This window comes from Centropristis striata, chromosome 7 (genome assembly GCF_030273125.1).
Source record: "Centropristis striata isolate RG_2023a ecotype Rhode Island chromosome 7, C.striata_1.0, whole genome shotgun sequence".
Taxonomy (NCBI): Eukaryota; Metazoa; Chordata; class Actinopteri; order Perciformes; family Serranidae; genus Centropristis; species Centropristis striata.
The window spans coordinates 37,789,058-37,861,146 of NC_081523.1; the positions used below are offsets into that span (position 1 = coordinate 37,789,058).

At 37.4% G+C, this 72,089-nt stretch overlaps 2 protein-coding genes across 2 annotated transcripts; both read right to left on the reverse strand.

Annotated features, from left to right (window-relative positions):
- Positions 1-2,542: 2,542 nt before the first annotated feature.
- Positions 2,543-58,144, reverse strand: mamdc2a (MAM domain containing 2a). Its single transcript, XM_059337562.1, has 14 exons — positions 57,933-58,144; positions 57,631-57,756; positions 42,325-42,575; positions 38,263-38,347; positions 37,997-38,137; positions 31,329-31,585; positions 23,940-24,033; positions 21,246-21,392; positions 18,420-18,685; positions 17,111-17,207; positions 10,121-10,267; positions 8,872-9,131; positions 7,658-7,742; positions 2,543-7,513 (listed from the first exon to the last, which is right to left on the reverse strand). The coding sequence occupies exons 1-14, from the start codon at positions 57,958-57,960 to the stop codon at positions 7,452-7,454; spliced, it is 2,046 nt and encodes a 681-aa protein (XP_059193545.1). The 5' UTR covers positions 57,961-58,144; the 3' UTR covers positions 2,543-7,451.
- Positions 58,145-63,478: 5,334 nt separating this feature from the next.
- On the reverse strand, positions 63,479-64,391 carry LOC131975074 (keratin, type II cytoskeletal 2 epidermal-like). Its single transcript, XM_059337610.1, has 4 exons — positions 64,327-64,391; positions 64,193-64,251; positions 63,620-64,112; positions 63,479-63,539 (listed from the first exon to the last, which is right to left on the reverse strand). Exons 1-3 carry the CDS (start codon positions 64,353-64,355, stop codon positions 63,631-63,633), a joined length of 570 nt encoding a protein of 189 aa, XP_059193593.1. The 5' UTR covers positions 64,356-64,391; the 3' UTR covers positions 63,479-63,539; positions 63,620-63,630.
- Between the last annotated feature and the right edge of the window lie 7,698 nt (positions 64,392-72,089).

Here is a 72,089-nt window from a genome sequence, read left to right on the forward strand (position 1 = left end):
TAGCTACCAACCAGTGGGTGAATCTGCCAATTCATGTTGAACAGCACTGTTCTAATTTTCATTTTTTACATAACTTGTTGCTTTTGGGGGGTATTTTTTTACTTTCACATTTTTTCCACTATATTTTTTTATACATGGGACTGTTGGAACCTCTCTCTCAGGTTTTTTCACATCACCTTACCACATTACTAGACCACTAGTACTTTCTATTTGTGCCGATATGTGATAAACATGCACATTTAGGAATATGTGACATGTTCCCACAAAACTAAATTGGGAAATTGTCTTAAAACTTTAATTTACAAATAAATGAATCTAATGGTTCAGTACGAGACAGTGAGTCAGCATGCAGATGTATGAGGGTCCATAATTCTTTCTTCCCTCTCACATACACAGAGAATACTAAACACCTAATCCAAAGAACACTGAATTTACTGCCATTTAGTTAAAACAATATTAAAAAGTAAAATACTTACTTTGAAAACACAAAGCAAAATATATTTATCAAGAAAATAGAACAAAAGGGCTAAGATTCATTGCTACATCTCCATTATTCTAAATAGGTGTTTAAGTACCTCACATTTCATTTTTTTTTAAATGAAGAATGTAGGCTTATGTATTAAAAAAATAAAGTAACAATCTCAGATGTATACTCGGGCCAAAAAAGTTAAAATCTCTACCTTAATAATGTGTAACTACTTGGCTAAGCTAACTACTTAGCCTAGAAGTTAGCTAAGTATTTAGCTTAGCAAGCTACTTAGCCAAGAAGTTAGCTAAGTATTTAGCTTAGCAAGCTTTTTAGCCAAGAAGTTAGCTAAGTATTTAGCTTAGCAAGCTACTTAGCCAAGAAGTTAGCTAAGTATTTAGCTTAGCAAGCTACTTAGCCAAGAAGTTGGGTCATTTTTCACCCATGTTGTGCATTAGAAGAGTAGTGACACAAAAAGGGATTTTATTAAAAATAATAATAAAAGAAAACATAAAATTAGGATGTATGATGATCAGAAACAAACTAATTGAGGAAAACCTGGAATAGCCTACTGAATGATGAAAATAATTTATTGCAAAGATATAGAACATTAAAAACTCATACATAATGGGTCACTTTAGACCCATGTTGTGCATCAAAGGTTTAATAAACTAAACTGTTTTATTTGTAATTTTGTAATCTGACAATTTGTTTAAAAAAAATTCTGTCTGATCACTCATCAACTCTGTTCCCCTTTATTTAGTGTGTTACAGTCTCGTCTGTTCACTTTAGGTTAAGTTGACCTCTTTCTGGGCCCACAACTTTGTTGCTGATGTTTCACTTTTGGTTAAATTAGACTGTGTTTGTTGGTGACTCGTTATATTTAGTCTTTGGTGACTCCTCATGTCTGCCAGCTTGGTCCCTCACAGTGATGATGCTGTGTGAATAATGTATACATTATGCTTACATGGCAGATCAATGTTAGTTAACATTCAGGATTATTTGTTTATATCCATCCATTCTCGTCCGCTTAACCGGGGCCGGGTCGCGGGGGCAGCAGGATAAGCAGGGCATTCTAGGTGCCCCTCTCCCCAGCCACAACGTCCAGCTCCTCCTGGGGGACCCCGAGGCGTTCCCAGGCCAGGAGAGAGATATAATCCCTCCACCGTGTTCTGGGTCTTCCCTGGGGCCTCCTACCAGTTGGACCTGGAACTCCTCTAACGGGAGGCGCCCGGGAGGATCCTTAGCAGATGCCCAAACCACCTCAACTGGCTCCTTTTTGACGTAGCGGCTAAACTCCGAGCTCCCTCCAGATGTCTGAGCTCCTCACCCTATCTACAATCTACAATCTACAATGTCATTTAGCAGACGCTTTTATCCAAAGCGACGTACATTTGAGAGATAATACAACACAAGCAAGGATGAAGTCAAAAAACAACACAAGAATAAGCAACAATAAGTTGCATATATTACATTGAGTCCTGTTAGGACATAAGTGCTTTTAGGACGTAAGTGCTTTTGGGACGCAAGTGCAGGTTTTTTTTTGTTTGTTTTTTGTGTGTGCTGTGTTTTGATTATGTGTGTAGGTGATCAGTAAAGAGCTGGGTCTTCAGCCTCTTTTTGAAAATTGAGAGGGATTCAGCAGATCGTATGGAGTTTGGAAGGTTGTTCCACCACCAGGGCTCTACAGAGGAGAAGAATCTGGTTTCACTGCTAAAAAGGTGTGTCTAAAAACAAGACAAAAACAGTAAATCTCTCTGAGCTGAGCCCAGCCACCCTACGGAGGAAACTCATTTCGGCCGCTTGCATCCGCCATCTTGTTCTTTCGGTCACTACCCAAAGCTCATGACCATTATAGGTGAGGGTTGGAACATAGATGGACCAGTAAATCGAGAGCTTTGCCTTCAGGCTCAGCTCCTTCTTCACTACAACGGTCCGGTACAACGCCTGCATCACTGCTGACGCCGTACCAAACCGCTTGTCCATCTCACACTCCATATTTGTTTATATTTCTCCCTTGAATGGTGATTTCCATAGTTAAATATGAGTCACAAACATAATATACAGTATATGACGCACGTTTTCCCACAACTTTATTGAATATCAAACAGTATAGAATTGTTGCAGTAGCCTGTTTGTGTGTATATCCTTAAGACAACCAACAGACCTGATAGAAAAGACACAAGACTGATCACTGATAACAGAAAAAAAACAGCTTCAAAACATGATCTTGTCTGATCATCATGTATTAAATGAAAAATGATGTTTAAATGATAGTAACATGGATTTCATCCAAATATAGTTTGGGAAGAAATGCATAAACACTAATAGTCACCAGTTAGACAGAGTTCAGTGTTAATACATTGAATATTCCACAAAAAAAAAGGGGACATTTTAAGTCGTCTAAAACTTAGACAAAGAATCCAGAATTTGCAAATACTTTTTGACATACAGGGGAAGTGATAACTGTACAATCACAATGTATTTTGTGTTCAGATATTTCAAACTTTAGTTTTGGTGAACATACACTCTGAAAACTGAAACTCTTGGACGTTGTGGGGTTGGCTGAATGGCGGCACTAGATGAATGGTGTTTACCAAAAGCTCATGCATGCATGAGATAAACAGTCTTGTGTTCACTGTCCACATCTCCACAGTTAGTCTGGTAACATGTAGTCTGCAGGGACCGAATGCAACTAATGAGTCTAATGAGCAAGAATGAGACCGTGGGGAAGGTTTCCAGCACCTTAATGAATCCATGCCTTGATGACAGAGAATCTCCCTCCAAAAAGTGACCAATAACTGTTAACTGCTAATAGATTGTGACTGAAGACTGAAGCTGGATTCAAATCCTTTGTCACAGTGAAACTAACATAAAACATTATTGCGTGAAATCTGATGAAAAATTAACCTACACAGCCTTGGTTAAATTCTGAGATGAGATATGTGAGAAACATCAGCACAATTGTATGGTATTAGCAATCAAACTTGACACTTGTCCATAGCCATGCGACTTTGTGCTCCTTACAAAAGACTTCCTGACTCCATGTCCTGGACCTCAAACATTAAACAAACATAACACAATAAACAAATATATACAGAACAAAGCTAATAAACAAACAACAGTGCAATATAGGAAGGGATTATTGCCTATTCCTAATGTTTACCTGGAGGTGTTGTGCACAGCAGTCAAGGCCCGATAGCACTATGCAACATTCTGTTCTTTCATGGTCTCAACGTGAGTTAGGTTGAGCTAGGACCTCCCTTAGCACAATCAACTATTTAAGAATTCCTCAATAGAAATCATGTGTGCTTATATAATGAGGCTGGCAATGTTTGTAACTCAGAGCTCCATTGTTGTTGAAAACACATAATTGAGTGACTCCATCATGACTGTAGTTCATTTTGACTATCCTGCTGCCACGAATACTCACTAGAACACCAAATGAAGATTAATCCAACCGTGAAAATAATCCCCAACAAATTGACCACCTGCTCCTGATTGTGAAGTTGTGTAAGGTGTTTTTCTTTCAAAGATTTACACCTCAGTTGCAGTGGCGGACTCAGGCTATTTGAAGGGCAGGGGCGAAAAAAAAAAGAGGGCACATTCTGCACAACATGGGGCCCCACCAGCACGCAAAAAGCTATAATGCATGATGTATGATGAAACAGTCCTCATCCTTGATTATGATTAGCATTAAGTTAAAGGGGATCCAGATCAAAGTAGTTAATGATATGGTACTGACAATTCAAACCATCGAACTGAACCATCTAGGGGGGTCCCAGGGGCATGCCCCCCGGGAGAAAATTTGTACATTTTTAAGTAAAATGCATCAATCTTGTGCACCTTGAGAGCTAAATGAGAGGAAAAAACTCACATTCGTCATAACGACGCCAAAAGTAAAGCAACGCCTTTCGCATTACCCATTCGCCGGCTACCAAAGAGAGGAACGTCTGCACCTCATTAGCTAACCACGACATGTTTTTTCAGTTTGCCATATTCTTGCTCTTGAGTGCACATCATCATAATTTATTATCTGAAGGGGTACCCTAGAAGGCACTCAATAATTTTTTTCATGTGTAAAGGGCAACCAATAAGGCACTTCCTATCATTTTCACCATCTAGAGCACCCCCCCCTGCACTAACACAATTTGGTCTTACGAAGGGGATTTGTTGACAATAGAAGAATATATATAACATTCAAGTTAAATTCTTTAATACAAATTACACCAAGGAGCAGTTGTCAAACCCATGCTACACAGCACAATCAACTGTTTGTTCACTGTATGCTATTTCCAAGTGTAATTTTGTGCTTAAAGTGCTGGGACCTTTATTTACCTGGACTGTAGAGAGAACCAGCCTATAACAAACATTTGATCTGTTCTTATTACTCTTAATGTTACTGTACATATTTTCTACCTTTCAGTTCAGGGCCCAAGATAGACAGATCAGTTTTAAAGAGCCACTTCACAGATGTTACATGACAAAGTCAATACATGGGTACAACTCTGTGAACAAACAAGTCTAAATACCTTGTGACATCTGTTTCTAATCAAACTGTGTAATAAACCGTCTGGCAGCATCAGGTTATCCCACTGATCAACAGGTGGCAGTAACACCCCAAGAATCAGTCATGGGCCAGCAAAGGTAGTGAAGAAGCAAGTGGTAATACAGGCTTCCAAGGTTAGAAAGAGGAGAGCAAACTGGAGCTGTGATGCTGGAGGGTAACAGCAGATGGTACAAGACAAAGGGACAAAGGGATGGTTTCCTCTCAGATATTCATGGGGTGTGCACAGACTGACAGAACCTTCCAGTGCAGTGCAAATGCAGACCAGATTTTACTGCACGTGTGTTGTACCACAATGATATGATGCCATTTGACCCAATGACATCTCTTTTTCTACCCTCATTTCAAGAATGAGACATCTACCCTACTCATTAACCATTTTTTACATCACCGGTTCCTTTCTTTGCCTCCTTTCCTCACATCTAAGTCCCCCCCCTCCTGGGATACAAGCAGAGGAGGTAAGGAAGAGACGTGACTCCATCCAACCCAACATACTCAAAAACAAGCTCACAGAGATGAGAGTGGATATTTCCTTCATCTCCTGGATCACAGATTACCTGACAGGAAGACCACAGTATGTCGGGTTGGGGAACTGTGTTTCTGGGACATTAATGAGCAGCACAGGGGCTCCACAAGGCACTGTTCTGGCTCCATTCCTGTTCATGCTGTACACAGCGGACTTCAAATACAACTCTGAGTCCTGCCACATCCAGAAGTACTCGGACGACACTGCTATTGTGGCGTGTATCAGGAATGGACAGGAATCTGAATATAGGGATCTGATAAAAGCCTTCAGTGACTGGAGTCACAAGAACTATCTCCTACTGAACACCTCAAAGACTCAGGAAATGATCAGAGATTTCCTCAGGTTCAAGCCCCCCTTCAGCCAGTGAATACCTGTGGGGTGGACATGGAGGTGGTGCCAAGTTCTAAGTATCTAGGTGTATACCTGGATAATAAGTTGGACTGGTCCCTAAACACAGACGCTCTCTACAAAAAGTGGCGGAGCCGCCTCTTTTTCTTCTTGAAGCTCAGATCTCTGGACATCTGTAGTAAGATGCTGCAGATGTTTTATCAGTCTGTGGTGGTAGTGTGTTGTTTTATGCTGCAGTCTGCTGGGGAGGCAGCATCAGACACAGAGATGATCAGACTGGTCTAAAGAGCTGGTTCTGTGGTTGGAGCCAGGTTGGACACACTGGAGGAGGTGGTGGAGAGATGACCTGTCAACATGTTCTAGTCCATCCTGAAATACCCAGATCATCTGCTACACAAAACCTTTATGGACCAAAAAAACAGCAGTGGACGGCTCCTCTCTCTGTTGCAGGACGGAGAGATTCAAAAGATCCTTCTCTCCTACAGCCATCAGGCTGTCTCATTCCAACGGAGACTCTACCAGACTAACTGAATTCCCCCTTGGGATAAATAAAGTAATTTTTATTGATTGATTTGAAAAGACTTCTGCAAAGGATACACCTGTGCATCTCTGCTCATAGCTCCTCCAGCAATCCCTCCTCGCTCCTGTGTCCTCAAGACGCATTTTAGATGGAACTGAGACATTCTTTGAGACAGTGTGCTGAGAATGATTTCTGGGTCACAGGCAGGAAGACAGAAGGAAGATGAGATGTAGCACAAATCAGAGAAATGAGCAGAGCCCCAGGGCCCTCACTAGTAATGCTCCATGCAAACAGAAAGTGTCTCTGGAGTTTGAATGAGGCTGTGTATCTGCTATCTGTCTATCTACTTTGCATGGAATTGCAATACTCCAACACTGGATTACTTTACTTGACTTTAAGTTGCCTGATTTTTGCCCAATGAATGAATGAAAGGAGCAAAGAAAACTTCCTTTCAAGTTTGAGGTTTGTTTTAGAAGTGTATGTGTTGGTTTACCTCTGTAGATCCAGATCACACCTGAACCAAAACATTCTTGATTTCTAAACAAGGAATTGTCCATGTGCATTTGTGAAGAAGTAGATTATATCTGAGCTCTGAATGAAAATGTCAAAGCAGTAATGCTTTGCAACTCAAACAGCATTTCTCATTGACCTATGGAATATTTTGCAAACATTCGTATGACTTCTTGTGCATAGTGTCAACAGGCCTTAACACTGGATTGTTGTTGTGTCTTTGAGTGTTATGAGAATGAGGTGCAACTGTTGTCGGATGTTAATTTATGATATTTTCACAGGGAAAAATCACAACCATTTCCCAGTGTGTGCTCTTATTGCATAATCTTAAACAATGCCCTGGGAAACATTGAATTAAAGTACAAACATAAAAAATGACTAGACTGGGACATGAAGGGCTGCTACATAAGCATTGCTCTACAACTTTGTAAATTGTCTCAGTGGATTATTCGCATTCACACTTCTGAAAGCCACTCAGCCAAACACATTCATACAGAAAGACTTCCCGCCACTCTCAGTTCTCGATCTCATTGAAATACTCTGAGGAGCCTGAGTATGGAGCAGTGTCACCAGGATCTGAACAAGAGGACAAAATAACACAGATATGTCAGTTCTTCTCTTAAAACAGATACGTTTAGATAGTAGATTATATTGCTTAAACACAGTTACATAGATGTTAAGTTGGATATATATATATATATATATATAAATTATACTGACCTTCACACGGTCCCCTTTTAAATTGAATGTCATCAATAGCGATATCACTTCGTAGTGATGGGCCTCGGATGGCTTCAAATATAACCTGCGGGAAACACAAACTATGTGACTATGTGAAATGTAGCCACAGCACAGTGTGTCTGGCAGATTCATTTGGACTTTGGAAGTTTGGAAAGTTTCTATTATTGCAAAAAAACATTATTATTATTATTATTATTATATATTTTGTATTCATTATATAAGCCGTTTTAGGGGGGAAAAGTGACCACCGGGAAAGTCTCGGGCCACACCCTCTCAAAAGTCTGCTCACTCTGTGTGTCTCCACTACAAGTTAGCCCCCAGAGGGATTTAGAGACTCTGGAGGTGACGTATGGTTTTCGCTGTCGCTAACTGTGAACAACGTCAGCAGCTGAAAGCAGCATGGCTAATTATGCACAGAGTCTCTGCTGATCATAAACATAGTGATTGTGAATTAACCAGCATCACTAACTGTGCACAGAGTGTGTGGTGCTTGTTGTAAACAAACAGAGATCGCTAAGTGAACACCTCCTGCAGCAACAGCACATACAAACTGTACTGATACAGAGCTAACTGTAGCTAACTGCGGCTCTTCTTAACAAGCCGGCCTCCGGCTCGTTATCGGCTCGTTAAGAAGAGTAAGAAGGAGTCGCTGGATTTGTCTCCAGTCTCTTTCTTGAAAAATAGTCGCGAAGGGGGTCTGAAAAGTCGCTAAATTTAGCAACAAAGTCGCTAAGTTGGGAACACTGCTTTGCCTTCTTTTACAAATGGCGTGTGCTGTTGTCGTGTAGAGTACTACGTCACATCCTGCTTAGCAATCTATCCAATCAGTAACCAGGCTTATATAGCTTGTTTTTCATGTTTGTACATTTTCTAGGTGTTTTACAATGTTGTGATGCTTTTATTTTGAAAAGGTGCTGTCCAGTGTGAAACGGGTGCTTTTATTTTGAAAGGTAGTTACAGGAAATAACAAGTGGAACGGTTAAATGAAAAACGGACGGTAAATAATAACGAGTGTGTTGTAATTTATATAAAGTTGATATAAAGTATGAAAAAGGCTTCTATAGTGGCGGCTGACAGGACACAAGGTTTGTTAAAGTTAAAAAAAACAAAGAAAAGTCGAGAGTAGTCGTGGTCTGTTTGTTATTTTTAATGTTTTCTACCTATCTTTATGTAATGGACACACGCTGACGTACCTGGTGTCGGACATCACAGTGGTAGTCGACCATTGCTCTCATCCAGCTGATACTCTGCTCCCCACGCCGTCTCCACAGCAACGTGTCCCGCTCTCTGCTGCCGTCGCGCAGAAGCACGCTCAGTATGCCGGAGCCAGATCCATACATGTGGTAGTAGAAGATCAAACACTGAGGGGACGAGGCTCCCCGCAGGTCAGAGGTCAGCAGGCGAGCTTTGTGACCCGGACGCATCAGTGAAGCCTCGATGTACATGAAGTAACCTGGAGGAAACGCATGAATAACACACTGATAAGTAGGGCTGGGCGATATATATCGATATAAAAGATATATTGATATATTTTTAAATGTGATATGGAATTAGACCATATCTCATATGTCGACATAGATCTGTTTTTAGCAAACTGCTGATATTTATAGTGCTGTTGTCAGAAACATAGAACTTTCTCAGTGTTTCTGTTTCCTTTAAAATGCTGGTTTCTCCGAAAAAGAGGTTATAGTAACTATTAGGGCTGGGCGATATATTGATATAAAAAATATATCAATATATTTTTAGATGTGATATGGAATTAGACCATATCACATATATATCGATATCGTTCAAATTAGTTCTTTCTTTATATATAAATGCTGTCCTTACTAGGGTTTGTCATATTTAGTTCTTTTGTAATGTTCGTTATTCTATCTCATATAAATATATTTTTTACAGAAAACTATTGGCCTATTTTATTTCATAGGCTATTTTCATTTAAGATCTTTTTTTTTTTATTTAAGTGTGCACTTAATGGAGCTTTGATTTTTTTTAAAAAAAGGTTCTCCTGTTGTTATACAGTATTTATGTTCACTTAAATAAACCTTTTCAATAAAACTACTTGTGGCACGTCATATCTGACTGTGACTGAACATTTGCTCTCACTTTGTGATAAAAATATCAGGATATATATCGTATATTGATATTCAGCCTAAATATATCGAGACATGACTTTTGGACCATATCGCCCAGCCCTACTTATAAGCAGAGTATGGAACTTTATTTATCTCAGAGGAGACTTGTTGCAGCTGTTAAAATACAATAAACTAAACAGAGTGATATGAATAGATGATTGTCAAAGTGAGAATTCCTGACAATAAAATCTCAAACAGTGAGAGGATCCCTCTAATCCCTCATCACACACACGGGTCCATCCAGCCGCCATGTGGGGTCCTGACCTCTGAATGAATGAATAAAGCACTGAAAGAGGAAATGACTCACCCACCCCAGTAGTGTGGTCTCCTCTGGGTCCTGTATAGGAGGTGGGGGTGTGTCCTCGGACTCGCAGCCAGTCGGCTTTGTCTTCTTTCTTGTCCTGGATGTAGCCACAGACTCCACTTTCAAAGTTACACTGGCCTGGGACGGAGCCTTTGGAGCACACACAGTCACGGCTTCAGGTGAGCAAGGACTCCTGAGACTAGATGGACTACTAAATGGCTCAGTTGCAGTTTTCATGAAAACTCCAGGAGAGGAGAAGTTGAGAGAAACAGCTCAGCCATTCACAGTCAGAGTGTTTCATCTCTCCTAACCGACTTCCTGGGAAAATCTGCAAAGCTTCACCAATTATTTGTGTGTATCTCCATTAAATGCATATGCAATAAGGAAAATGACATCCCTCGCAAACACTTCAGCTTAGTGCACCTTTGATAAACACATTGCATGTTTCTGCAGAACAAGGTTATTATAGTTAATGAAAACTAACAAAGTTACTGAAACTAGAATTGAAAAAACATTTCCGTATATAATATAAAAACGAAAACGAAAGTAAAAAAAAAAAAAGATAACTAATTGAAACTGTATTTTGTGGTTACAAAACTAACTTAAACTAACTAAAATTATAGTGAAAATGTCCTTAGTTTTAATCTTTGTCAACATTTTTCATATGTAAACCTTTTTGGACTTAACAAAAACTTAACAGTCCATTCGAACCAAAAGCTCTTAGTTCAGTTCATTTTCGTCGGTGTGAAAGCATCAATCGCACTCTGGTGTGCACTAAATCAAGCGGACCGAGACCTCCAAAAAGAGGTGGTCTCGTTATAACGAGATGAATGGAGGATATTTTTTATAATGGTGGCAGCAATATGCTTCTGTAGTTAATTGATCAGCTGTGTTGTGTTTTACCGGCGCACAGCTCACAAACACACACGTTTACATGTTTTAACCTATGAAATCATTAATCAAAACACAAAAAATGTTTTCACAAAGCAAAAGAGTGCAAGTAGTCAATATCAGTCATATCATCAACTGGATATTTTGCCAGAAATGGGTAATGTTGATGATATAAAAAGCAAGGACCAGCACAAAAAACAGTGTGCGAACGTGTCGCTCCATTGTGAAAGTCGAAATTGGAGCTTATTTCCACTGGAAGATGACGAAACGTCATTCAGACCAATGTGGTTCGTTTGCATGTGTGAACGCGGACCACACGCAGTCTGTATGCTACAATGGAACAATTTTACTGCCTAAATAATCAAACTAGTGGTGTGAAAGCACCCTAAATTAAAACTAAAACGAATCCAATCCAATCCAATCTACTTTATTTATATAGCACAATTTTAGCAAACACAAGGTTTCCAAAGTGCACAAACAACAAATAGATAACACAATACAAAGAGATGTAGTAAACAATAGAACAGTAAAATGCAATAAGATAAAACAAATGAAAAATGGGATAAAAATAAATAAAATAAAATGTAAAATGTACTGCCCGCACAAAATAAAATATGCATGTATACAAAAATTAATAAATAAATAAATAAAAAATGAAACTATTATAACCTTGCTGCAGAACTCTCACATCCCCGGCCTCCTTCATTGCTCTGCTGACGTCCTCCACTAGATGGCGGTCCTGGTCCCCTGACCCCCTCCCACCTGCCCCCTTGCTCCCATTTCCATTCAGGCCTGCAGCACTTGTACCAGCCTCATTTCTCCAGTTAGTGTTTAAGTTTGTATGTTGAAAAGTTGCTGTTCCTTTCTCTTTAATTTGGGGCCACTACAGGGTGTAGCCTACCACAGGGAGAGTTGGACAGAGCCACGCTGTCTTGGTGCCAGCTGGCTTGACAAAACTTAAATCCCCAGTCTGAGATAACAGGTACCATGGAGGTGATTCATGAAGGTGGTAACCAGGTTTTCTTCCTCAGGCTCTGTGCTCATTCCCTTAAAATGTTTTTATTTTAACCACAGCACAAAATGGACAGATTGCATGCTGTATTACAATAAAAAGCAACACTGTTGATGCAATGTTGGTACAAAATTAATAACTAAATAAAATTAACCCTTTGATGCACAACATATAAACACCTTATAATGCACAACATGGGTTAAAAAGTACCCACTTCCATTTCCCATGTTATTTAATGCTGGCTGCGTGTTTGAATATCTTTTTTTTTTTTTTTTTTATGACAACAGATCATTTTATCCATTTTTCCTTTCATACTTTATGTAGAAAAATAGTTTTTGTATTATTACATCAAGTTTACACACATGGGTCAAAAATGACCTTGTGCATTAGAAGCGTAGTGATACAAAAAGTGATAGACTGAATTAACAATTTGAGTATATGTGTAACTATGTTTGTCTTATTTTGAAGGTTTAACTTTAAAAGAGTTGTTAGAACCAGCAGATTACATTGGAAAATCACATATTTTAACATTTGAGGCTTATTAGAGCCACCAAATAATAATTTCCATTGGAAAAACACCAATTTAACAAAATAGGATAGTTAATATTTGTGTCTTCTTTGTGAGGTTTTATATTGGTGACAACATATAAACACCTTCTAAAGCACAACATGGGTCAAAAATGACCTTGTGCATTAGAAGTGTAGTGATAAAAAAAGGATTTTTATTCAATAAGTAAGAAATGGAAACAAAAAATTAGGATGTATGATGATGGAAAACAAGTTATTTGAGGAAAACCTGCAATACTGAATTATGAAATTAATTTATTACAAATATATAGAATATAAAGACCATGTTGTGCATCAAAGGATTAAGTTAACCTATTCATTTTACCACTCAATGCAGTTGATTTCTAAAATGAAAGCTGCACATTCTCAGCTGGGCAGTATTACGAATGTAATTCTACCATCTCGGTCACACAGAAAACTCTAGACTCAACAAACCTCATTAACCCACTAATCTCACTTTGTGGCCCAGCCCTCTGTACCTGCCTGTAAGCTTTTTAATGTTCACCTTTGTAATTAACTGCTGAGCACTGTTGATTCTGATCCCCAGTACCTTGCACACACCAGCCTGACTTTTGTGGGTTTTTTAAGTTGGTAAGTTAAATACTCATGTATAATGGCTGAATGAGAACATGGTGTCCCCCAAAAACAGAACATTTATTTACAGACTTCCTTTGACGTCTCTCATTGCTTTGCTTAGACTATAGTCACCTAATACACACACTGGATCCTTCAAACATGTGGTGCCTTCTCTAAACACAGTGCCCTCTATACATGAGGCACAGGCCTCCCTGCATCCAACATGGTCTCACAGAAATCCGTGAAATAGCCACGGATTCGCTTAACTCAAAATCCGTGGAATAGCCACGGAATCGCTCAAATTTCCATGAAACTGACACGGATTTTGCTACAATGCAAGTTAATGACAGTCATATCCCGTGGCTATTCCAACATACAAAGTGATTATGTACATTCACTGAGTGAATATTTAGAAAATAAAACATATATTTCTCGCTAGAAATGTGATCAAAATCCATTTTTATGCAGAAACTAAGTCAAAATATAGATTTTTTCACTAAAAATGAGAGAACTGTCCGCCATGTTTTTTGTTCTGACCGCCGGGACCTTGAAAGTCACATGACTTGGAATAAACCAATAGGAACAAATATCCATGGAATAGCCACGGGATATGACTGTCATTAACTTGCATTGTAGCGAAATCCGTGTCAGTTTCACGAAAATTTGAGTGATTCCGTGGCTATTCCACGGATTTTGAGTTAAGCGAATCCGTGGCTATTTCACGGATTTCTGTGAGACCAGGTTCCTGCATCTGTGTCTCAGTACAGTGATACAGTGGAGTCACAAAACTTGTGAAATGTAATCTTCATTCTTTGATCCTTGATACTATCTGGTGAACTAGCTTGCCTCCATCAGTTTTGAGCAGATCAAAGGGTATATAATCAATGGTTGGTATTGCATAATGCACAGTAGTAGTACACTGCAAAAAAGAAAAGTTGGGTGAACTCAAAATTTTAAGGCAACAAACTTCGATAAAATTTTAAGTTGGACAATTAAACTAAATATTTTAAGTTTTGTTTTTGAGTTTGCTCAACTCTGAATTATGATTTTTGTCAACTCAACTGTAAATTGTACTAACTTATCATTTTACATTGTAACAACTTTTAATCGTTACTTCTGCTAACTTCTGCAATGTGCTGAATTGGCACGATTGTAACGGCACTATGAAATGTCAGCTAATGTTGCGACCACAATTTTGAGTTAGCATTGATACGCTAATGGCTACTCTTGTAGCTGTAACAAGCAGCGCCGTTGGATCAGTTAGCCGCTAGCATCAGTTCGCTAATGACCGAATTTCACCGCTTTCCCGCATTTCACAACAAAGAAATAAGAGTTATCAGAACTATTGTCCCTTGTTGTGAACCCCAACTTAAAGATATAAGTAACAACAACTCACCAACTTGTTTTTGAGCAGACAACTGGCTTCCTTTGTTGTGCTAACTTACATTATTGCTCTAAATGTAATTCATTTATATTTCCAAGTTTTACCAACTTAAATCACTGTTTTAGGCCAAAAAACACAAGTTGGCTTTTTTGCAGTGTAGCTAACAGTTGTAGCAAGATGGCGGATCACATTAATAACCTTGTTTTACTAAAAAAACAAGAATTGAGCATCTATTAATGATAAGCTCTGTAGAGACTGGCTACAAGAATATCAGTAGTGCACCAATTTTCTTTGAGCCAGCTGCTCCACATTTGAATGTTCTGAATGTTTCTCTTGCTGACATATTTAAAGACTCATTACAGCATGAGCAGTTTTCATGTGGTGATTTTGCCTTCTTCAAATATCTAGTATTATATCTAATATTTAAAATTTTAAGTCCAATGTCATTTCTTTTTGTGGTTTTATTTTGTTGTTGTCAGTTAATTGTATTTGATAAGTTTTAGTTCTGTTGTACAGCACCTTGTAACTTGTTTTTGAAAGGTGCTACATAAATAAAGTAATTATTATTATTATTATTATTATCTTTGCACCATGTAAAAACACAAAACCCTGCCGATAACAATTTATGGACCTCGAAAGTCATTGAACTTCACTGCAGAGCCCACACATAATGAAGGACAAAGTTGGATCTGTTTTTAGCAAACTGATGATATTTATAGTGCTGTTGTCAGGAACACAGGCCTTTCTCAGCATTTCTGTTTCCTTTAAAATGCTGGTTTCTGCCAAAAAAACATCTTCTGTCAAAAGAGGTTATAGTAACTATACCAGTTGCCGAGAACCTCAGGCAGTATTTGTGGCTTCCCGATAATAAAGGTCCATGAAGCCGACCCACATAGTCACAAAGAGTCATAGAGCTCTTCGGAACAAACAATACTGCCAGTTTTTGTCAATGGACATTCCATAGTTGTTTGCTTATTCTGTGCCTATAAAAAAGGCAAAAAAAATTCCTGAAATAGCCACTCGACGTATTTACATGAAGCAATTATCTCTCTATGCCTGTCACAGTTTAGTGAGGACCCGTTTACATGAGGGCACTTGCAGGTAAAAACGACAAAATATTTTATCAGAAGTGCCTTTCGTTTAGACGGTGACGGCGTTTTGGGGGTTTAATAACGCAAAAATCTGAAACCACCCTCCAGAGTGTAAAACTGTAATCCTCTCCTCCGTAGCGTGTCGTCTACACTGACAAGACGCAAAACTCTGCTCAGATCTGCTCACGTCACATACGTGTTTACGTCACATCCATGCTCCAGTACAGGAGAATAAACAAACATGTGGGATTATTTCCATGTGTCGGACCTTCAAGCTGCTCTGGCAGCTCTAATAAACTTACAGGAGTCTTTCCACCAAATGTACAGGATATGTACAGATAGTATTAGTGAACAGAGAAGGATCTGGAATTACCTCCATCACATTTTGGATGCACCAATTGGTGGGAGGAGCCAGACGGCTTTGGACGAGACCTGGGAGATCTAGTGATGGTGGAGAACTTTGTGGAAGGAGTAGTAATGGCCAAAAAAAAAGACACAAAATGACAAAAAAAGACACAAACTGAGAAAAAAAAAAGACACAAACTGACCAAAAAAGATGCAAAATAACCGAAAAAAGATGCAAAATGGCCAAAAGAAAGACAAAAATTGACCACAAACTGACAAAAAAGACACAAATTGACCACAAAAAGACAAATTGACCACAAAATGACCACAAAATGACCACAAAAAGTCACAAAATGACCCAAAAAGGTGCAAAATGGCCAAAAAAGCCAAAAATTGACGACAAAATGACAAAAAAAAAGAAAGACAAATTGACCAAAAAGACACAAAATGACCAAAACAGACAGGCGGCTTTGGAGGAGACCTGGGAGATCTAGTGATGGTGGAGAACTTTGTGGAAGGAGTAGCTGATGAAAATGTGTGGCGTGAAAACTTCCACATGCCCAAAGATGCTCTTATCTCTTTAAGTGATGCCGCCTGGCTGCATACCCAATCACATTCACACACTTTAGATCACCGTATGCAGCAGATTTCCTCCTTAAAACACTCGTCTAAACGCGGAATAAAAAGTGAAGACGCGATGCCACTTTTGCGTCTTCTGTTCAGACCGTCATCATGTAAACGGAGCCATAGATTATCAGAGGCACCTGTTCACTCAGCTGCCTCTGATAATCTGATAATCACTAATCAAGCCACTATGAAGACTCTTGCCACTTTCTAGCGCTGCATCATGGACTGATTTCCTTTTGCCGACATGGCACTTCAAACTGTTCTGTGTGCACGTCACCTACATTTGCCTGCACCTGCTCAGGTTGACATTATAAGCCATTACCAACTGTTCCTGGTATCCTGCGTGCTGCTATTGGGTCCATACAGACTTACACTGCCACTGATACTCCAGTTGGCCCCAACAAATGGAGGAAAGAATATAGATGAAATAGATTGAATGAGAATTCAAGACTGATGTTGGACATGAACCACAGCTGTCAGGGTGTTAGTGAGTTTCCTACCTGCTGAGATTTGACAGTCCCCGAGACTCACAGTGATGTCATCGATGGCTGCGAGGCCACATTCCCAGAAGTTCTTACATATGCTAACAAACACGACCTGGGAAACAGAAAACAATAATGAATACTGCATTCAGCCATTTATCAATCTATCGTTCTCATCCATCATAACACTTTTCATTTAGGTCAGTGGTTCTCAAATGGGGGTACGTGAGATTTTAAAATACACATTTAAAAAGTAGCATTCATGCAAAAATCCTTAAAAAATAATTATTTCATAAATATTTTAGGAAAATATAAGTATAAGTTCATAAAATGCATTTTATATGCATTATATAAGTGTCTCACTAAAATGTGTCAGTTCAGTGGAACACATACAATATTCAGTGTTGACAGTTTGTAATGTAAAGATGTAAGTTTTCTTTTTGATTCTTAAAAATGTATTTTAAGATGATAAATATTTCTATTTTTTATTTTTAGCAATTTCTGCATTTATTTAAAATTAAGTTAATGATTTATTTTTGAGAACAGATCTCCTCTCAAAAGAGGACACTTTATGTTGGTAATTATTTGCACAAATCTTTATTTCTTAACTAAGTTAATTATTTATTTTTTAAATTTCTAAATAGTTCAAGAGAGACCACTACAAATGAGCAGTGTTTTGCACATTCATTGAGTTTTAAATGGTTCATTTTATAGTTTTAAATGGTTCTATGCTCACTGTTTTTACTACATTAGTTTGAATCACTACATTTTAGTGATGAGAAATATTTGCAATAAATTTAGTCATGGATTATTAACATTTAAAATGTTTTTCAAATGTTTGAATTTTGTATGTGTTTATCAGTTCCAAAGTTTAATAAATCAGACACTGATGGCACAGCGCTCTGTTTTTAAGGCTTTTTTTTTTTTTCAACCAACAATGCTTTGCCCTGGTTAGGGGGTACTTGGCTGAAAAAATATTTCAAAGGGGGTACATCACTGAAAAAAGGTTTTAAAAGTCATCTTAAAACCTATTTTTATTCCTTGGCTTTTAACCACGCATGAGACTCTGCTCTTGTTTTTAGTGTTTTATGGTTTGCTTTTATTTATTGTTTTTTAAATTGTCTTTTAAAAAGCAATGAATCTATTTATTTTAGTGTTTATTTCCTGTTTTATTTATTTTATTGTCTCTTGTTCTGTGTGTTTATGTACAGCACTTTGTTGCGGCTGTTGTTGTTTTAAAGTGCTTTACAAATAAAGTTGAGTTGAGAAAGTTGAGTTGAGAGAACCACTGATTTAGGTGATATATCACATATCTGGTGCTCTCTACCTTGGACAGCATGGGCTTCATGTAGGTGATCTCCACCTGACTCCATACAGCTCTGGACGTGTCAGCGAGGCTCCACACCTTCTCCTGAGCCACATTGTTCTCATCATAAATGTAAAGAACCAGAGCATTGTCCACTTTTCTAAATCCATGAAGCAGGTAGTAGAACCTCAGGCAGTATTTGTGGTTCCCCGGTAATAAGGGTCCATGAAGCCGACCCACGTAGTCAGACCTGGAGGTGAAATGAGGATTCGCCAGCAGGAAGCAGCCTGAAGAAAGATCAGACCAAAACACGGAGCAAATATAACAGGACTGGAACAATTTCCACAAAATTGACATTACAAAACAACTCTATGATGTCACATAAATCAAATCAAATCAACTTTATTTATATAGCCCTTTAACCCTTTGATGCACAACATGGGTCTAAAGTGACCCGGTATGAGTTTTTATGTTCTATATCTTTGCAGTAATTTATTTTCATCATTTAGTATTCCAGGTTTTCCTCAAGGTTTTTGATAATCATACATCCTAATTTTATGTTTTCCTTGATTCATTTTTAAATCCCTTTTGGTGTCACTACTCTTCTAATGCACAACATGGGTCAAAAATGACCCATATCCATTTTTTAGCTAAGTAGCTTGCTAACTAACTACTTAGCTAACTTCTTGGTTAAGTATTTAGCTAAGTAGCTTGCTAAGCTAACTACTTAGCTAACTTCTTGGCTAAGTATTTAGCTAAGTAGCTACTTAGCCAAGAAGTTAGCTATGTAATAATACAGAAACTTTTTTTCTTCATTAAGTATGAGAGGCAAAATGGAAATAATGATCTGTTGTGATCATAAAATATCAAAAGATAGAGCACAGAAACACACAGCAGCATTAAATAACAGGGGAATGAATGAGGGTCATTTTTGACCCATGTTGCGCATTAGAAGGGGTTAAAATATGTTGTGCATCAAAGGGTTAAGACAGCATTAGCTGATACAAAGTGCTGTACATGGCAGGACAGACCAACAATAAAAACAAAGAACAAGCAAAAACAACTAAAACAAAGCAAGTCTCATGCTGGGTAAAACAAAAAACAGTAAATAAAAGTGGGTTTTAAAATGAATCTCAATTTTAAAATGAATCTTAATTTTAAAAAGCCACAAAGAACAAATAAAAACAAAAAATAAAACAGACCAAAAGGCTCATGTTGAGTTAAAAGCCAGTGAATAAAAATGGGTTTAAAGATTCCTTTTAAAGGCAGACAGTGAGGAGGCCTGCCTGATGTGCAAAGGTAAAATACATTTACATTTTGGTATAACCATCCATGAATGATCCCACTGACTGTGGCAGATATTGGAGATAGGGAGAGCTATAAACCATGATCCTAATATTAACCAGTCCAAATGGCTCCAGTTCCATTTTCCAAAATTTCCCAATTCCTCATTTTTTTTATTAGAATGGAACAAATACTTGCACTTCATGAACTGAATAAAATGTCATATAACGAGTACGATTTATTATACTTTGGACTTTTCCTCTGTTTTCCCCCTGAATTGGTAACTGGAACCAAGATTATAATAGTTTGGGATTTTTTCATTAGTTTTATTTTTTTTAGTGATTTTTTTGTTTTCAAATTCAGTTAGTTTTAATTCGTTTTTAGAGTGAGTTTGCTAGTTTTAATTAGTTTTTATTTTTTGGAAAATGCTTAGTTTTTATAAGTTTTAGTGTTAGTTTTAGTTTTTTTATTATGAGGTATTAGTTGGGTGCCAGATTCAAAAAGGTCACAATAAATGTTTCCTTTATTTCCTTTGTCTGATCCATCTCAGCCCCAATAAGTTTATTAAGTCATAAAACCAGATAGATGAAATAGATTTCATATCAACCATAAAGGTTTACCTATGAAAAAAGTTGACAGAGACGAAAACTAAAGACATTTTCACTATAATTTTAGTTAGTTTTGTAACCACAAAATACAATTTGAGTTATTTATATATTTTTTTTAAGACTTATTTTTATTTCAGTTAACCCTCTATGGTACTATTATGATGCCAGTTAGGAAGAGAATGTTTGGAGTGTTTTTTTTTTTGTCTTAAAATAGACTAAATAAACATAATCTGAAGAAATTTTAAATATATTTTTTTCAGGTTTGTTGCCTGTTGCCATGTGTCAATTATGAAACTAAATTGCATGAAACTATCGAAAATGAAGGTTTACTCACCTATTACTAGGAATTTTTTTCCAGATGGAAAAGGGCAACAAAATGATGTTTTCAGTGCTTTTTTGTTGCACAAAAAGGCAAAGCTGTTTCCTTTGGAAAAGTCTGCAAAGAAGGGTTTCAATATGGCCTCCTGGAGGTCATGTGACAAATTAAAGCATTGCTAGTGGTTCCCTATACTCTTCGCTCTTTTTAAAAGTATCGCATCACTGAAAAACATACACTGTAGAAATTTGACAGGCCAAAAATGGATATGTTGCCTGAGGGCAACACCATACTATAGAGGGTTAACGAAAAAAAAAATTTAATTCTAGTTTTCGTTATTTCGTTAGTTTTCGTTAACTATAATAACCTTGCCTGGAACTGATTATGAGCACTGCTCAGGTGATGATGAGAGGTGGGCAACAGTGTGGAGCAGATACGTTGTCATATCCCAACATGGAAAACACAAGAAAAGTTAGAACCCTCTTATTACTACACCTGTATGGAAATACCAGTATGTCCAACATTTGCCATGTCTTCACAATGCAAGCATATATACCATAAAGATGACAAATGGTGCTGAACATCTTGCAGCATCATTTGGGATGCTGTGTCAGCAGTTCTCTAGACTCTGTAACTCACCTGTTCCTGTGGTATGGTCTCCTATCCTGAAGACATTAGGTTTCACTGCAACTCTGCTCCACACCTTACTCTCTGTTTTCTCCTGATAGTACAGACACAGTCCGTTCTCAAAGTCACAGTTGGCTATAGAAGGGTCAAAGGTTGGCTCTGGAACACAAATCATAGCATCTCCAATAAGAAACAGAGCTCAGTGATAAAAAAAAACACAGTTTGCATCATCCAAGTCAAGTCTAAAAGGGTTAGGATGCAGTAGGGCCACTGTGGCTGAGTTGGTAGAGTGGTATCCAACTGATCGGAAGGTCGGAGGTTCGATCCCTGACTAGGGCTGGGTGATATATATCGATATAAAAGATATATCGATATATTTTTAAATGTGATATGGAATTGGACCATATTGCATATATCGATATAGTTCAATTTTGCACTGTGATCCTTGAAAAAAAAAAAGAGGTGCTCCTGTTGTTATACAGTATTCATGTTCACTTAAATAAACTGTTTCAAGGTTCATTACAGGGAAATGTTTACTGGAAGACTATTTGTAGACAGTGAATTAACACATTGAGCATGGATTAATTGTACCTGTCTTGGACTTCTTATGTACTTATTTTCATTTTATTGTTTTATTTATTTATTTTTATTTATGTTTTATTATCATAAGATAGTGTATCTTAATCTTGCCCCTTTTTTTTCTTTTTTTTCCCTTTTCTTAATTGGTTGTTAGTGTGGTCTTGTAAAAAATTGTAAAAACTCAATAAAAGTTGAATCATAAAAAACAAAACTGTTTCAATAAAACTACTTGTGACATGTCATATTTGGCTTTGACTGAACATTTACTCTCACTTTGCCATAAAAATATCAGGATATATATCGTACATATCGATATCCAGCCTAAATATATCAGAATATGACTTTTGGTCCATATCGCCCAGCCCTATCCCTGACCATGGCAGCCTACATGTCGAAGTATCCTTGAGCAAGATACTGAACCCCAAATTTCTCCTGTTGCTGTGTTCATCGGTGTGTGAATGAATTCCCAATGGTGGCAGGTGGCACCAGTGGGCCCTGGTAGCCTCTGCCACCAGCATGAATGTGTGTGTGAACAGGTGAATGAGTGCAGTCTTAAGTGTAAAGCGCTTTGGATAAAATTTAGTTAAAGAAGAATAAAGAAAAACATTTACATTACAAGGAGGAGTCTGCTGGAGAACAGCACTAGTTGAAGAATAATGATGAGAGGAAACAAGCTGCATTACTGTTGGATTTTAAAAATAACTTTATACTTGAATGTTTGGTAATTAATGGCCATTTTCCCCAGTCTAATCAACCACCAGGAGCCATTGGCAGATTGTTATTCATTGAACAGAAAACACTTATTCTCCAAAGACGACTTAGTTCTCATTAGTTTAGTCCTACAGAAATTGGTGCAATTAGCCTCTAGTGGCTTGAGATACAGATTACACTGCAAAAAACAGGAAGCTTACTAAGTATTTTCTTCTTATATCTAGCAATAGTATCTTAATTATCTTGTTTTGAGTATATTTACCTACTAAACATAGCTTCATGTGCTTATTTTGAGAACAAGTGTCTTTTTGTAACTAAAATGAGTGAATAACCTCTTCACAGGGATTTCAGTCTTGATTAAAGACTTGTTTTTAGGATTGACATTGTGAGCTTTTTCATGCTTTTCAATCTATTCAACTGTTTAATATGGTGAGTTTTTACCTAAAGTATTGGCTCCAGTTGAGAGTTTTAGTTGCATGAAGTTTAAATGATATTTCAAAAGCATTTTCTACCACCAGTATCTACCCACAGATACTGAAATGAGGAAAAAACGTGCTAGTTTCAAGTATTGCTTCCTTGTTACTACAGTTGGGCTTTTCAAGCCGCAATTGCTCAAAACAAGTATATTTGGACTTATTTTAGGACATCATGGGTTTTTCCAGCCTGGATATTTTTACTTATTTAAAGAATTCTTACAAAGAACAATGTACACTGTAAAAAATGTCTGTAGATATTACAGTGAAAAACTGCTAAACCATGACAGTAAAAGACCGTAAAATGATAAATGAGTTAATTCAGTTTAAGTAACAATGAAACATTGTAAATGTATATATCAGCCAAAACAGTATTTTTTTTTACAGTTTTTTTAAAAAACATTACTTCACTGTAAAACACACTGGCACTGTGATTGTAGCAAAAATATACTGTAATATGTAATACAAGCCATCATTTTTGCATTTATTTTTTGTAAAAATACTTTTTCTCACTGTTAAATTAACTAAACACCATATCTCTAACAGAAATATACTGTAATATTTAATGATAATATCTTTAATTTATGAAGCATTTATAAAGATTTTCTTGTCAATCATATTGCAAAACAGCGTTTCTTTTGATGGAAAAACTTTTTATTTTTTACGGTAAAATATGCAATAAAATGGCAATCTTTAATGTGAAATCAACAGTGCTGATATCCTTTTACCATAATATTAGAAAAAGTTGCACCGTATTTATTACGGTAAAGTTCTTGCAACCACAGCTGCTGGTTTTTTACCGTAAAAACAACAGTTGTTTTTTTTACAGTGAACTTACTGCACTGGCACATAATGTTACTTATTTCGAGCATGTTTTTGCTTAATTCTAGTTATTTATTTATCTTTTTTTGTCAGTTGGAAATAACTTCTGTACATGTGTCACCTGTGTCAGTGTGGCAGAACTCAGGAGAAAAGGAGATGTCATCTATGGCCACATTTCCACCTCTGGCACTGTTAAAGGCCACCTCAAACACCACCTGGTAACACAGACAGACATTCACAGATGGGTAATGAGTGTGTGATTACACCTTTTAATCAGAAAACATGCTCTGTGGATTGTGAAAGTAAAGTGATGGACGAGACAGCTGTAGAAGCAGACAGTGACATCAGTGTAGGGTAAATTGAGGAACATGGGTAAGTCGTCAGCAGAGTGCTGCTTGATGGAAAAGCTCTGTACGACTCTTGGCTCAGTCCACAGAGGAACTGACCCACTTAGTAATGTTTCGCAAGCTTCTTTCCACAGCGACAGCAGCAAGCTGTGGGAGGCGTCCTGGCTCAGAGTCGAAGGAAAGGAAACCGTGCAGTCAAAGAGAAGAATACACATTTCAAAGTGCAGTGGAAAGCCACAGAGGAGTCAGTGTTTGTCGAGACACACAAGTACCATGTTATTTTTATTTTCATGATATTTGGGAAAATATTGTCTTTCTGCAGCATAACATGAAAAAAGGGAAGTGAAGGAAACCGAGAGGCTCACAGTAATACCAGCCTGTACGGCACAAAAAAGAGATTTTTTTTAATCTCAACGAGACTTTTTACCTGGTTAAATAAAGGATATAAATATATACATCTACACTACTGGTCAAAAGTTTTAGAACACATCAACTTTTCCAGAATTTAATTGAAAATTATGCAGTTTAATGTCTCAGTGTACTCTGAAATGAATGCACATTTGCAACATTTAAAATTCTTTATTGAGCATGATAGTGGTTTGAAAGTAAAAAAAAGATTCAAAATCACATTTTATGTTGGACTAAAGGAGTAAAAAAAGACACAAAATGACCAAAAAAAGACACAAAATGACAAAAAAAGACACAAAATGACCAAAAAAGACACAAAATGACTTACAAAGACATGAAAAGAATTAAAAAATGGACAAAATAGCCCAAGACTCCATAGAGTTAAGTTGTTAACCCATTTCTTGGTCCCTGAAAAAGGCCTACTTGTATAATTCTGAAATGTACATTATTTTTCAGTTTTTGTTAAGTTTACCTTTTTTTATTTACCTCTGGCAGTTCACCACTTACCTTTGGACCCTTTCAAGCTGTTCATTTGACTTGAACTGCTTGAATTTCAATAAAAAACTGGAAAAATTGGGGTGTTCTAAAACTTTTGACCGGTAGTGTACATGTGTCTGAAAAGAACAATGACCTAACACAGACACATCAAAGAGTTCATTACAAGGAAAGTGAGTTAGCAGCAACGACGTCTCACAAGCCTGCTATGCAGAAACACCAGACTGAGAGTAAAAAGTAGCTCATTTACATCTCTTAACCCTCTGAAGTCCAGGATTTTTGGTTCAAATTTATCAACTTCCTCTGCATTCATTTCTGTCTCTGTTTAGCATCTTTCAGTCTGTCCTTACATCACATGCATGGCTCCTTTTTCTCCACACAAACTTGGCTATCAGTCAGATTTTTCATTTTATTTTAATTAACAAAGTATAAAGCTGCCAGGAACCCAAAATACAAACAAAAGACACAGGTGTCTATGGAAAAGTACCATTTTTTTTTTTTTTTTACCATTTATACACACAAAAACAGCAGACAAATAATAAATAATAAAACTGCAAAACTGTCTATTTGCATATAAATTAAAAATAGTAATAGTTTCCATTGTAGAAAGAAAATTCCCATTTTAAAAATGGTCTAGAAACATAAATGGCACTTTCAACTGGCTTTCTCAGCTTGTCTACATATCATAGATAAATAAAGTTATTACTGTAAATAAAATGTGTATTTTCAATAAATAGGTGGACTCCAGAGGGTTAATAAACTGCCAAAAATTGAATGCTCAGCTGAAAGTCAGTGGATGTTAGTTCTGGTGGCCCTGGGGTCAAAACCCTAACCATGAACCATAAAACCCCTGTCTTTGCATACTTCATGTGTATTACCGTACACTGACACGCACATCCATCAACACATATGGTAATGCTTCAATACCACGGGCTGAAAATAAAGCCCTTCTGGCTCTGCATTTACAGCAGCAGACTGAGCAGGAGCAGAGGAAGGAGGAAGGAGAATCATTAATGATTCAGCTGCTGCAGTCAGACTAACTCCTCCACAGTCAGAAGGCCAACAGACGATCAGCATAGCTCAATAAATCATTCCCATTGTTCATTTTGTGATAAAAGCACCAAAATTGGCAGATGTGTTGATAAATACACTACTGATCAAAAGTTTTAGAACACCCCAATTTTTCCAGTTTTTTATTGAAATTCAAGCAGTTCAAGTCAAATGAACAGCTTGAAAGGGTACAAAGGTAAGTGGTGAACTGCCAGAGGTAAATAAAAAAGGGTAAGGTTAACAAAAACTGAAAAATAATGTACATTTCAGAATTATACAAGTAGGCCTTTTTCAGGGAACAAGAAGTGGGTTAACAACTTAACTCTATGGAGTCTTGGGCTATTTTGTCCATTTTTGAATTCTTTTCATGTCTTTGTAAGTCATTTTGTGTCTTTTTTTGTGTCATTTTGTGTCTTTTTTTTGTCATTTTGTGTCTTTTTTTTGTCCTTTAGTCCAACATAAAATGTGATTTTGAATCTTTTTTTTTACTTTCAAAACACTATCATGCTCAATAAAGAATTTTAAATGTTGCAAATGTGCATTCATTTCAGAGTACACTGAGACATTAAACTGCATAATTTTCAATTAAATTCTGGAAAAGTTGGTGTGTTCTAAAACTTTTGACCAGTAGTGTATATTGGGAACAAAACTGGATATTGGGCCATCACAAACTCAGACCCTGGTTGCCGTGACACAAGCAGTTGGTTAAACTCTCCTTTCCCATTGGGCCCACGTGCAATAATGGACATAATCTAGATCCTTTAACCCTGAGAACCAAATAAAATACTGACCAAGTATTTGGGCGGCTCTGGCTGAATGAACTCCCAATGGTGGCGGTGGCTCCAGTGTGCCCTGGTAGTGTAATGATTCTGAGTACTGTCACTTTAAATTACTTTTGTTTCTTTAATTACCACGGTAATATAAGGTCAGAGTTGAGGCTGACTGTACTTTTTCCCGGGCTGGACAGAACTCCTCCGTAACCTTTATGTTGTTTTTCCTTTTTTTCCCTTCAAGTCTGGCATATAAATGGTGTTTGAGCTTCACCTGCATAAAATAAAGGTGCAGTGTGACGGTAAAGACTTGTTTTCTGTTCTTATTACAACTTGAACGACCCGTGGAGACCCCCCGGGTCTCTACAGTAGCCTCTGCCACCAGCATGAATGTGTGTGTGAACAGGTGAATGAGTGCATACTGTAGTGTAAAGCAGCTGTTCTCAACCTAGGGGTCGAGACCCCAATTGGGGTCGGGAGATGATTTCTGGGGGTCGTCAAATTATTTTGGAAGTCAGCTCTGTCTCCACTGTGTTAAAGTGTTCATGTGTTAATGTGTTTTAGTCTTTTTAGTCACTTAATGTCTTTTTTTTGGGTCATTTTGTGGGGTTTTTTTTTGTCAATTTGTGTCTTTTTTGGTAATTTTGTTTACTTTTTTGGTCATTTTGTGTCCTTTTTTTAGTCATTTTGTGTCTTTTTTGGGAATTTTTTTTTTCTTTTTTGGGTCATTTTGTGTCTTTTTTTGGTCATTTTGTGTCTTTTTTTGGTCATTTTGTGTATTTTCTGGTCATTTTGTGTCTTTCTTTGGTCATTTTGTGGTCATGTTGAGTCTTTTTTGGTCATTTTCTTTCCTTTTTTTGGTCATTTTGTTTCTTTTTTGGGTGATCTGAACTGTGCGTGTGAGATTCTGTTCAGTGAGCGGGGGTCGCGGACAACATGCATGTTAAATTGGGGGTCGCGACTCAAAAAGGTTGAGAACTACTGGTGTAAAGCACTTTGGATAAAATGTAGTTAAAGTTAAAGTTTGATTGGTAGAGTGGTGTCCTACTGATCTGATGATTGGTGATCCCGACCATGGCAGCCTACATGTTGAAGTATCCTTGAGCAAGATACTGAACCCCAAATTGCTCCTGATGCTGCGTTCATCAGTATGTGAATGAATTCCCAATGGTGGCAGGTGGGACCGTTTAGGGTAGCCTCTGCCACCAGTATGAATGTGTGTGTGAACGGGTGAATGAGTGCAGTCTGTAGTGTAAAGAGCTTTGAGTGGTCGCAAAGAGACTAGAAAAGCGCTATATAAGTGCATATGCATTTGCATCAGACTGTAACTGGTTACAAAGTAATCTCAAAGACTTTAGGTGTTCACCAGTCCACCTTTAGACAAATTGTCCACAAATAAAGACAATTTAGTGCTGTGGTGACGAAGTGCTTAGAGAAGTGGGCGCCCAGCCAAGTTGACTCCAAAGGCCCAATGCAGAAAGCTCAGTGAGGTAAAAAAACAAAACAAAAAAACTCCAGAGTAACAAGTAAAGACCTGAAGGAGTCATTGGATCTAGTTTACATCTCTGATCATGAGTCTATCACACACACAAGATTGAACAGACATGGTATCCAAAGAGCAACCTGACACTCCATGGCACTTGTTGTTTCATGAAATGTTTCATCAGTCCACAAAACAAAGGCTGAATTGTTCATAAAGAAACTGCAGAACTATGTATAGCAGGGATGGGCAACCTAAATGCTGGAGGGGGCCACAATTTTTCATGGACACTACCACAGGGCCACATATAGGACCGTGCACAAACTGCAATTTTAATGTTTACAGTGCAGTAACTTAACATATTTCATGCTCAAATGCATGTATAACAGTATAAATAGGAATACAAAAGGTTTGAAGAAAATAAAAGATTTTTTTCAGTGCAAGAACAGCAGACCAACATTAATTGCAAGAAATAATTTTGTGCATTTTTACACTGCACTTTTAAGATTTCATGCTCATGTATGTAGTTGTACTGAGGGCCACTTCAAGAGAATGCGTATGCGGCCCCCGGGCCTCCAGTTGCCCATCCCTGATGTATGGTGTAAAAAGGAGTCTACCTCACACACACAAGATTGAACAGGTGTAGGGTCGTTGGCAGGACACCAAGGAGGAAGTCGCTGATATCCAAAGAAATATCACTGCACACCTGAAGAGCAACCTGACACGCCATGACACTTCTGAGGAATAACAGTTTCATTGCCAAAGTAATTGTACACTTGATTTTTTTTTTAAAAAGCACCTCAACTTGAAAAAATGCTGCTTGTTTGTTTCCAGTTTGTTAAAACCCTCACTGCTTTCCATCCAATCGGCATATGAAGCTGATCTGCTCACTATCAAGTTCAAGTTACTTTATTTGGACCCAGAGGTAGATTTTGTTTGCAGCATAGAGTCCTCATACACACACACATACACACACACACACACACACACACACACAAAAGAGGAACATATCACACATCATTCAACTTAAGACAGTGGGAGTTAAGAAATGGCAAATTCAATAAAAATTAAATTAAATTAAAAGTTCATACAGGTCCAGACTATACTTTGATATTGATGTGAACTAAAATAGCAAAAAAAGAAGACAGAAAAATGAAAACAAAATAAAACAGCGAAATAAAATAAAAACTTGTTTAGGTTGTAAAAACGTAGATAAAGGTTAAAATGCATATATAGAAATAGTAAATACATACATAAAAACAACAATAAATAAACACCTGTGCAAAGCATAGCTATGACTTGTTCCTCAGTGTAATGGCTGCAGGGACAAAACTGTTTTTGTGTCTTTTTGTTCTACATCTAGGTAATTGTATTGATTGTAAAGCTCCGCCCAGAGGGGAGGAGCTGAAACTCTGCTGTGTGCAATGGATGGGACCTGTCGTTTAAAATTGAACCAGTAATGCGCTGTAATTGTTTTGTGTACAAGGTCTCCACGTTGAGCTGTGGCTCACCAATCAGTCTGCCAGACCACTTTACTATTTGGTTGAGTGAGTTTTTATCTTTCAATGAGAGTTTCCCAAACCAGGCTACTAGTGCAAATGATAAAACTGATTCAATAAAAGCGTGGTAAAAGAGGGTCTTGATGGATTTGTCAGTGTGGAATCGACTCAGTTTCCTCAAACTGAACAGGCGCTGATGCCCTTTTTTACACACCGCTTCACCGTTAGTTTCAAATGTGAGTTTTGAGTCTATTATCGTCCCCAGGTATTTATAAGATTGCACACATTGAACCAACATGGTCTCACAGAAATCCGTGAAATAGCCACGGATTTTGCTTAACTCAAAATCCGTGGAATAGTCACGGAATCACTCAAATTTCCGTGAAACTGACACGGATTTCGCTACAATGCAAGTTAATGACAGTCAGTGATTATGTACATTCACTGAGTGAAGATTTAGAAAATAAAACATATATTTCTCGCTAGAAATGTGATCAAAATCCATTTTTATGTAGAAACTAAGTCAAAATATTGATTTTTTTCACTAAAAATGAGAGAACTGTCCGCCATGTTTTTTGTTCTGACCGCCGGGACCTTGAAAGTCACGTGACTTGGAACAAACCAATAGGAACAAATATCCATGGAATAGCCACGGGATATGACTGTCATTAACTTGCATTGTAGCGAAATCCGTGTCAGTTTCACGGAAATTTGAGTGATTCCGTGGCTATTCCACGGATTTTAAGTTAAGCGAAATCCGTGGCTATTTCACGGATTCCTGTGAGACCTGGTTCCATTGAACAGTCTGACCTTTGATTGATGTGATTTCTTGTGTCTTAATTTTTTTCCTAAAATCAATGAGCATGTCCTTTGTTTTGGCTACATTAAATTGAAGGTGGGATGCCTCACACCATTCAACAAAGTCATGAATGACTGGACCATGACCTGTTTCACTGTCTTGGAGCAGATTCTTTTAGCAGTTTTTTCCTACCATGAATTTTTTTTCCCATCATGCTCTTAGTAAAAACTTACAAATGGAGGAGAAGCAGCTTTTGGCTCCAGCTGTTCTAGTGTGTGCAGTGGTTTGTGTTGAAAACAAAAAATAAATTAGAGGAGAAGACTTAAAAGTTGCTTAAAGTTTTACAGTAAAAATAGACATAAGGAAGAATAAAGGAAAGGAAAATTTAGAAATAAATTCATGGTATACATTTAAGTCCTACTGAATTATATATATTATATATTTATATTTATCAGCTCTGTCAACTTTAATTTCATACATTACAAGTATTTTATACTTCAGCCTACTCCCTTTTTAAAAAAAAGTATTTTATACTTCAGCCTACTCAATTTTTTTCGGACCAAAATGATATAAGGAAATGCGTAGTAGCAGGCTAACAATTACTGAGTCATCTGCATATTTAATATGGTTAGTTAGTTGTGCATACTGGCTCCAGTACTGACCTCCAGGGGGTGTGGAGCCTTGATGTCCACGCTGACCAGAGTCCAGCCAGGAGTAGCATAGACCTCGGGCCTCCACAGCTCCTCATAGTGACCCAGCTGGTCTCTGGTGAAGACGGAGAAGATGTTCCCCCTCTCCTGGTCTCTGTGGTAGTAGAAGGACAGGCAGCCAGCCATGGCCACCGTGGTCATGGGCGAGGTCAGCTTGGCTACTTCCTGGAAGTGCTTGGCGTACACCGAGTCCACATACATGTAGTGACCTGGAGCAGTGGGGACATAGAGAGGAGCAGAGGCTGATGATGTCACCTTGATAGGATGTGTGTGCTTTGTTACATCAATCAATCAATCAATCAATCAATCAATCAATCAATCAATCAATCAATCAATCAATCAATCAATCAATCTATCAATCAGACTCTATATGTATAGCACTTTTCATACAAGGGAGATGCAACACAAAGTGTTTTACATAGAAAAAGGAAGTATTAATAATAATAATAATAATAATAATAATATTAAAACATAGAAACAAGCAAACACTCTCCACCCTGACCCTCCATCCACCATCCTGTTAAAAACAAAGCACAAACTGAGGAAGCTCCATCTCAACGTGGAGCAGTGAGGAAACACTGGAGGCAGCTTAGAAATTAATTAGATAAAATAAATTAAAAAATAAAGTAAGGTAAGATAAAATAAAAAAATAAAAGTATATAATAATAACAACAATAAAGTATAAAAAAAGATAAAAACAATAAATAAATAATTAAGAAGTAGAGCATGATATATATATATATATATATATCATGCTCTACTTCTTCATTATTTATTACTTAATTACTTAATAAATAGTAGCAAGTAGATAAAATAAAATAAACAATAAAAGTAAATAATAACAATAAAGTATTAAAAAAGATAAAAACAATAAATAAATAATTAAGAAGTAGAGCATGATAATATATGTATATATATAAAAATAGACTAATAAATAGTAGCAAATAATAAATAAATAAATAAAAGAGAATATGTTTTAAGTACTAAGATGCATGAGCATAAAAATCTCTAAAAATGGTTCAAGTAAAAGCCAAATTAAGTCTTCAGTTTGCTCTTTAAGATCTGAAGTGTCTCTGAGGTCTTCAGGTCTTCAGGTCTTCCACCAACGTGGACCACAGTGAGAAAACGACGCCTCACCGTGGGTTTATGTTCTAACTTTTGGTTTTATTAAAAGGCTCCCAGAAGACCTGAGGGTCCTCCAGGGTTCATAGGATAAAAGTAAATCAGATAAACAGGCTGGACTAAGACCATTAAGAGATTTATAAACCAGTAGAAGAATATTTAAATCGATTGTGAATCACACAGGCAGCCAATGCAGAGACTTTAAAATAGGTGTAATATGACAATGACTCATTATAGTGATTAATACACACCTCCATGAGTGTTTGGAGCTGGTTTGCTTTCAAACACATAAACGTAGAGACGAATAAGCACGAGGTCCAAACCTCCAGGTCTTTATCCAAACCAAACAATACCGCAGTTCATTTTATTGGCCAGCACACCTTCCTGATTACACATTCTGCTTCAGAACCATCAATCTCTGTAAACCCACTGTCTCTGCATGCAGCTGGAACCTGGGTGTCTCTTATTTGAACTGTTTGAAATGGGAAAATGTTGTTCATCACATAGATCCTGTTGTGATTTAGAATTTGAATGGGATTTAGCCGAGGCTAAAGCTAAGGTAAAAACAAAAAAAAGGTAAAAAAAGAACACATTAAACAATGTAATGTAATTAGAGAATAAATGACAAAGTATGACAGCAACTGTCAACACTGTGTTCCAAAGATTTGGAAAAATCTCTCAGCTCACACCTGCTCACATCTAAAGACAAGTGTTTAGAGTTTTTAGTCTCACACTGAGATTTTAGACAGACTGTCAATCTTTCAGGGTCACTATTTACAAGACTACAACTAGATTCTTTTAGCAGTTTTTCCTACCATGATTTTTTTTTCCCATCATGCTCTTAGTAAAAACTTACAAATGGAGGAGAAGCAGCTTTTGGCTCCAGCTGCTCTAGTGTGTGAAGTGGTTTGTGTTGAAAAAAAAAATAAGAGGAGAAGACTTAAAAAGTTGACTATTTTACAGTAAAAAAAGATATAAGGAAGAATAAAGGAAAGGAAAATTCAGAAATAAATTCATGGTATACATTTAAGACCTACTGAATTATGTGTTTAATTGAATAATTATATTTATCAGCTCTATCAACTTTCATTTTGTTAATCATACATTACAAGTATTTTATACTTCAGCCTACTCCATTTAAAAAAAAAAGGATTTTATACTTCAGCATACTCCCTTTTTTAAAGTATTTTATACTTCAGCCTACTCCCTTTTTAAAAAAAAGTATTTTATACTTCAGCCTACTCCCTTTTTTAAAAGTATTTTATACTTCAGCCTACTCCCTTTTTTAAAAGTATTTTATACTTCAGCCTACACCCTTTTTTAAAAGTATTTTATACTTCAGCCTACACCCTTTTTTAAAAGTATTTTATACTTCAGCCTACACCCTTTTTTAAAAGTATTTTATACTTCAGCCTACTCCCTTTTTTTAAAAGTATTTTATACTTCAGCCTACTCCCTTTTTTTTTAAAATATTTTATACTTCAGCCTACTCCCTTTTTTTTAAAGTATTTTATACTTCAGCCTACTCCCTTTTAAAAAAAAAAGTATTTTATACTTCAGCCTACTCCCTATTTTAAAAAAAGTATTTTATACTTCAGCCTACTCCCTTTTTTTAAAAGTATTTTATACTTCAGCCTATTCCATTTTTAAAAAAAAAGTATTTTATACTTCAGCCTACTCCCTTTTTAAAAAAAAGTATTTTATACTTCAGCCTACTCCCTTTTTAAAGTATTTTATACTTCAGCCTACTCCCTTTTTTGAAGTATTTTATACTTCAGCCTACTCCCTTTTTTAAAAAAAAGTATTTTATACTTCAGCCTACTCCCTTTTTTTAAAAGTATTTTATACTTCAGCCTATTCCATTTTTAAAAAAAAAGTATTTTATACTTCAGCCTACTCCCTTTTTAAAAAAAAGTATTTTATACTTCAGCCTACTCCCTTTTTAAAGTATTTTATACTTCAGCCTACTCCCTTTTTTGAAGTATTTTATACTTCAGCCTACTCCCTTTTTAAAAAAAAGTATTTTATACTTCAGCCTACTCCCTTTTTAAAAAAAAGTATTTTATACTTCAGCCTACTCTCTTTTTTTAAAAGTATTTTATACTTCAGCCTATTCCATTTTTAAAAAAAAAGTATTTTATACTTCAGCCTACTCCCTTTTTAAAAAAAAGTATTTTATACTTCAGCCTACTCCCTTTTTAAAGTATTTTATACTTCAGCCTACTCCCTTTTTTGAAGTATTTTATACTTCAGCCTACTCCCTTTTTTAAAAAAAAGTATTTTATACTTCAGCCTACTCCCTTTTTTTAAAAGTATTTTATACTTCAGCCTATTCCATTTTTAAAAAAAAAGTATTTTATACTTCAGCCTACTCCCTTTTTAAAAAAAAGTATTTTATACTTCAGCCTACTCCCTTTTTAAAGTATTTTATACTTCAGCCTACTCCCTTTTTTGAAGTATTTTATACTTCAGCCTACTCCCTTTTTAAAAAAAAGTATTTTATACTTCAGCCTACTCCCTTTTTTTAAAAGTATTTTATACTTCAGCCTACTCCCTTTTTTGAAGTATTTTATACTTCAGCCTACTCCCTTTTTTAAGTATTTTATACTTCAGCCTACTCCATTTTTTAAAGTATTTTATACTTCAGTCTACTCCCTTTTTTTTTAAGTATTTTATACTTCAGCCTACTCCCTTTTTTAAAGTATTTTATACTTCAGCCTACTCCCTTTTTTAAAGTATTTTATACTTCAGCCTACTCCCTTTTTTAAAGTAGTTTATACTTCAGCCTACTCCCTTTTTTTAAAGTAGTTTATACTTCAGCCTACTCCCTTTTTTTTAAAGTATTTTATACTTCAGCCTACTCCCTTTTTAAAAAAAGTATTTTATCCTTCAGCCTACTCCCTTTTTTTTAACCAAAATGATATAAGGAAATGCATATTGAATATTAAGTTAACTGGTTCTTATTTTTATCTTATTACTTAAACGGGGCAGATGCATGTTTATGTATAGGGATTTATATACTGTATGTGTGTAAATGTTTATATGTTTATGTACATCTGTTTAATGGTGTCTATGTGAGTATGTGTATGAATATGTATATGCATCTAGCCTACGTTGTTATAATTTATGTTGTTTATTTTTTCGGTTCGAAAAGAAGAATTAATAAAATAAAATTAAATGAAATTGAAAAATACATTAATCATCCATTATTTATTACTTATTTATGTATACATGTATTGATACATTTTAACTGGGTCTCCTTACTGTTCTCTTTACGAAGAAACATCTAAATATATGACATCACTATATTTTTATTGAGGCATTATTGTGATGTTCCTTTTTCCTGTGGAAGTGGTTTTACTGGTTTTACTGGCCGGTCTGAACCGGGAACCTTTCCCCCGCTCATCTATTGGTTGGTGATTGTGTTACATCACTGAGACTTGAGATAATATCAAACACGTTTGATATGATCCAAACCAAGACTAGGAAAAGACTGATATGAAACAGAGCAGATTGGTTTAATACTTTTTTTCCATGACTGTATTTTTGATCATTTTTACATCTATTTTTGGTCATTTTGTGTCTTTTTTGATCATTTTTACACCTATTTTTGGTCATTTTGTGTCTTTTTTGATCATTTTTACATCTATTTTTGGTAATTTTGTATCTAATTTGATCATTTTTACATCTATTTTTGGTCTACTTGTGTCTATTTCCGAAAAAAATGTCATTTTTTTGGTCATTTTTAGATCTACAGTCATGGAAACATTCTTGATAATAACCAAAATCATTATGAATAAAACCATGTTGTGTTACGTCACTGCGACAAACGCAAGACTAGGAAAAGACTGATATGAAACAGAGCAGATTACTACCTTAAACTGAACCATGGAGATGACGGGAGCGCCGTGACTCCAGTAAAACTCCTAGATTTACTAAAGACTTTCACTTTTTAGTCTGGGGAAATCATTTGGTGTAGGCCCAGCATAGGCAGTGGGCAGTTGAGTCCACTTGACAATGGTGGAGATAGACGATGGGCTACATTTCATTATTTAGCAGGTGATGAAACACTGTTAGGTGATATGTAAAAAGACCCTGAGGCAGCTGTTGAAGAGAGACTATTTTATTTTAAGTTGGTAATGAAAATATTTGCAGGGAAATCTCCTCTGACTCCTCAGAAGTCACTGCCACATTGTCATGCAGCCACGAGCATAAAATATGAAAAGTGTTCCCATGTTCCCTTGCATCTTGAGCAAAATGAACACTGTGGCTGCCAGTTGTGTCAGTCAGACCTCAGAGCTGTCCAGCATACGGAAGAATAATAAGCAGCTGCAGACGTAAACAGCTGACCACACTAGTGACAAAAGGAAGCTCTATATTTAGACTTTGTTTTTTTAGAGAGAGAGAGACGTGGGCTGAGCTAGAGCAATGGTTTGAAAAGTTGCTATGGACATTTTTATGGAGTTAGATTTGTGCCAAAATGTTCAAACAACACTTTTTCAAATTAAATTAAAAAAATAAAAATTAAAAAAAAAAATAGTATTAAGTTATAAGGTTAGTTTTCACCTCATAAACATTTAGCATAGCAAGCTAACTGACTGTTCGCAAAAGCTCCACCCCTTAGTTACTGTTGCTATGTACATCAAGCTCCCAGGACTGGACTTTGCTAAATTTTTGTTTATTAAAAAGTGAAAAGTGGTCTGCTGTTGGAATCCATTAAAAATATTTCTTGCAGGTTATAAATATATATATATATATATATATATATATATATATATTCAATGTGTATGATTTTTAAAAATATAAAAATGCACTTAAATTTGACCTTAACAACATATAACTAGACCTAACTGCTGAAATTAGCTGCTTGTGCAATAAAGCTTCAGATGCAGTGTGTGTGTGTGTGTGTGTGTGTGTGTGTGTGTGTTTGTGTCAGGTTATAATAGTTTTGGATTTTTCATTATTTTTAGTTTTAATTTCGTTGTGATTTTTTGTTTTCAAATTCAGTTGGATTTAATTCGTTTTTAGAGTGAGTTTGCTAGTTTTAATTAGTTTTTATTTTTGGAAAATGCTTAGTTTTAAGTTTTTATTAGTTTTATAGTTAGTTTTAATTTTTTTGTAATGGGGTATTTGTTGGGTGCAAGATTCAAAAAAGTCACAATAAACGTTTCCTTTATTTCCTTTGTCTGATCCATCTCAGCCCCAATAAGTTTATTAAGTCATAAAACCAGATAGATGAAATAGATTTCATATCAACCAAAAAGTTTTACGTATGAAAAAAGTTGACAAAGATGAAAACAAAGGACATTTTAGCTATAATTTTAATTAGTTTTAGTTAGTTTTGTAACCACAAAATACAGTTTCAGTTAGTTATCGTTTTTTTAAAAACCTCTTTTTTTTCAGTTAACAAAAATGTTTTTTCAATTGTAGTTTTCGTTATTTCGTTAACTATAATAACCTTGGTGTGTGTGTGTGTGTGTGTGTGTGTGTGTGTGTACCTCTCTGGTTGTTGTTGTTGTTGTGGTGTTCCAGCAAGTTGGACTCCGGCCCTCGGACCACGTTCCCCCCAACGTACCAGTTAACATTTGGGTTCCAGCTGTTGCTGTAGCCACACAGGTGATGCTCCTCAAAGTTACACTCTGGTTAAAGGAAGCATAAAGACAATTATTCCTCCCTCAGTCTACATATTGTGAATGAATGAACACAGTTTTACATCAGACTGTAAATGAAAGATCTAACATGTCATTTGATACAACACACTGACCTATACAGTAACCAGGAACAATGTGGATTTCAAAGATGGCCACGCTGTTCCCTGGGCTGCGTTCAGGTCGACCTTCCAGCAAAAGCTGTGGATGAAAAAAAGACACTTAACAACTTCAACATCATGTCACACCAATGTCCCTTTACATTATGTCATATTTATATCACCACATCAGATCTACAGGCAGCAACCTCCTGGTCTGAGCATGGAGGCAAACCAGGAAGTTACTTAAGCTGCATTGTACTGAAAATTCCAGCAGGGGGCGCTAAGTTTGGCTGCAAAAAAAACCTGTCCATTCAACAAAACGTTCAAATAAACTGTCATTAAGTGGAAAATACAGTGAAAGGGTCAAAGTTATGAGACCAAACTGCTAAACGTCCTTTTTTATATCTATATAACGTTATATATAACTTTATTGACACGTTGCCGTGGATACACATTGTTCTGCTTCTCTCCTGATGACGGCTCGCCTTGTCAGTGACCTGTCAATCAAAGGTAGCCCCGCCCCAAATCATACGATTCTTTATCTTCTATTTTCCTCTGAATGGGGCCATTATTAGAACTATTAACATGAAATTGTCTTGAAGAAGATTTTTTTTACTATCGATTGAGACCATAGTGTTGTCCTAAAAAAATTCTGAGTTAATAAATCAAATGAGAAGTTTTCTCATTTTGCATTGAAATTAATGGGGAGATTTTTTTTGTAGCCAAACTTGCCGCCCCCTGCTGGAATTTTCAGTAGAATGCAGCTTAAGGCACTTCCTGGTTTGCCTCCATGCTCAGACCTGGAGGTTGCCGCCTGCTTTGTACTTAAGTAGAGTAGTTGAGTAATGATTTAGTGACATGACATGACATGACATAACCTTTCAGCCAGATGAAACAGCCCAGGTCATACATTAGAGGTTACAAACTGTTTGAGTTCATATGTGCTCCAGACAGACGGCCCCTCCAGTCAGTGCACTGGAGCACACTTCCCAGTAATGCAGTACTAATCCTAGAGCTATAAACACTGGTCTGCAACCATACTTTAGTCATTTAAGATAACAGTCAGCCTTTAAATGTTTCCCATTACTTTAAGTAGCAGCATGATGTAGTCCTGTTTTCCTCTCATAACTCAGCATGGCATGTGGAACAACCTCTCCGTCTCCATTACAGAGTCTTAACTTAATACCATGTTGTACCATCTATTCTCTCCCAGGTTCTTTACATTCACTTTAAGAATCGCTCCCTCTAAAGGAGACTGGACGAGGAGGTTCATGCTCTGGTTGACAATAAGGAAGTGAGGAGGCCTCGATGACATCATCTCTTCTTTTATAGCAGCCTGCTTGTGGGCCTTAGCCTCAGACTCACTCTGTATTTAAGGAGGGAGAGCTCTTCTTAAATTTAGATGAGCAAGCAAAACCTTATTTATACAACACATGTGATTCTAAAGAAAAACACAATCTGCTTTACATTATATACCACACACTGTTCATCCAGGAATATAACAATAACAGTACAAATATTAACACAGCCACCACAGAAACAGCTGACCAGCAGGAAGGAGCTTCTATTTTAACCATGTGAGTGTGTTATGCAGAAGTCTTTATTAATACTCAAAGCAGCATCACTAACTGGTGATTTAACCACTGAAACAGTCAAAAGGCTGTTAGCAAAGTGCCCCTAATGAAGCTAGTGCAGAATCTTAATACTTGTGTGATGTGATCAAATTGTCTCATTAAAGTTAACAATCGGAAACTAAAAGTGAGATTTTTTTAGAACCTCCTCCATAACCTCCAAATTTGACAGCAGTTAAACAAATCTGTGCTGGAGGGATTTTCACCTGATAGGAGACCACACACACACACACACACACACATATGTTGGGACCGTCCAAAGTTTAAAAACTATTTGGAAGGGATTCAGAAAGAATTATTTTCTAGATTAAACATTGATTTACCTCTGACCCCACAATTTTATATCATAGGAGCACTCCCTAAGGGAAGATGGGAAAAAAGGAAGCTGTATCTACACTGTAAAAAATGTTTGTAGAAATTACAGTAAAACACTGTCAAATTAAATCAGAAATAGGGTGTAAAATTAAAAATTGTATGTCATCATAGTAGACACTTTAATTACCGTAAATCAATGAATAGCACAAAACTTTAACTTTTACTGTCATAAACTGTAGGAAACACACAGTTTTGCTGTAAAATATAACATTTTCATGTAAAGTTAATGGAGAAGTACCATGATGTCACAATGACACAATTACCCTAAAAATAACGGGAATATTCAGTCTAAATTACAGTTTTTGCTGATATTTACATTTAAATTTACAGTAGAAAACCCCCTGACTGTATTTTTTACAGTGAAGTTCTGGCAACCACAGCTGCCGGTATTTTACCGTAAATTAAACCGATTATTTTTTACAGTGTATTCTTGTAACTAGATTAGCTTCACACAGACGTCTTCTAACTGTCACAGCACTTCCAGGTAACTCCAGACTGTCTTTGATCATCCTGGAGCTGATCATTGGCTGAGCCTTTACCATTCTGATTATTCTTCCATCCATTTTGATGGTTGTCTTCCGTTTTCTGCCACGTGTCTCTGGTTTTGCTCTCCATTTTAAAGCATTGGAGATACTTTTAGCTGAACAGCCTATAATTGTTTGCACCTCTTTATAACTTTTCCCCTCTCCAATCAACTTTCTAATCAAAGCACGCTGTTCTTCTGAACAATGTCTTGAACGACCCATTTTCCTCAGGCTTTCAAAGAGAAATGCATGTTCAACAAGTGCTGGCTTCATCCTTAAATAGAGGCCACCTGATTCACATCTGTTTTTTCACAAAATGAATGACCTCACTGATTGAATGCCACACTGCTATTTTTTTTAACACATCCCTTTCAACTAATTGCCCAATTGCACAGCCTTAAGAGCTGTATATCATGAATGCTGGGTCTTGTTGGTTTTCTGAGAATCTACTGCACCTACTGGTACCTTGTTTGCCATGTAGCAATAAAAATATACATATGAACACCAATAAATACTTGGTTCAAAAAAAAAAAGTTAACAATCACAGCTTATTCAAAAGCTCCAGTCTTATCTTTAGAAAGAGCCAAATGTCTTCTGCTCATTCTTGTTTCCACATCTAAAGAACCACCAAGATGAGGCTGATTACAGATTCAACATCACTGCAGTGTTTCAGACACAGTTGTCATACACAAGGAAACAACAACAACACAAGCTAGTGTTATTATTTGCATTTACTTATTTTATACCACTAATGTGCTGAGTATTGACTTATTCCTGATTTAGTTTGTAACTGCTTTCACATACTCTCTCTTCATCTTTCTCTCTGGCCCTCTTTTTTTTTATAAGACAGGCTGCAGTTACCCTGTTAACGGCACTGCAAAAAAGGTGTTTAGTCTAAAAACAAGATAAAAACAGTAAATCTGAGGGAAATGATCTTGCTGCATGGACAGATAATTTCACTTGACAAGATTTCTCAAATTAAGATAATTAAATCTAGAAATCAGCATGTTGAACGCTTAAAATAAGAAATTAACACTTAAAACAAGATAAATTAAAGCTGCAAGCAGCGATGAACTGGCCCGAGCAGAGTGACCTGATGATTATTTGTTTCTTACCAAGATAAAAAAAACTTAGTTTAGTGTTAGATAATTTATCTTGTTTTAAGAGTTAATTTCTTATTTAAGTGTTAATTTAAGAAATCTTGTCAAGGTAAATTATCTGTCCATGCAGCAAGATCATTTCCCTCAAATTTAGCGTTTTTATCTTGTTTTTAGACACACCTTTTTTGCAGTGTTTTTAATTAAGATACCTTTAAAAAAAAAGAGAGATTGCAAAGAAACTGTTCCAACAGGTTATGATATAATCAGACATATATGCAGGTTCTTCAGCACTAGCAGTATAAATATTGACCGCTGCACTGAACAGGGCAGTTGTAGAAGACTGGATGAAGGAAAACTACATCTGAAATTCAGAATTCTGTTATTGAAGAGCAGTATATTTAACTGAACAGAGATCACTATGACTGTGTTACTTGCAGCCAGTCCTACCTGGTAGGGTATTGTGGTGTTGGGCAGGTCCACGCTGGCAATGAGCCAGCTGTCAGAGGCTTCATTGGCAGTCCAAAACCGGTAGTCAAAGTTATCACCATGTGGTCTGAGGTGGAGCTGCAGGGAACCCCGTCCAGTGATCTGGTACACCAGCCTCACACAGCTCCAGTCATGCTGGTCCAGAACTGGACTGACAAGGACTGCCTGCTCCTGGTCATCTAGGAAGGCTGAGTCCACTGTTATCAAGTGACCTATGACAACAACATGAATGTACATCATAATAAATAATAATAATAATAATAATAATAATACATTTTATTTGTACTGCATTTTACATTAAATTAAATCTCAAAGTGATACAGGTTAAAAGCATAACAGTCTTATTTAAAAAAAGGATAAAACAGCTAAAACTGAAGAAAAAGTATACATATATATTAGGGCCGGGACTTAAACGTACATTTTTGTGTAATTAATTAATCTTAATTAAAGCGTTAAAAAAATTGCCGCATTTTAATCACACTTATTTTTGCACCGCGAAACGTTTCTCACTGGATGAGTTTCAGGAGGACCGATTATACTGGAGCACCAACTAGCGTTGATGAGTTGAGACAACAACAAACCACAGTGAACATGAAGGAAGAAGCTGATGAGACCTTTGGTTGGCCCCGTGGATGATGGGACATTTAGTCACTAAAAACCAACGGATGGAAGCGTCCATAAGAGCATGGTTGTGTTGCTAGGCAACAAGGAATTCACATATCACCATAGCAGCACATCCAGCCTCAAGTATCACCTCAATGCTAAACATATAGCAGCTAGCGGCTAGTGTGCTAGCTAGCGTGGATTGTGTTTTACTTCAAAAACCAAAGTATTCTAGTTTACAGAAGGTCTACCTACCTATAGGCTACCTGGATTTATGAAATGTACTATATTTATAAATATGCTATTGCTACACTTAATGGCAAAAATTGCATTGGTCTGTTGGACTTGAACAAAAATAAACAATAATTTTGTTGCTTAAGCTTATGTATTCAGTCATTATTCAATGGTATACTAAAAATCCATGTGAAAAAAATACTTCTCACCGTTCTCAGGTCAAATATTTATATGCAATTAAAATGCAATTAATTTTGATTAATTAATTACAAAGCCTCTAATTAATTAGATTGATTTTTTTAATCGAGTCCCGGCCCTAATAATAATAATACATTTTATTTGTATTGCACTTAACATTAAATGAAATCTCAAAGTGCTACAGGTTTAGAACATAACAGTCTAAAAAAAGGATTAAAAAAAGGATAAAACAGCTAAAACAGAAGAAAAAGTATACATATATACATACACAATCTAAAAACCATCTGGACGGGAGGAACCAAAGGTTTTGCTAAAAAAGAAACGTTTTTAGTCCTTTTTTAGAAGTGTCCATGGACTGTGGTGCCCTCAGGGTGTCAGGAAGGGCGTTCCACAGCCGTGGGGCAGCACAGAAAGCCCTGTCTGTCTCCCATGGTGCTGAGTCTGGTTCTGGGTGTGTGGAGGAGGTTTAAGTGGGTGGAGCGGAGGGAGTGTGTTGTGATTTGTATGGTGAGTAGTTCTTTGAGATACGAGGGGGCATTTCCGTAGATGCACTGATAAGTTAGAAGGGAAACCCGTTGTTTTTACAGAAAAAAACTGGCAGCTGTGGTTACCAGAATATTTCCGTAAAAAATACAGTACATATGTCAACAGCTTTACAGAACAACATTTTACATCTTAAAACTGTAGTCATTTAAAAAAAATACATTTTTACGTTTATACCGTCCTTTACTGCTAATTTAACAGGATGAATCTGCTTTTATACTAATTATTTCATGCAAAATTTACATGCAGATTTTGCTTATTATGCATTGAATACCAGTAAATTAACATTCAGTTATTATTTATTGCACACTGAATACCAGTAAAATGTACAAGTTGTTCTGTAAAGTTGTTTACATTTGTACTGTATTTTTTGCAGAATTATTCTGGTAACCACAGCTGACATTTTTTTTCTGTAAAAGCAACGGAATTTTTTTACAGTGCAGGGAGCCAATGACGTGAGTGGAGAATGGGGGTGATATGTTCGTATTTCCGCACTCTCATCAGGATCCTAGCTGCAGAGTTCTGGATGTAATGAAGTCTCTGCAGACTACAGTAAACCAGTCTGGAGGAGATGAAGTACATGTGCACTCACATGAACATTATGTTGAATTCTATATGATGTTTTTAGACTCAATATCTTCACTCTTCTTCATATGTGGATCATTTTGCCCTTGTTTTGTTTGAGATCATAAATGTGTCATTACCTATGAGCATTTTTCCTTCAAAGCCTTGAAAAATCAGTCTCCTCACAAAACATTGAGAATTGAGTTTTTTATCGTAGATTTCTCACTTTAATCTCGTAAACTTTTTTCTCAAAATATTACCACCCTCACCCGGGTCTGTATGTTTTATTTTTTTACACATTCCACAGTCCACATTCTGGCAGTATGTAATATCAACATCAATAAGTATCAGTAAAAAAACATCTCCTACTTTCCCTTGTCTGAACAAAAGAAACTAAGGATAATGTAATATCCTCCAATATTCTCTACTGTAGAGTTAAAATTTGGAATTTTCAAGAATTTCAATGAGTGCCCTATTAAGGGTTAAATTGGAAGCTACATGTGTTTAGTGACAGGAAGTAATTCATAGAGTTAGTAATTAATAATAACAGTGTATAGAGTTTAGCTTGATGGGATTAAAACAACTTAGCTCAGCTAATGTTAGCTCGCGGCTATCGAACAGCTTATGCAACAGTGTGTTAAGATCATTTTTGACCGGCCTGTACAGTTCTGCATACACCGACACACATATCGATGCAGCTCGGTAAATTCAGTATAAGTATCTGAGTGTGTGTGCATGTCTCGAAGGAGGAGTGAGAGGTGGGGGTTGGGGGGTTTGATTGATGGGGCGACAGACACTCGGCAACACGATGCATGAACATGAACTCATACTGACACAGGACAAATACATGAAGGGAGTTAGGATGAGGATGAAAATGAAGGTTTAAGTGTCAAATACTGTCCATTACAGATGCTCACAGCTTTGGATATGTGTATTACTTGTGAGCCTCGTTCTGTACTAGAGAGAAAAATTGGTATACTTTCTAAAACATGTTAGTATTGGCTAAAACAGTGAAGTAGAGGTTCAATCTTCTTTTTGTGTCACAGCTGAGAGCTTTTTACCCATTCACTAGGTCTGAGAGAGCAGAGATATAAACAATGTTTATGGAGAGCTGGTTTAAGTGCCATCAGTTCTAAATGTGTGTGGAGAGGGAGGCAGGGGGATCTACAGCTGTATCTGTGATCCCTTATTTGGTCAAATGAAGTTGATAGAGAATCTTACTAGCGGGAGAAGTCTTTGAACGGTGGTCAAACAGGGAGTGGTGGAGGAGCACACACAGGCAGTAAAGATCTCCGAGACACTAGTGTGACAGGTTGAAGTCCATTTACTACAAATGGCTTGTGCTTTCTATCACAAATAACCATTCAGCTGTGTTTAAAACTTGTGTAATCTTTTGGAAGTTGCATCAGTTATGTAATCCATCACAGTACTTGTGAAGTTGGGGTTTTTTTTAGATTATGAAGGAGTCACAACGCTGACCAAAATATGTTTTCATGAACAAAATGAGGTGTTGTTAAACAGCATATCTGACAAATTGCAAAAGTGGTGATCAGTAAAATGCTTACACAACATATTTTTTCTGCCAAAATATGTTACTGTACAACTGTGTCTGCGTGTACAGCATTATTTACAGTATATTTTTGTCATTATGTTGAGGCATGGCAGAACTTGATTAAGTGCAGTTTATGTTAAGGCTAGAGAAGGACTGTGCTCTGGTTTAATACAGAAAACATCTGCAGGCAAAGTGCTTTTGTTGTCACAGTGGCAGTGCATTTGTGGCTACAATCATTAATTTGATGTTTCACACTGTCTGCAATGACTGAGGCTGAATCCATTTCAGAATTTTACACAGTGGATGTGTAGAAATTGCGAGTTTCAGCCAATGTTTGTAACTATAGCCGTGTTTTGACTAGGGGGAAAGTGTCCACGGGGAAAGTCTCAGGCCACACCCTCTCAAAAGTCCTCTCACTCTGTTTGTTGCCATTACAAGTTTGCTCCCAGAGGGATTTAGAGACTCTGGAGGTGACGTACGGTTTTCACCGTCTCTAACTGTGCATAACGTCAGCAGCTGAAAGCAGCATGGCTAATTATGCACTAATTATGCAGCAGTCTCCGCTGATCATAAACATAGTGATTGTGAATTAACGGCATCACTAACTGTGCACTGAGTGTCCGGTGCTTGTTGTAAACAAACAGAGATCGCTAAGTGAACACCTCCTGCAGCAGCAGCACATACACACTGTACTGCTACAGAGCTAACTGTAGCTAACTGCTAACAGCGGCTCTTCTTAACGAGCCGGCCTCCGGCTTGTTAGCGGCTCGTTAAGAAGAGTAAGAAGGAGTCGCTGGATTTGTCTCCAGTCTCTTTCTTGAAAAATAGTCACTAAGGAGGTCTGAAAAGTCCCTAAATTTAGCAACAAAGTCGCTAAGTTGGGAACACTGCTTCGCCGTTTTTTTATAAATGCCGCGTGTTGTTGTCCTGTAGAGTACTACATCACATCCCGCTTGGCGATCTATCCAATCAGGTACCAGGCTTTTTTCAGGGGAGAAAAAAGGCCCTGCTCGTCTACAGGGACGAAAAAAGTCCAGACTGCTCGTATTCAAATTAGGGGCATTTCGGCAAGTGAGACCCGCCTCATTCCGGGTTTTGCCCGGTAGTGGAAACAGCCCTTATGACTTCCATATTATTCATGGTCTCTGCCCAGCTACACCAACTGATATATACACAGGTACCAATAGGGCCTTTATCTGCAATAAACTGTTAATATCAGCAGATAGTAGAGGAGGACAGGAGAGGAGAGGAGAGGAGAGGAGAGGAGAGGAGAGGAGAGGAGAGGAGAGGAGAGGAGAGGAGAGGAGAGGAGAGGAGTGTTGGTCTGTTGGTCTGTAGGGACAGCTCCCCACCTCACTCCATCCATCCCTGTCTGTATGTTTATCCTGTTCCAGCACAGCCAGATGTCTTCGTCTCTGATGTCTCTGTTTAGTGAATATAATCACCTAGGATATCCATCCTGGTTTCAACCACAGACTGCCCTGGGTTCTTTTTTTGGTGCAACCTCCTCAGCTCAAGCCCACATTGCCATGACAACCAAACAGAAAACACCACTGTGCTCCTAACTTCTCTTTTATGAGCCTATTTATTGCTGCAGCGGGTGTAGTCTGTCACCATCTCCAAGGCCGGGCTGTTGGTAGCTCATTCCATCTCAGTCTGGTTAGTGGTTTAGTCCACACCGTGCTGGCTCTCTGCTGAAGCTTCTGTGTGGGGTAAAGCTCACAGAGAATATAGCGTACTAGCTATAGCGTGGACACACGGAGCTAAAGGCTTGGCTGAAAGAGAGATGACACACACAATTTACAGTACTGCCACTTATCTTAACAGTGGGAACATAAACTGTGCTGACAGATTATCATAAACAGAGGGAGCTCTGCGGCTTGACAAACACAATGAAGCAGCCGGTGGAAAACAAGACAAAGGGGAAGTTGGAATGTGTGTCTCGGCGTGAGAAATGTGGTGACACACTTTTATAATGTGGGGGATCAAAATACAGCACATCTCACACTGTAAAAAATCATTATATTATTATATTATTATATTTAATCAACTCATCTTTTAACAAAAAGTCAGAGTAAATGCATATATTAGAAGGCTTCAGGTCAACTTTAACTGCCAATTAAATTCCAGAACCATTTCCTGTATAATATGAGTAAAAAAACCTTTAAAATCAACTATAAGAACATAATACTATTAGATTAAAGTGAAAATGTGAAATATAGGAATTATACCAAGAATAAAGCTAAGACTTAAAAAGTAAAATTGTAATATTTCAACAATAAAGATGTTGAAAACGTTTATAAAGAAATTATAGGATTTAAGTCATAGATTTATGAGGAAAATCATTGAATATTTTAGTAATGTTGTGAATCATAACATTCTGATAAAGAAGTGGCAAACAACAAAATGTGTTCAAGTTCAGATAGGATAGATAAGGTCACATGTGACTGTTGTCCTCCAATGTATCCACTATGGCAGTGTTCCCCAACTGTTTCTGTCAAGCCCTCTTTGATAAAATAGGAACATTGTCAAAAAAACAGTTTACACAAATTTCCCACAGGATTAGTTAGTTAACAACTTTCCACTAGGACATGGAGTGGACATCCAGTGGGGAAAGGTGGATGGCCAGGGGGATTGGCTGCATACCACCGCACCCCGTAAAATCACAAATTTGGTGCCTCTCATACATTAAATGCCACTTTTCCATCATATTCACTGATCTTAATGATTGCATATCTTAATGAGTTTACCTACATTATTGTAAACATGTAGGAAAATTATTGAAAAGGAGAATAAGGCTTCATGTGTGTTTTATTTAAGGAATCATATTTTGACAGATCTTTGAGTCAAATTCTTTGGTGGATTCTGTTAACACATCCATGTGCTCTTAAATTGGAAGCTACATGTGTTTAGTGACAGGAATTAATAATAATAGTGTATAGAGTAATGGGGTTAAAACAACTTTAATTTTTAGCTAATGTTAGCTCGCGGCTACCGAACAGCTTATGCAACAGCGTGTTAAGATCATTTCTGACTGGCCTGTACAGTTCCGCATACACCAACACACACATCGATGCAGCTCGGTAAGTTCAGTGTATGTATGTGAGTGTGCGTGCATGTCTCGAAGGAGGAGTGAGAGGTGGGGGTTGGGGGGTTTGATTGATTGGTAGAGCGTCCGTCCAGTAACCAGAAGGTTGGTGGTTCGATCCCGACCATGGCAGCTACTTGTCGAAGTATCCTTGAGCAAGATACTGAACCCCAAATTGCTCCTGATGCTGCGTTCATCGGTGTGTGAATGAATTCCCAATGGTGGCAGGTGGCACCAGTGTGCGCTGTGTGTGTGTGTGTGTGTGTGTGTGTGTGTGTGTGTGTGTGTGTGTGTGTGTGTGTGTGTGTGTGTGTGTGTGTGTGTTGTGATGAAGACGCTTTAAATGAAGCATGCTGTCAGAATGGTGAGTACTGTTCACGTAGGTCTTGCATCATGTAGACGTGTAATGTTGATTTATTTTGAATATGCAGGATATGCAAGCAGCCATCATGCACACGCCAACACACATAGTAACAGCGAGTATATCACCGGCCTATGTGTGAATGATCACATTTCAAACGGCCTACAGACTTAGCACTAACTTTGCTTTCACAAATGTGCTCTCCCCTCTGGCTTCACCTTGTGTATCCAGTTTTCAACTGTTTGTGTCACGTCTCTTGACCCAAATATGTTAAAAGTAGGGCAGAACCACCTGATTCCTGCCTAGCTGTCTGGTGCACACAGCTACCCTGCAATATTTTCGTTTGCATTCCAGTGTGTTTGACCCATTTACAGTCTCAGTGCCACCCACACTGCAACTTATTAATAACAGGTTTTATTGAAGTCTCCAGTTGTAGTGTTAAATATAACTTATATTAATGATGATATTGAACTATTAATAACTAATTAAGCACGTTCTCTCCAAGTCAGTGTAGGTCCATAGGAGTGAATGGTACCTGTGTATATATTGTTTCCTTAATGGGGAAGAGTGGACACCGGGACAGTCTCAGGCCAGGCCCTCTCAAAAGTACGCTCACCCTGCGTGTGACTACAGAGAAGGAAACTAACTAAAAATAGGACCTATCCCTGAGGATGCTCTATTGGTTGTTCAGCAACTGATTAAATAAACAATAACCACAATAAAAATAAACACGAAAACAGAACAAAAGTAACAACAGCCTTTCTCTGACAAAGTAAAGTTTATCGAGTGAGGTGAGAGAACTCTTTACCATATCCGTTAACTGCATGAAATATCTTTGTAATGAAATGAGTGAACATGTAAACATGTATGAAACGTAGCAGAGGACATTGGACAAACAGCCCTCGCCCCCCAAACAAAGTGTGATCACTCACTCACTCAGTCACAAACATTCATTCATTCATTCATTATCCTTAACCGTTTATCCGCACCTGGGGTCGCGGGTGGCTGGAGCCGATCCCAGCTGACATTGGACGAGAGGCGGGGTCGCAAGACTATCACAGGGGCTGACACATAGAGACAGACAATCACACTCTCATTCACACCTACGGACAATTTAGAGTCACCAATTAAACCTAAGTGCATGATTTTGGACTGTGGGAGGAAGTACCTGGTGAGAACCCACGCTGACACGGGAGAACATGCAAACTCCACACAAGAAGAGCTTGCAGGCGGGAGGCGAACCGGCAACCCTCCTGCTGTGAGGCGAGCGCACTAACCACTAACTGAAACACATTTTTAGAATTGGGAAAAGAAAAACACCATGTGTATCCGAGTAGACACACAACTGTCTACATCAGTGGTTCTCAACACTTTTTTTTGTCAAAGACCCATACATTTTATACTCATTAGGTAATGGACCCCCGAATCAATGATATTTTTGCTTCAAGGGCCTCCATCTAAAAAGATTCTGGCTGTTTGATATGTTGAAGACCAGATTCTGTAGCTGTCAGCTGGAGGAAGTGAAACCTCTGATTCAATATTCACTCATGTGACTTTTACTCACATTGGACTCACTTCTGTTGTGGATTAAACTGTGAAAAATATAATAATCTCCATTTTGGCAACTCCCAGGAATTATCTCAAGGACCCCCCTGAGGTCCCTGGACTCCTGTTTGAGAACCGCTGGCCTACATCATCCTCAGGACAATAGAGCAGTTACATGAGACAGTTTGACCCCTTCCAACTTAATATCACAGCAAAGATGACATGAGGAGTGATCATATGATTTCACTGCTACAGTACAGGCTATTCGAAAGATCTACAGAATATTCCCAAAGTCCAAGAGGAAACAGATTTAAAAAATGAACAACAAATAGATGCAAGAATTTACTGCGCCTTTCTTAATATGCAACAACTTTCTGCGCCTTTCTTAATATGCAACAATTGACGGTCAGGTAAGGCCTGCAGAGAACACCAAACACGACTACAGGCAGACAAAGTAGTTCAGGGACAGTCGGTGGGATATATTGATTTGAGCAATGAAACTGCTGCTGTCCTGCAACACGCATGCACATGTCCATTCAGGGGTGTGCTGGGACAGAAATTCAGCCCAGGACTCTGAGATGGAGAGTATGCAACGCCAAGTTTTCGGTCATTCATTCATTCTCGTTAACCGATTATCCGCACTAGGGTCGCGGGGTGGGCTGGAGCCAATCCCAGCTGACACTGGGCGAGAGGCAGGGTACACCCTGGACAGATCGCCAGACTATCACAGGGCTGACACATAGAGACAGACAATCACACTCTCATTCACACCTACGGGCAATTTAGAGTCACCAATTAAACCTAAGTGCATGTTTTTGGACTGTGGGAGGAAGCCGGAGTACCGGAGAACCAACACTGACAGAACATGCAAACTCCACACAGAAGAGCGGGAGGCGAACCGGCGGCCCTCTTGCTGTGAGGCAAGAGTGCTAACAACTACACCAGTTTTTGTTTTTGTCTGTAGAGTTTTGTTTTTGTAAAATAATATTTCATGAACTGTACAATATGTAAACTAAACTAAACTATGCAACTTCAGCACCACTCCACAAATACCCACTGCTGCTGTTCTCTAATGCAGCCATCATGTTTACACACTCCAAACCAATTGTAGTCAGACTTGACCAATTCAGCTTATCATCGACATACAATTAATTAATTTGGACAGATTTGTTAACATTACAGTAAATAACCATTATGTATTTCATATATCTTTTTTTCATTTACATATTGAAAGATTCAATGTGAATCCAATGTTGTATTCAAAAGTCAGAAAAAAAGAAAAAAAATGCCCAGCCAGTTATTTTCTTCTGCACACAATAAGCCACCTGTTGTGTCCCTGCTGCTCGGTCCAGCATGGAAATGTTGATTCATTTTGGACATTTAGCTGCATCTTCTGCCAGCACTTCATAATCCTTAGTTTTTTCAGCACCACCCTTTTCTTTTTCTCAATTTAGCTTAAGTTTCACAATTAAGACACTTGCAAACATGTTTTCATGTCATGATGAGGCCGCATGAGACAATCAGCTTTCAACAAAATCCAGGATCAGTCCAAAGTGGGAGGGGCTTGTATCCACTTCATTACAATTCTCCAATTCGACAATGTCATTTAGCAGACGCCTTAATCCACAGTGGAGTACAAATGAGAAGTAATACAACACAAGCAAAGATGAAGTCAAGAAACATAGCAAGAGTAAGTGCCGTGGGTTCAGTTTGAGTCCATTAGGACACAAGTGCTTTTAGGTCCTGAGCGGTCAGTGTGATACTTGTCGTAGTCAGTAATCAGTGTAGATCAAGAGTGAAGGTGTTCAGAAAGGAGCTGGTCTTCAGTCTCTTCTTAAAGATTGAGAAGGACTCAGCAGAACGGATGGAGTTTGGAAGTTGGTTCCACCACCGGGGCTCTACAGAGGAGAAGAGTCTGGTTTGAGACGTGGAGGCCTTCAGCGGTGGAGGAACCAGACGTCTTTCACTCGAAGAGCGTAGTGGGCGGGAAGGTTTGTGGACCTGAACAAAGGAGTTCAGATAAGAAGGGACTGTGCCCATTGCTATTTTGTAGGCAAGAGAAAAGGCTTTGAATTTGATGCGGGCTGTGACTGGGAGCCGATGCAGAGAGATGAGGAGCTGAGTGACATGTTCTCTCCTGGCTGGTTGAAGACCAGACGTGCAGCCCGTTCTGGATCATCTGCAGAGGCTTGGTGGTGCAGCAGGAAGACCCGCCAGTAGCGAGTTGCAGTAGTCTAAACGTGATAACACAAGGGCCTGAACCAGGAGTTTTGTCGATTGCTCGGTCATTTGGGTCTGATTTTCCTGATGTTGTACAGGGCGAATCGACAAGATCGGGGAATTGAGGCTACATGAACCATAAAGGTCAGTTGGTCATCAATCATGACACCCAAGTTTCGTGTGGAGCTTGTGGGCACAAGTTGCATGGATCCAAGCTGAAGATTGATAGGCTGATATAAGGTGGGACGGGGTGGGATGACACGTAGCTCGGTCTTTGAAAGGTTGAGCTGAAGGTGATGTTCTGTCATCCATGTGGGGATGTCCACAAGACAAGCAGAGATGCGGGCCGAGACTGTGGGGTCGTTTGGTGGGAAGGAAAAGAACAGCTGGGTATCATCGGTGTAACAATGGTATGAGAAGCGGATAATTGTTCCAAGTGAGGTGGTGTAAATTGAGAAGAGAAGGGGGCCTAGCACTGATCCTTGAGGCACCCCAGTGGAAAGGTTTTGTATTTTAGACATTTATCCCTTCCAAGATACTTTAAAAGAACTCCCAACTAGGTAGGACTCAAACCATTATTGTAAGTATCTGTCTCACTGGCAGTGTTCTTTGTACTCTTTATGTGTTCTTTACACTCTGTGCGACCGTCTGCGCTTGGCCAGACTGGCTCTAGCAATGGTCTCCACAGAACAATCCATACAGCAACTACTGACATCAGAAATTGAAAAATAGAAACTCTATGACCACCGGCCGCTTCTGCCCAGTATGAGTCAGTCATTAAGGAGTCTTCCTGAACCTCCCAATGGCCACCCAACTGCTGTCTAAATTGGAGAACTGGACAGTGTTGACACATTAACTAACTAAACACAGTCAGGAATAGGATATGTTATCTAAGACATACTGTGTGTCAGAGACAAGGTTAACCCAGCTTAGCACAAAGAATGACAGCAGGACAAAACTGCACTGTCAAGTCACTAACTGTCGTGTCTGAAAGTCTGTTTGGAGGGCATCTTTAAGTCTTCTTTCACCCGAGGTAAATACATATCCCAGACATCATTTTACATTACGTTTATTAAATTACTTCTGCAGTGAACAGTGAGTGTGACCAATAAAACATAACTGGGTTAGGAGTATGATTATGAGGTAAAGTTGGTGTTACCCAGCAGAAAAAAGGTTTCACTACAATAAAGTGGGAGACATGACGTGATAGCACCGTGTCTGCAGACAGGAAAACCCTCAAAGAGCTATTATAGGGAAAACCCTGGTCATGCTTTATTATCATCTCAGTGAGACTTAACTGACTCACTCACACACACACACACACACAAACACACACACACACACACACACACAAACACACACACAAACACACACAAACACACATCTCTAGCCTCAAAACTGAATTTGAGGCTGCCAAGTTAATTATTAACCGATGGTTTCCTGGCTGCACTGTTGGCCTGCTGTTTTGTTTTGTTTTTGTAAGAAAACATGTATGTGGTCATCTACTGTAATTCTGGAGTTTCCAACTCAGAGCCCCACAATTGTTTGCCAGATGATGAGTGAGTTAAAGAATAATAGCCTTTAAAAAATCAAATCAAATCTGAAACACAAAATGTTGCTATTTTTCAGTCTTTAACAGAGTCTTTTTTTTGCTTTGGTACTATAGTTTTGCCCCTTTAGGGCACCGTGTGGGGTTTTAAGCCATTAGTGATATGAAGCATGTTCTCCTGTTTTGCATGTGTCATGTCTGTAGAGTGTTTAAAGTCCTCTCATCAGTCAATGGAATACCTGGAGCCATCCTGCAGCTAAAGTGTTATCTGTACTCTCTAATTTTGCAGATGAGTTCCATAGCCCAGTCTACAAAAATAGAAAACAAGAATATATTTGAGGTTCAGAAATGTAGATGTATTAACATATTCTGTGATTTGCAGAAACTTTAAATGGCAATATTTATTTTGGCGACTTATTTCAATCGTCTGACATGGTACCAGACATTATGATCATCTGAAGTGAATCTCTGAACACCATTTCATCTGGGAGATCAAAATAAGTTTGGTCCCATCAGCAGGTTCATTACCAGGAGCTCTATGTGTATATATCATAAAAGCTGCCAAGCTCATTTAAGTAGAGACATTATTGCAGACCAACAAGATCTCCAACCTCAACGACAGAATAGACCATTTGTCAATACCACCCATAACGACACATGTGAGCGTTTTTGTCAAAAGCAGCTCAGGGTACAGCGGAGGATTCTTAACGTGGCACACAGATCAATACATGAACGGTTCGTGGTAGTAAAATAGGCTGCATTTCTGTGAATTTAGGCTACAAAACCTCTGACATAGGTTTAGGGCAAAAAAACAGTTTAAACAGCAAATAAATGTATGTAAATGCCAGAAGTAAAGTAGTTACAAGGTGACGTGAGCCACGGAAGTTACATAAAAAGCGTAAGTTATGTAAAAAACGCAAGTTATGTAAAAAAACGTAGGTTACGTAAAAAACTTAAGTTATGTAAAAAACTTAGGTTATTTAAAACACGTAAGTTATGTAAAAAACGTAAGTTATGTAAAAAATGTAAGTTATGTAAAAAAGGTAAGTTATGTAAAAAACGTAGGTTATGTAAAAAACGTAAGTTATGTAAAAAACGTAAGTTATGTAAAAAACGTAAGTTATGTAAAAAACGTAGGTTATGTAAAAAACGTAAGTTATGTAAAAAACGTAAGTTATGTAAAAACGTAAGTTTTGTAAAAAAACATAAGTTATGTAAAAAACGTAAGTTGTGCAAAAAACGTGATTCACAAACCGTGATGCCAAAAGTTACATTAAAAGTCGTTTACTTTTGTTTTCACATGGGACACAAAGCCTATTCTCCTGGGTTAAAGTCCGCCGTTTGATCGACCCATCCACCTCCCCATCCCTCCCAACTTGAGTGTGGCATCCACCATTTAAACTACACATTGTCGTCAATCACAGTTATTACATCAGCAAGATGGCGACCAAGGACAGTCTAAAATATTAATGTAAGTCATATTTTGCTGCATGTACAAACAACCTATATTTAGGTTTTTGAGGGGAGACACATGTCCATGTCCTCTGCCGTTGTCAGAGCACAAAAAACAAATTGTCACCGCCACATCTGCTTCACTGGAATAACAAATAAAGAATGTTAAGAGGAAATCCCCAAATTCCCAGAAATAATGGAGAGCACATGACCTCCGTGTCTTTACTGGCAATCGTGGTCCTGATGCAGGGTCACAGGTCACACACATCACACAAGGTCCCAAACTACTGACCTAGTCTAAATTTTTCACTTGACAATTAACTGGAGTAGGGCTGGGCGATATATCCATGTAAATTTTTTGAATATGATATGGAATTAGACCATATTGCATATATCGATATAGTTCAATTTTATTTTCTTTCTTTATATATAAATGCTGCCCTTACTAGGGTTTGTCATATTTAGTTATTTTGTAGTGTTCTTTATTCTTTTCTAATATAAATATATTTATTTATATTAGAAAAAGATTGGCCTATTTTATTTCATAGGCTATCTTTACTTTTATATTTCAGATATTTTTTTATTTAAATGTGCACCTTATGGAGCTTTAATTTTTTTTAAAAGTACTCCTGTATGGAAGTAAATCTGTGTGATCGGAGTTTGAAATAAAAAAGACGTTGAATTTCTAGCACTGAATATTTATGCATTGAAACTATGTATCTGAATGTTTTTCAACGTTAAAAATTCAACCTCAAAAAATCAAATGCAATTTTTGGAGGTTTATTTTTTTGCGGTTTCATTTTTTGAGGTTGAATTTTTAAGGATGAATAACATTAAGATACATAATTTCAATGCATAAACATTCAGTGCTAGAAATTCAACATATTTTTCATTTCAAACTCCGATAACACAGATTTATTTCATACTTACTGTTATACATTATTTATGTTCACAGTTTCATGTGTACGGTTTGTGACATGTCATATTTGACTTTGACTGAACATTTGCTCTCACTTTGCGATAAAAATATCGGGATATATATCGTATATCGATATTCAGCCTAAATATATCGGGATATGACTTTTGGTCCATTTGGAGACTTTTGCATCTCAAACCAGACTCTTCTCCATCGCCCAGCCCTAAACTGGAGCTGGAAGTGGATGTACCAGCTCTTCCTGGCTCTTTAACATTATGTGTGGTTACTGAATATCTGTCACCTGTTCCACACCAGCCTCTTACAGGCCATACATTTCCTAATGTGTGGATTTTATCCTGGTGTAATGGCAGTATGAGTGACAGAAAACTATTCCAAGCATGTTTATTTCCGTCAATAAGCAGAGCTCATAAAGGCACTGTACCTTCTTCATTCATGCTCCAGATGCCATACTCCGGGTCTGATGTGTAGCCACAGGTGCCCAGCTCAAAGTTGCAGGAGCCGGGCAGCAGCAGCTGCTGAGCCCTGAGGAACCCCCACAGTAGCAGCACTGCAAGCGGAGAAGAAAGAAGAAAGACATCCACGCTGCTCACTTTATCTCTGCTTTCACACACAATACTTCCACTTCGGTCCCTTTAACTAAATACAGCTAACAAGACCAAAGTGAGAAGGATTCTGGTGCAACTTTCTGCATGTTTCCCCCAAAGTGAGATAAGTTGGAGTTACCGTGCACAGCGAGACAGACGCTGCTCATCTTGTCGCGGTGCTGAGTTCTGGAGCTCCCTCTGGAGTTTCTGATCGTCTCCCGTTAGTTTCCCCTTAAACAACTACAGCGCAAACAGCTCGTCGAAACGCTCAGGGGTTGTCTTTACATGCTGCAATGTCAGCAGGAGAGATGGAGTGTTTATCCGGTGGATCAATGGATGTCCCGGGGCCGGGAAGGAGGAGCAGCGGTCCAGGTCGGTGCCTCTCTCTCCGCCTTCTGCTCGGCTCGGTCATACTAATGAGCCAGGGCCGGACACACCCGCTTCAGGGCCTTGTGGGGTTCCCCCACTGAACAGATGTTTGGGCTCAAATTAGAGTCATAAAAGTCTTGCAAAAGTCTGAATAAATCTGCATGTCCAAATCGGTTATTGTAGCTTTATTGTAATACTCTGATAAATATTTCATTATTTTCATGGTGAAGGTAAAATTTCCATAAATAACTGTTTGATATAAATAAGCAGGGCCGGTTATTCCTACAGGCCACCAAGGCGGCTGCCTAGGGCGCCAAATTGGCAGGGGGCGCCACAAGGGGGCTTAAGCATACATCTTTGTTTTAACAACATTGATTAACGAAACATTTTTTAAAAAGCATGGGCAATAAAACCGTCATTGAATTAAATGAACATGCCCCAACCCATATTTCGAATGAAAATGTAATATTATATTATATAAAATATGATACGTGCATCATAGTGTACCTATATCAGAATGAATACATGGAATGGATGTGGTTCGGGGGGGGGGGGCAAAATCTCAATATCGCCTAGGGCAGCCAATGGGCTAGAACCGGCCCTGTAAATAAGGTATTAAAATGTATAAATACTTTTTGTTTAAAATTAATAACTTTAAAAATATCATCTAACAGGGTGTGAATGTTTTAAAAAGAAGTTAAAAGTAATTCTTAACGTTACATTATGTACGTGAGTTCATGCGTAAGTTCATGACCTGAATGCTTACACTTCCGGGGGAGGACCCGAGGGAAAAAAGAAGAAGGAGCAACGTGTTAATGCCGAACCGCAGATACTCAGGGACTGTGTGCGTTGTCAATGTGGATTTTATCCGTGAGTGACAGAGAATTTGAACTGTAGTTGAGCGACGTGCTCAGAGTTTGTGAGTCGGACTCTCCACCGCCGCTTGTGTTTTGGTGAACGAGTCCAGGTCCGTTAGCTAGCAGGAGCTAGGCTAACACCACCGTCCTCGCTGAGGGGAACCGCCGCCTGCACGGACGGGCGGAGCGTTGTTGAGTCGTCTCGGGAGAGAGTCGCCGACAGAGGTCGCTTCGCTGTTGCTGAGGGGGACGGAAGTCGCTTCACCGTTGCCGAGGGAAAACGGAGGGCTTCCGCTGCGAGCTGCTGCGGGCGGAGACGGTCGTTACCGCAACGAGCGAGTGATTCATCAGCTACGGCTACAGCTACACTAACACACGGGAGTACAGGTATCAAAGGTTTCCTTCATGAGCTCCAACTAAAGCGCGCCAACGAAAGTAGAAAAAGAGAGCACTCAAAATAAAATAAGACAGTTTAACATAAGACAAACACTTTATACCCCGGGGTTCTATTTTCTTATTTTCTATATCTCTCTTTCAATGCAAAATGTTTGGATGTGTGTTCTCTTAAACTTTAATACATCTCCTGAAACTGCGATCATTGTGTGGGTTTATTGATTTGTGTTTATTATTTAAGTATTAAGGTATATACAAGTAAGCATTCCCTACAGTCTCCATCATTTACAAGTGAGAATTATACAGGACCCTAGGCTGAAATTTATTATTCGAGATGTGCCTTTTGCCATAAATCATTTGCATAAGAGTTAAAGCTTCATCTTTATAATATAAAGTGGGTTTTACTACACGAGCCGGTGGTAAAAGGGGTTACATTATTTATAGGGATTCCTAAAGACACTCAAAGCTGAAATACATAGGAGGCAAGTTGTCTTTAAGGTGGGGTGGAGCCAGGGTCGGTGTAGGTACCAGATTGGCTCTGGGTCCTTCGTCTGCTGCTGATTACGTCACACAAAACGCTGCAGCAAGGCGACTCCGACAAACTAAGTAGCTTTCGACTTTCGGCCTTTTCGACGCAATTTTTCACTTGTCTATGTGTGTATTTATCTATATATACACACACGAATATCCAACAGAAACACATTTATTCTCATATTTTATGTATATTTACAGGAGTCCACACACCACACCCTTATAGTCAAAATAAAAAGCAGTTTATTGCTGCTTAGCATCACAAAACTTGAAAGTTGGTTTCGCCACAGGCAAGCGTTGCTATGTCTACAGCCATTGCCACGACGTACAGCCAATCACAGCTGGGTGACATACAGCCAATCACAACTGTTTGTACTCCCATTTAAGTGTATAGCAATCATATTGTGTGACGTAATCAACAGGCGAAGGACCCCAAGCCGATCTGGCAGCTGAGCCGATCTGGTACCTACACTGGCTCTAGCCATAGGCGACGTAGGCGGTCGTCTAGAGCGCCATCTGCTGGAGGGGTGCCACCAGTCACCCTCGAGGGAGAAAAAAAAAAATCAATAATAATTTTCGATGCCAATTGTCGCCCTCCCTTCGTGTTCTGTCTTGAAAATAATACATTTAACAAAATAAAGAAACAGATAAACAAAATGACATTTTCTCACTTGTGGTGCTGAGTCATGTGACGTGTGGTCATTGCCTTGCCCCCCTTTAGACGGTCAGATCGCTGTCACAGAGGTCAGGTCACATCAAGTAACAGAGATGTTATGTTTTCATATATCTTGCAAAATGATCAAAACTCTCCGGTGCGCCGTATCGAAAGAGATGAAAGGAGGAGGAGGAGAAGAAGTCCCGATATAAAGATAACGTTATGTCATCCTTTTTTTTGAAGCCGTTTTGTGTGAATATGTTTCATTTGTATTAGCTTGCTAGCTAGGTTAAAATAAAGCAACACTAGCTTAACACAGTTAAGCACATTTTTCATGGGGTTTGCACTTTCATTTTCTCACTAGTCTCTAACTTTGTTAGCGGTCTCCAGCTGTGCTTCTTTGCGAATTGACTTGTAAGTTAATAATTATATAGACAGACAGTTGTAACCTGATTGGCACCATGGGCAAGCAAAAACGGGAGTTCCACCCTCCGTGAAACAGCAAGCGGAGCTGTTCAACACAAATGGATCTCGCCTAGGGCCCCAAATGGGCTAGAGCCGGCCCTGGGTGGAGTTGCATTATTTACCTGCTACTTGTCAGCTATTTACTGCCATGTGATAATGCAGTTGTGCAGGGTTTAGAAGGTTATATTAACTTGCACTGAATTAATCAACTGGATTGTTTTAACTACAGGATCATGGATGGACATTGATTAGATTTTATTATTTTAATGTGATATGAAAACAAAGGTTGCTCTGCTGCCGGTACAATGAAGTATTTATTTCAAACACAATGTACTCATTTTTTGTAGTTATTACTGTGCTCCATAAATGTTTGCACTTTCCGATTATTCTTATGTACTCATTGTATATATCTATATCATTCATTTTTCTTTTTATTCTATTTCTTTTTATATGTTCATTCCATAATTATGAGTGGAGAAAATATTTGTACACATTTAAGGCCAAAACAAATCCACATTTTAAATCCACTTTGTGACCACAATATAAAAGGAAGAACGCCAACCCAAGTCTTTATTTTATTAAATGATAAACTAAGATAAATCAGCAATCAAACAAAACTATGGGAGTCAAAAAGAACAAAAGAATGGAGACGGCCAGACAGCCTGGGTCGGCCACAGAACTTTCCTTTTTCCCTACCAGAGCCCGTGGCATAGGCCGTAACTTTCACAATTTTTTTATAACTAGTTGGTACTATTATTTCTTAATACAAAAAATAATCCCACGTTAAATGAAAAGCAAAGCTTATTTAATAAAAATATGTTTGTAATGTTACATTACGTCGTCCCCCCCAACCCCACGCTCATTAGTACGTGTCCTCCATGATTCTTTTGGGACGTCACATAAAAAACCCAATATACTGGCATTTGTTAGTGCCCATGTTTTGCTTGATTTTGACCACAAGTTTAAGTTATGTGATAATATTCAGTGTAAACTTTAATTTCATATTGTGCTGTTGGCATCAGTTTCTTTGCTCGCCATTTTAAAATCTCCAGGTAGACCGGTATGCTCAAGGCTTTATGGGTACGCAGGGTGCACAGAGGATACACACAAGCATCCTTAGAATTTCAGCAAAAGGAGGATCCTGGACATTGGGACAGTCCTTCGATGGATGTCGATGATTTATCCTTCATCAGTTCGAGGATCCTTCCTTGACTTGGGATACAGCAATCATCTCTGGGCTTTTTGGTCATTGGCACACCAGTGAATTGATGCATTACTGCCACCTAGTGGACTGGAGTGGAGCCAGCTTTGCACACTACGGTGACAAGCAGCTATGCTGGCAGTGCAGTATCCTATTTATATATAAAGAAATTATGCAATTATGTTGAAAAGCACAGATGCCAAAACCACATCCATGTCGTGCACTCAAATATTGCCGAATTGAACATAGGACGTGTCCAATTACGCAATGATACACCTGCCCGTTCCAGGGGCGCCCGTGTGTTAACGAATGATTGGAGTCTTGCCTCTGTATGACTGACTCAGGACCTGTCCCATCAATGAAGCATTCTTGGCTTTTGGAAAAGCCAAGCAAGTGCAGTCAGATTCTCTGAGAACTGCAGTTTCTTTTAAATCCTTTACACATCAAGTTTAGGAAAAGTCATGATGTAATTCACTGCAGCCCAGGTGAGGGGGAATTTTTAGGAGACATGATAGCCATTTCCTCTGTTTCTAATGACAGATTAGTTGTTTTAACTTCAGTTTGTGTCGCATACATGTGCACTTTACCAATATAATACTGGCTGCAGTTAAGTTACCTGTGCAACACATGAACCTGCACGTGCCCTGCTCAGATACACGGGAACTGTTTCTACTGGTAGAAGTTTACATACTGATGATTATGAAATATTCCAGATTGTGATTATAGTGTTCTTTGAACACTGAAAAATCATTTATTGGGTCAAATGTTTCAGGGAAAATTGAAATGTTGTAACATATCAAACCCTACACAGGAATGATCAGACTCACATGTGACAAAACAGAAATGATAAAGTAGAACGCATCTTTTGTTGACAGTATCCTACTCTTGACTTAGTATCCATAAATCTTCAAGATTTTTTCATTAGTTAAGTAATTTGTGGTTCCTTGTTCAGACCAGATTATTTTTAACTAAAATAAAAAAAACTTTACAAGTTTAATTTGGGATCTGTCTTCACTTAGTATGAAACTAGAGTGATGCATCAAATCAGCATCCAATTAAGCTTACAAGGACCATTAACACTTTATGCCACACATGAAACTATGCAAGTGTTCCTGAACCATTTAAGATAGTTAAAGCTTCCTTAAGCAACAGACCATAACTACTAAAAGAACCACAGTAGCAGCATCAACCTTAGACAAAAAGACAAAGTTGAATTTGAGCAAAACAATTTTATTTGTCAAATGTCAACAGGTCACATTTAAAGAGGGGTGGAATCTGAAAAAGAACAAAGCAGCAAAGATTAAAAGTGGCCCAACAGAAACATAATCTCAAGTAGAGTGTAGAATTGCTATTACCTTCAAGAAGCTCAGTATTTTCCTTTGGATGGACCTTTGGCTGGAGCCTGGGCAGGCTGCTGATAGATGCGCTGGACAAGTTGGATGGAGGGCAACGGGCCCTCTCCAGGAGTGTAGCGGGTTTGGGAGACGGAGGCTCTTCCTAGCTGGTAGCCTGAGCGGGATCTGAACGAGTAGACTGGCTCCAGGTCTGACATGTCACTGAGGACTGCCTCAGAGCTTTGATCCACATCACCTTCAGCATATGCAGCGTATCCACCATCATATCCAGCGCCACCATATCCAGCACCACCATATCCAGCGCCTACTGAGCCGTAGCCCACGTTACTATAGCCACTGTTGTCGTAGCCAACGTTGGACCCATACCCACTGCTAGAGGAACCTGAAGCCTGGGGACCAGAGAAGCCTCCATCATTGGAGTAAGTGGAACCAGAAGTTGAGGGCCAGCCCCTGAAGCCACTGGCTGCAGAACCAGGATTGTTGGAGCCATAGCCTGGTGACATGGAATTTTTCAGTTTAAAAATCAGTCATCTGATAAACTTGATGAAGTATTCTTTGGACTGTTAACATTACCTTTTAGTGCAGGGAGACAAGTTATACTGCTGATCAACAGGCAAGAAATCCATGAGACCCTGCAGACACAATCAGTGTTCAGTTCAGCCAACTGACATGAGACAATCAAAGAGGAAACCTAGTTGATGACTTACCTGACAGACACTCCACAAAGACCAGCCATGTTGACTCAGACACTAGATTCACTGCTATGCTTCTGTGGCATCTGAGCGCTCCTTAAAAAGGATCCTGTGAAGCTGCTAATTGATTGGTGAATGGGAACAGCTGCTGGCCAGGAAGAACCAGGTGCTGACACTTAACCTCACAGTAATGCTACCTATACACCAGAAGACTTTGAAAAGATTTGGAAAGACTCCTGCAAGACTATCAGCTCACACCTGCTCACATCTAAAGACAAGTGTTAAGAGTTTTTAGTCCAAGCCTAGTCTCAGACTGAGATTCTACAAAGACTGTGAATCTTTTCATAAAAGTGAATAGTTTCATAAAAGCAGCGAGGCATAACTCACCAGGGAGATGTGTTTTGTTTCTCTTTTCTAATTTTACAGTACAGTACAATATCAGTTATTTATAAATAACAATAACGGATAATAGTAGACTGTCTGTTAACACACTAAACACATGTATAACCTGTATGTATAAATGTATAAATGGGAAATAAATATGAGGAATGACAATCAATTCATATTTTACAGGCATATTTTGAATAAAACAATCAGTTTTTTTTACTTGAAAAAATAACATTAAAAATGCAACATGAAATCAAACTTGTTTTTTTCGTTTTTCATGTTTTGATTTAAAAACGGATATGGATAGAACGGAAGATACACAGATTGAAATTAATCATTGTTTTTCTTTACTGTTGTTAAATACATACATAAGATATGCTGTAAATATAAAATTAATGTAAATCCATTTTAATAGTATTGTTATTGTGCATTGTTGATCAATATAGTTGTATTTAGCTGCTTTAGCAATATAGAATAATTGAATTCCACTGAATTCAATGAAATTAAATTGAATTGAGGTAGAAAGAGAGAGAGGAAGATGGAGACTGGATAATAAGAGAACCGACAGCCGGGTTGGGGGAGACAAACATCACAGAATTATTTAGAGACATTGGCTTTCAGGAAGTTAACAGTGTTCTTGTTGGCGGGGACAACTGGGCCTAAATACACTGTAAAAGAAAAAAACTGTTGTTTTTATGGTAAAAACCAGCAGCTGTGGTTGCCAGAACTTTACCGTAACAAATACGGTGCAACTTTTTGTGATATTACGGTAAAATTATATTACTGTTGATTTTCTGTTTAAGATTGCCATTTTATTCCATATTTTACCGTAAAAAATAAAACGTTTTTCCATCAAAAGAAATGCTGTTCTGCAATATAATTGACAAGAAAATACTTTAGAAATGCCGCATGAATTAATGATTTTACCATTAAATATTACAGTATATTTCTGTTAGAGATATGGTGTTTAGTACATTTAACAGTTAGAAAAAATATTTTTACAAAAAATAAATGCAAAAATGATGGCTTGTATATATATTACACTATATGTTTTGCTACAAACACAGTGCCCGTGTATTTTACAGTGGGGTAATGTATTTAAATTTTTAAAAAAATACTGTTTTTGCTGATATACATTTAGGGTGTTTCATTGTTTTTGAAACTGAATTAACCCATTTATCATTTTACGGTCTTTTACTGTCATGGTTTAGCAGCTTTTCACTGTAAAATCTACAAACATTTTTTTACAGTGTACTACAATGAGACTGACCCACTAGCCAGAAAATTAAAGAATACTCAAATAGGTGAGGAGGAATTGATTGCAGAGCAGGACCTGAAATAAAAGAAGAGAGGTCTGAGGACATCTGGTTGACAGGTAAGGAGTAACACTGAATAACAAGTGGAAATGGCTAAAAAAAAAAAAAAAAGTGGGATGGAGAGGCACAATGAACAGGAATACACACAATTGATATAGTACACTGTAAAAAAAAAAGTGTTGTTTTTACGTTAAAAAACCAGCAGCTGTGGTTGCCAAAGTTTACCGTAAAAAATACGGTGCAACTTTTTCTAATATTACGGTCAAATTATATTAGCACTGTTTTCCCATTTAAGATTGCCATTTTATTCCATATTTTACCGTAAAAAATAAAACCTTTTTCCATCAAAAGAAACGCTGTTCTGCCGCATAATTGACAAGAAAATACTTTATAAATGCTGCATGAATTAAATATTACAGTATATTTCTGTTAGAGATATGGGGTTTAGTACAATTAACAGTTAGAAAAAATATTTTTACAAAAAATAAATACAAAAATGATGGCTTGTATATATATTACAGTATATGTTTTGCTACAAACACAGTGTCAGTGTATTTTACAGTGGAGTAATGTATTTAAAAAAAATTAAAAATCACTGTTTTGGCTGATATATACATTTAGGGTGTTTCATTGTAACTGAAACTGAATTAACCCATTTATCATTTTACGGTCTTTAACTGTCATGGTTTAGCAGTTTTTCACTGTAAAATTTACAGACATTTTTTACAGTGTGCTACAATGAGACTGACCCACTAGCCAGAAAATTAAAGAATACTCAAACAGGTGAGGAGGAATTGATTGCAGAGCAGATGGGAGTGGCAGGACCTGAAATAAAAGAAGAGAAGTCTGAGGACATCTGGTGGACAGGTAAGGAGTAACACTGAATAACAAGTGGAAATATTGTAAACATTTATCAAATCAACAGCTTCCAAATTGCACAATTTGTATATGGTTCATTAAACAAAACACTTCCCAATGTTTTTAATAATCTCTTCATAACCAATAATCAGCTTCACAATTATCCTACAAGAAAAGCTTTACAACTTCGGCCTCCCAAATCACTAATAACCACCTCATCACAGTTTAGCATTAGATATAGAGGATCCATATATGGAACTCACTTCCTCCTTACTTAGTCAACCTTTTTCGTTTATCATTTAAAAAATCTTTTTAAAAAACCTATTACTATCCAATAACCTATTATAATTCTTGTTTCATTGCTATGTTGTGCCTATGTTTTGTTTTTTCTAGTTTCTTGCTCAGTATAATTCTATGTTTTTTATTTTGGTAACACTTTACAATAACCATAATTTATAAATGGTAAACAGATAGTTTATTAATGTTTAATCATAATTTATAAACCGTATGTAGGCCATTTAGAATGATACATACATAATTTCTTAATGTTTAACTAACTAAATAACTTATAAATGGCAAATAGATGGTATATTAATGTAAGTTTATATTTACTTTACCAATTACAAACAATTAAATTATAATTAATAGTTTATTAACAGTTTTAGTTGCACTCATTTTAACATTTTTAACACCATATTAAGTATGTTAATGACTTTGAAATTATTCATATACCTTTAAAAAATTGGTTGAAAACATTTAAAGATTAAATATGTGTATAGCACTTTGTAAATGGTTAATAATAGGTTTATAAACCATCTATAAACATTATTTAGTTGGTTATTGTAAAGTGTTACCTTTTTTTTATGTTATATTAGAGAATCCCACTATTCAAGCCCCATGAGGGTTTTTTGGCCTTTCCTGGTATGTCTTTATTTTATTTCAATATGTATATGGAATATATAAATTGTATTGTTGTTGTTGTTATTATGTTATTTTCTTTCTTTTAAAACTGTGCCAAATAAATCAAACAAACAAATGGCTAAAAAAAAAAAAAAAAAAAAAAAAAATGGGACAGAGAGGCACAATGAACAGGAATACACACGCGTGATATAATACTTAAAAGGATTATTATAATATCACAATCAACACCATTTCAAAACATCAGCAGTCTCAAAGCATGACACAAAGAACTAGAGGGATGAACTGTGTCCATGTGGGTTCACCCTCCACTATATCCCTTCATATTGCTCTATTTCCTGTTTCAAAATGAGAGTGATTTTTCCCAGGGGATAAAACATCTGATGTGAAATATATGCGGGCCCTGCAGGATATAAAAAGAGCTTAGAACTCAACAGTTGCCTACTGTGGAAACATATTACACATCTGGAAAAGGTTATATTCAAAAACATCCAATCCTAATATGTAATCCTACAAGTCTGCTACTGTTTACTGAGCAAGATATGTGTTGCTATTTTGCTGATAATGATATAACACAAAGTAAAAAATGCAGTATTAATCTCTATCAGCACTAATCCTACATTCATAACATTTAAACTTCCAACATATAGACATTGTACTGGAACGAACCCATGTATAATAGAAGATAGTTCTGCACTGACAAAAATTGGAGTGACATTTACTTTAAAAAAAAGCTCAGCTCAGGCTGTTTCTAAGTAATATTTATTTAATAGAACCACTTTTTTTTTTTTTTTTTGAAAATACACAAGTAAATTGCAGATTCACTGATGTCCATCAATTACATTTTACTTGGAAATATCAACTAATTAAGCCAATGAACTGGTTTAATGAATATTACTTGGAACAAATGATTCAATTTACATTCAAAACTGAGGACACATAATAACAAACATTCACTAAGTAATGCACTACATGAAAAACTGAATTCGTATTTCTTTGTAGAATTCATATAGATGATTGAAATAATAATTACAGGGCCAAAAAAATGTTTTTTTTCAGTGTGTGGTCACAAATCTTCAGGATCTTAAAGGATCTTACCAGCATTAGCATGTGTGTTTTTTAATTTGAAAAATGCATAGTCCCCCTATAAGAATTAGCCTCAAGAGTCGTCTGTGTCTGTCATCACAGTGTGGAGAATGTGATCAATTATATAGGAATTGATGTGAGGACCAAAGAACTGCGCTGCAAGAAAATACAGGTACACTGCAAAAAAAGCCAACTTGTATTTTTTGGCCTAAAACAGTGATTTAAGTTGGTAAAACTTGGAAATATAAGTTATTGACATTTAGGGCAATAATGTAAATTAGCACAACAAAGGAAGCCAGTTGTCTGCTCAAAAACAAGTTGGTGAGTTGTTGTTACTTATATCTTTAAGTTGGGGTTCACAACAAGGGACAATAGTTCTGCTAACTCTTATTTCTTTGTTGTGAAATGCGGGAAATCGGTGAAATTCATTAGCGAAAGCTAGCGGCTAACTGATGCTAGCGGCGCTGCTTGTTACAGCTACAAGAGTAGCCATTAGCGTATCAATGCTAACTCAAAATTGTGGTTGCAACATTAGCTGACATTTCATAGCGGCGTTACAATCGTGCCAATTCAGCACATTGCAGAAGTTAGCAGAAGTAAGGATTAAAAGTTATGACAATGTTAAATTATAAGTTAGTACAACTTACAGTTGAGGTGACAAAAATCAGAATTCAGAGTTGAGCAAACTCAAAAACAAAACTTAAAATATTTAGTTTAATTGTCCAACTTAAAATTTTATCGAAGTTTGTTGCCTTGAAATTTTGAGTTCACTCAACTTTTCTGTACTTGGCTGTGAGCCAAGGAAACATATGTGATTGGATGCTTAGAAATTGTCTTCCTATTATATCGGGAGCTGCACCTAAGATATGCCGGGATTTCATGATATTTCATGATGTGCAAACATGCAACCTATAGAACTCAATGGATTAGTACCCCAGACACATTAAATGTGTGTATAATGATGCCCAAGAATCTGGAATTTTCTATGTGACATAATGATGCAAGCATTACAGTTTTTTAACAACCGCTATGACCTGTTTGTCAGAATCTTAAAAACTTTTTCAAAACTGTTACAGTTTTTCACAACCGCTATGACCCGTTGTTCAATACTTTTAACGCTTTTTCAAAACTCTTCACACAGTTACCACAACATCAGCCTGTGTTGGCGATACGATTAACACAATTCTTCTTCTTTTGACACAAAATACACACATTTTACACATTTAAAATTAGTTTTAACTCCTTTTACACACAAGCTGAATCAAGACCAAAACAGTAGATGTTAACTGGTGAATTTTCAATTGCTTTCACATAGTTTGTCAAAACAGAAAACCTCATGTTCAAAACTAATGGATTGAAGATTACATTGATCACAGCTTCTGCTCCTTTTTCTTTTTGTGTATTTGACAATATAGTAATGAATGACAGCTAAATGCTGATTTTTTCCCCTCTTCACTGTAAGTCATTTTCATTTGCAATACAGTAAAGTGTTTACTGCAAATCCTGTCATTTACAGGACTGTCTTCTTCTTTCATAAACATTCTGCAAAGCTGCTCTGACATGGCTCGTTCACTTTCTGTACTGAGTGTTGTACAAATAAAGGAACAAAATTCATGCCCAACAAATGAAAAATGAAGAACATCATCACAAACATTGTCTCTATGGAGTCTTGGGCTATTTTTTCTATTTTTGAATCCTTTTCATGTCTGTGTAAGCCATTTTGTGTCTTTATTTGGTTATTTTGTGTCTTTTTTAGTCCTTTAGTCCAACATAAAATGTGATTTTTATAATCTTTTTTTTACTTTCAAAACACTATCATGCTCAATAAAGAATTTGAAATGTTGTAAATGTGAACAGAGGTGTCAAATCGAACATATAAGAGGGTTCCATCCAGTTCTATCATTTTATACTAAATATATTTGAGCTTGTCTCCAGTTTTACTTGGTATATCATCATCAAACTGAAACTGGCCTCATGGAGTTTACAGCCAGAACTTTAGAGGTAAATTTACAGTAGGGCTCCACGCTGCTTTGTTTTCTAGTCTGGATGGAGTCAACAAGTCTGGATTATTTGGAGCTTTTGGAGACTCCAGAGGGTTACAGTTTTTCACAACCGCTATGACCCGTTTGTCAGAACCTTAAAAACTTTTTCAAAACTGTTAACGCACATCACACCTGATACACACAATCCCCCAAACAGTTAATTTCATGGTCAAAATCACCCAGTGTAACTAAACACAGACACACACTTCCAAAATACAATAATACGCTAACACAGTTCACCAAATCTACCAAAACACTGACACACGTTGTCTTCCAACAGAAACATTCAGTCAGTCACAGCACCGTGTCATAAAAAACACTGACAACTGATGGAAGAACACAAACCGAATCACTTTGCATGTTTCTTATCTACTTTTTTTCCTTTTTCTTTTACAATCAACAGATTATTGTATTGATCATACATGTAAATTAACCCTCTGGAGTCTCCAAAAGCTCCAAAGCATGACTTCTTCATCATCCAGACTAGAAAACAAAGCAGCGTGGAGCCCTACTGTAAATTTACCTCTAAAGTTCTGGCTGTAAACTCCATGAGGCCAGTTTCAGTTTGATGATGATATACCAATTAAATCTGGAGACAAGCTCAAATAGATTTAGTATCAAATGATAGAACTGGATGGAACCCTCTTACGTATATGTTGTATTTGCCACCTTTGTTCACATTTGCAACATTTACTGTAAAATTCTTTATTGAGCATGATAGTGTTTTGAAAGTAAAAAAAGATTCAAAATCACATTTTATGTTGGACTAAAGGACTAAAAAAGACACAAAATGACTTACAAAGACATGAAAAGACATGAAAATCATTCAAAAATGGACAAAATAGCCTCCATAGAGACAATGTTTGTGATGATGTTCTTCATTTTTCATTTGTTGGCCATGAATTTTGGTCCTTTTTTGTACAACACTCAGTACAGAAAGTGAACGAGCCGTGTCAGAGCAGCTTTGCAGAATGTTTACGTATGAAAGAAGAAGATAGTGAATGACAGGATTTGCAGTAAACACTTTACTGTATTGCAAATTAAAATGACTTACAGTAGAGTAAAGAGGTAAAAAAAAAATCAGCTGTCATTCATTACTGTATTGCCAAATAGACAAAAAGAAAAAGGAGCAGAAGCTGATCAATTTAATCTTCAATTCATTAGTTTTGAA

Excerpts from the sequence above, each read along its gene's own strand:
- mamdc2a (XM_059337562.1), bottom strand. The coding sequence starts at position 57,960 with ATGAGCAGCGTCTGTCTCGCTGTGCACG. Across the intron at positions 42,576-57,630 it reads CTGGAGCATGAATGAAGAAG|GTCACTTGATAACAGTGGAC; the intron begins GTACAGTGCCTT and ends TTGTTGTCATAG. Across the intron at positions 18,686-21,245 it reads AGACCATACCACAGGAACAG|GCTGCTTCCTGCTGGCGAAT; the intron begins GTGAGTTACAGA and ends ATCTTTCTTCAG.
- LOC131975074 (XM_059337610.1), bottom strand. The coding sequence starts at position 64,355 with ATGGCTGGTCTTTGTGGAGTGTCTGTCAG. Across the intron at positions 64,252-64,326 it reads CTTTGTGGAGTGTCTGTCAG|GGTCTCATGGATTTCTTGCC; the intron begins GTAAGTCATCAA and ends TTGTGTCTGCAG. Across the intron at positions 64,113-64,192 it reads TTGTCTCCCTGCACTAAAAG|GCTATGGCTCCAACAATCCT; the intron begins GTAATGTTAACA and ends CCATGTCACCAG.